This window comes from Lissotriton helveticus, chromosome 4_1 (assembly GCF_964261635.1).
Source record: "Lissotriton helveticus chromosome 4_1, aLisHel1.1, whole genome shotgun sequence".
NCBI lineage: Eukaryota > Metazoa > Chordata > Amphibia > Caudata > Salamandridae > Lissotriton > Lissotriton helveticus.
The window spans coordinates 194,223,946-194,296,034 of NC_136063.1; the positions used below are offsets into that span (position 1 = coordinate 194,223,946).

The 72,089-nt window shown below is 44.6% G+C and overlaps 1 long non-coding RNA gene across 1 annotated transcript; it reads right to left on the reverse strand.

Annotated features, from left to right (window-relative positions):
• Positions 1-13,642: 13,642 nt before the first annotated feature.
• LOC144827101 (uncharacterized) lies at positions 13,643-16,499 on the reverse strand. Its single transcript, XR_013610022.1, has 3 exons — positions 16,032-16,499; positions 15,662-15,759; positions 13,643-13,711 (listed from the first exon to the last, which is right to left on the reverse strand). It is a non-coding gene; the product is annotated as an uncharacterized LOC144827101 (long non-coding RNA).
• Between the last annotated feature and the right edge of the window lie 55,590 nt (positions 16,500-72,089).

Sequence of the window (72,089 nt, forward strand, 5' to 3'; positions counted from 1 at the left end):
TTACTACTACTAAATTGAGAAAAATCCTAATTTTAAGACTTTCGGTATTCACAGAAGGCATTTAGGAGTCCTAAAGTTAGGAGTCCTAAATTTACTACTCCTAAACTGCGGAAAAATCCTAACTTTAGGACTTTCGGTATTCACAGAAGGCATTTAGCAGTCCTAAAGTTAGGACTCCTAACTTCTGTGAATACCGAAATTAGTAAGTGTCTTCTGTGAATACCAAAATGAGTAAGTGCCTTCTGTAAATACGAAAATGGTAGTAAGTTTAGGATTTTGTCTTAAGTTAGTTCTGTGAATCGGGCCCTTCGTATTTATGTAGCCATGCAGGGCAATGCAAGGTGGCCTTTCATGGTTGAATAAACCACATTCTAAGGGTTGTGCTGATTTGGCACCCTGTTGCATCATGCAAAAGTGATGCAAATTGATGATAAATATGACTCAAAGTTTCTGCACAGTATGCTGACCTGAACCTTTTTTTGTGATGCGCAATGATTTGTAGAAGTCAACCTTATGAGGAAGGATTATCTCTGTGAATCTTTGTGAATGGCTGCAGATGCTGGGATCAAGGTCTGCAAGACCTCCGTTGGTGCATTTGAATTTCATAGCGCCATTATCGTTGCCACTCTTCCCTAAAAGGATAGGAGCTGAAATAAAAAATAAAAAAATGCAACGCGGCATCGTAAGGAGAATGCACTGCTCTCATTGACATCTGTCTGCTTGTTCTAATTCCTGAGGCAAGATTCATTTATTGGACTCTGCCCCAGTTGAACATATTCCACTGTGCAATTAGATACTAACTGCTTTCCAATTTTAGTAATTCTTTAGTAGCTTGAACCGCAGAAATTGTTTTAAACAATCAATATGTTAAGGAGGGGGCGCACACCATTGTTGCCGCTTTTTCCATGCATTCTATAAGGAACCACATGTGGACATGTTATCGTGATGTTTTTGCTTTCGAAAAGCATCCTTCGAATGGCAGACTTTCTGTGAAGAAAAACCTTTTGTACATCAGGCCCTCAATCAGATCCACTTTTCAGGGTGAGAAACTACCTGCAGTAAGTTTATTAATACTAGCTAGCTTCTGTATTTCAAAAGGTTCACCCACCACCTTTTGCTGGTCATCGTCAAGACATTTTTGCAAAAATAATCTAAAAGCACATTTACTCAACCGCAAATTTCACCATCCTTGTGAAATTTCTGTGTGACAAAATCCCATATTGGAATTTTCCGAGAATTACTGGTTTCGACGTGGTAACACAGCCACTGCACGTCTTTACATATTTTTTTACCTACCCATTTACCACATGCGTGTTACTTGTGGTAATGCTGGAACACAGTGGTTATGCATCAAAAGTATTGCTTTACTGCTAACTTAGAGCAAGGGCAAATATGAAGATATTTTAATGAATATATATAATTTGTTTTTCACAAATGTCTTACTTTGATTTGATCCAATTTAAATGTGCATTTCCATCTGGCTTCAGATGTAAAAGAAAACAGTGTACTTTATTTAACTTTCCTCGCTGCTGATAAGTTTTGAAACGCTTGCAAGGTTCATTTACAATCTATTCAATGTATTTTTTGTTAGGAAACATTTGTGCATTGTGATAGATTTTTACTAGATTAATCGAACACAATTCCCTCTGTACGCAGTCAAAGAAGCAAGAAGTAAACATCCTCTCTATCAAAAGAATTAGCAGAAATATTCTTTGCCTGACATTTGACCTTTATCTCTGAGGATACAGGCTTGGCTGCAAGATAAAAAAAAAAAAAAAACTTTTAATGCTCACTCTGCTCATGAACTCCTTCAAGGTTATTCTGGGTTGGAAGGGGGGAGGGTTAAAGCATTTCCCACACCCTAAATTCCTTCACCACTGATGTCATTAAGATCAATAATCTTTCCAAGAATTAAAAAATAATCAAATTGATACCCAGTAGCAGATGACCTTCTGAAGCTGTTACTTTAGGTTCCACTCTATGCTGCACCAAGCATACCGGCTGTGTTTTATTTAAAAAAAAACATTTTGTGATAACCCATGCAGTAAATTAGTTTGCTCCTATGAACATAATTGTTTCCAGTATGCTCATTTAAACCTTTTCAGATGAACTTGTTTCGTGTTTCTCCTGCCTGCCTGAATAAAAACAAGTGTCTGCTCTTTAAAACTAAATTTTGAAAAGTAAGTGATTGCTTCAAAAATGTTCTATTATCTACATAGGATCATGTATCTACTTCCTTATAAAAAGCAATTATTTTCTTATCCGTAGGCTTTGAGATGCAAGCGAATGTTCACTGGAACATTTACGAAATAGAGGCTTATCTAAACGATTTTTATGCTCTTTAATTTCTCATTTCTCTATCACATGCTGTACATTTTTTTCAAATCTCATGGTTTCTTTTGATGTTTTATACTTGAAAAGACTTCTCACCAGGAGTTGCCCGGGGACTGTCAAAGTTTGTGTTTCCTGAGAGTGTCCTCATGTGAGGATCTACTCCTCTGATACACACAACGGGCGAGATGTCTTAAGTATTATAACTGTCACAGACACTCTGATTCGGCGTTTACTACTGGTGAAATGCTTTTTCTTATTTACTAATTCCATGTTAATAGCGGAAAAAGTTTTTCTCACTCTTAAAATGGGATTCTGGATGGATACTGATTTGGTGAGGGGAAGGGGCGTGTTTTAGATGTCCCTTGCCGATACCAAATCGGTATCAATGGTTAGGTAACAAAATCCAGTTGCAAGACAGATCATTTACCAATACCTCAAAGGAGGTAGTAACCCAAAAGCAGAAGATTGGCCTAAGAGGAAGCAATGATCCAAGGGATACATGTTTTTTTTCTTTTACTTTTTTTAAAATGTAGTTGGGTCTCCTTAAAGGAAGCACAGTTGTCGGGAGACCCGGGGCGGCGATGTGAGATGGGGTGATGCGTCTTGTTCTTGACGAGTGGTGCTCTCAGCCAGAGTGCAGGTAGCAGAGTTGCTTGATAAATGAGTCAATGGCGTGTTGTTGGCAAATCAGGTGTTGCGATGTCGTCGTGATGGATGCGTTGTGCTCTTCACGAGCAGTGACCAGAACTTCGGTGCAAGCACCGGCATCAAGGACAGCGTCGGGATTGCTTTGTCATTCAGTTTCAAGGGCCCAGGACTGGTTTTGGCACCACTTGGTAATGCAGGACTCAGGGGAGAAGAGTCCCAGTGCTGGTCACAAAATTTGGAGGAAGTGTTTCATGTCCCTGAGACTTCTGCAACAGGATGCCAGCTCAACTCACTCCCTTGGAGACCCTTGGCAGGCAGGCTCAGAAAGCTAAGTCCAGTCCTTTCACTTCCCAAAACAGAATCCAGCAGCAGCAGCTTAACAATGCAAAGAAAACATCAAGGTGGTAGTCAGTTCTAACAGCAACACAGCTCTTCTTGCTGGCAGAATATCCTCAATCCAGAAGTGTTCTGATTTGAGAGTGTCAGAGGTCCAATACTTATACCCCGTTTTGCCTCAGAAGTGGGAAAACTGCAAAGGAAAGTATTTGTAGTGCACAAGACCTGCCTTTCCCTGACCTGGCTTGAGACATGCTACAGGGGGGCAGAGAAAACTTTGTATGAGGACAGGTACAGTCCTATTCAGGAGTCAGTGACAACTCGTCCCACCACTCTAGCTCAGGAAGGCCCATCAGCCTCGTGATGGCCCATCAGGATATGACAATCTAGACTAAATGCACAAGAGCCCAACTGTCACCCTAACCCAGACTTGGATTTTACAGACAGGGTCCCGGGTTCACTGTGCCACTGGATTCAAGCTATCCTGGCTGATGAGAAGTGAAACCCCAAAACCGGTCCTGGGATGCTTGTTTCCTGTTCAGGGAGGACCTGCCTTGCCAGTTCGGGCTGTACTGTTCCCATGAGGCACAGGGTCAAGACTGATTTGCATATGGCCAGGTTTAAACTAGGGTGGCGCGGTTAGAATGATGGTTATAACCCAGATCTCTTGACTGGGGGTGAATGTTTTTATTTGTTCTGCATTCCATCCATCAGTTGTGTGCCTTATGCTTTTTAAATAAAGCAGTTTTTTGTTTGAAATAAAGCCTGCTTTTCCTAAAGGAAAATTGGTTGCATTGCAAAAATAAACATTAAAAGCTACCCTTTTCACTGCGTGCTCATAAAAAATGTTGGTTCCATCATTCACAAAGGGAAAGGGGTCCTTTGGGATTTCTTCCCCTTTGTAAATGGGTTACCACCAACTTGAAGTTGGTGGTAACTGCAAATGTTTTGTGATCACATTCCCGGCTGCAAAAATTTCCTACATACCAGTGTGACTTGCTATTAGGAAGGGATGCCCTTAAACGCTCCTTCCTAATAGCAACTCGCAAACAATATTTTGCGAGTTAGTAATAAGTTACCAACTCAGAAAATAGGGGTAGTTCATGCCAAAAAGCATTTTACCTTTGCTGCCAAGATAGGTGAGTGTTGGCATAATTTTGGGTACTATTTCCCTACATATATGGCTAGTACAAATACTGGGGCATAAGTACCAAATAGTCAGATTCAAACTTAAATTAATTAAACCCCCTACCCAGTCCTTACTATTACACCAGCATAAGTTAGCAAGGGGGTCAACTCTTGTTAAACTGCAAACCCTGCACTCTCACACAGATCCAGGTTAACACAATCATGGATCACCCAGTGATACCGGACAAGACAAGACGTGGGCTTATTTAAAAAAGTATACTACCTTTCCCACACTGGACCTACTGAAAACTGAGACACATGGTTAGCTGATGTGATCAGCCTCTAATGTTCCTTACGCTACAACGCTGAATGATGAATAGCACTTAACAGTGGACCTGGTTCAAAGTGGCCTTTAGTGGCCACATTTCTTGCTCTTCAAGGAAGTCGCTGCTCTCTGAGGTGCTGGTAGATGGCAGGGCAGCATCATTTTAAGAATAGGGCAAGGTGGCAGAAGCCACATTAGCCACCAAGCTGAGCAGGAAAAATGTGAAAAGACCCTCCCTCTAGTACCTAAACATATTTAAGGTCAGCTACTAGTTTCTGCAGATCTTGGCAAAGCGCTAGCTCCTTGCTTCTGAAAATGAAGTGTTTCCATAAAAAAACACATGCTACAGATTCTTCTCGGATGTCACTCCGAAGATCTGGAACTCTCTGCCTCCAGATGTTCACCTAATCTCGTCTACCACCTCCTTCAAAAAAGAAGTAAACACATTTCTGATCAACCAGTTCCTGCCCTAAGATAACACCTTGGGTCTGATTACGATGATAGGTGAACAGCGCCGCAGTCGCGGGACCGACCGATCTCCGAACCGCGACCTCGACACCGCCATTACAATGCAACTGCACATGGTGAGGTCGCATTCTCCCATTTCTTTATGGGACCTTGTGCTGAGGCCGTAAACCGCTCATAGCACAAGCTCCCATGAAAAATGGGAGATTCTGTTAATCCCTGCACCGCATGGCAGGCACCTCACAATGCCTGCCACATGGTGCAGGGACCCTTGACTCTCGGGTAGGTCACTTCCCCACCGCTGCAGCCCCGCCTGCCAGTCTTCTTGCCGCCTGCTCCTCCCTCCAGATCGGCGCTCTCCCACCCTGCACGAGCGCCACCTGGACTGCCTGCGCATTGATTGTGTGCCCCGTGTGCCTGCTTCCTTCTCTTTTTTTCTGTACCCCCGAGTGAGTGAGTAAGTGAGTCTTCCTGGTTCGTCCGCCGGGCTCCTCAGCCCCGTTTTTCCCGCCGCTGCCTCCCGTGCGGCCCCGCCCCCCCCACACCCATTGGCTTCTTCCCTCCCGCCTCCCAGCTGACCCCTCCTCCCCTCCTTCCCTCTTATGTCGCCCCAGAACGACCACGCAGCGGATGCGTGCAGCGGGAGCGCCGATTGTGTGCCGAAGGCGCGCCAAAGGCAAGCCCGTCTGCGCCCGTCCGTGCCAGGACTGCGCCCAGTGCCAGGACCCCTGGCCCCGACGAAGCCAGACCTCACGACGGACTTACGCCGCCGCAACCCTCAACGCACTCAACACCGGCCGAACCCCCGCCTGCTACCGAGCCACCCCAAAACGCACCCACGGACCCTTCACCTGCCAAGCCTGCAAGTTCACCTGCCACCGGACCTGCATCGCACCCGCCAAGCCGAGCACCAGCAGCAACCACCTCAAGTGCATCCTACTCAACACCCGCTCCGTCCACAGACACGCCGTCGAACACTGGAACCTGCTCGACACAACATCACCAGACGTCGCCTTCCTCACGGAAACCTGGATGAACACCTCCTCAGTGCCCGACATCGCCACAGCCATCCTGGACGGATACAAGATCATCCGGAGAGACCGCGTCAACCAGACCGGAGGAGGCATCGCCATTGTACACAGGAACACCATCCGCATCTCGACCAACTCCAACGACACCCTCGCTGCCGCCGAACACATCCACTTCCAGATACATACCGACCCCAAGACCACCCTCAGAGGCACCCTCATCTACAGACCCCCGGGACCACACACACCATTCAGCGGAGACATCACAGACTTCATCAGCCCACACGCCCTCTCCTCCTTGGACTACATCCTCCTAGGAGACCTCAACTTCCACCTGGAGAACAACAACGACAGCAACACCACCACCCTGCTGGACAACCTCACCAACCTCGGACTCAAGCAACTGGTGAACACCCCCACCCACTACGCCGGCCACACGCTTGACCCCATCTTCTCCTCCAGCAAGCACATCTCCTTCAGCCACTCCACCGGACTTCACTGGACCGATCACAGCTGCATCCACTTCAGCTTCAGGAGAAACACGACCCACCACCACCCACAACAGGCTCCTCGCCGGAACTGGAGCAAGATCACCGCCGAGCAGCTCACCACCTCCCTCAGCCAGAACCCCCCTGCCAGCACAACTGACCCCAACGAAGCAGCCAGCAACCTCACACAGTGGCTGACCGCCTGCACCGATGACCTCGCACCACTAAAGAAACCTCCCGACAGGCCCGGCAGCAAGAAAAACCCCTGGTTCACCGACGAACTCAAGGACTCTAAGAGGAACTGCCGCACCCTCGAGAAAGCCTGGCGTCATGACCAGACCACAGACAACATGACCGCCCTCAAGCACGCCACCCGCAAGCACCACCAGCTGATACGCATCACCAAGAAGACAGCATTCAAAGAACGACTGGACAACAACGCCCATGACAGCAAGGAACTCTTCAGCATCGTCAAAGAGCTCTCCAACCCCAGCGCCGGAAACAACGACATCACCCCCTCGCAAGACCTCTGCGACTCACTCGCCTCGTTCTTCCACCGCAAGATCGCCGATATACACAACAGCTTCGGCACACCAACCACGCACCCACCCACCGAACCAACGCCCCCTACCACCACCCTCTGCAACTGGTTCCCGATCAGCACCGAAGACACCATCCGCACGATGAACACCATCCACTCCGGATCACCAACCAACCCTTGCCCCTACCACGTCTTCAACAAGGCCGACTCCATCATCGCACCCCATCTGCGGGACATCATCAACACCTCCTTCCACACCGCCACCTTCCCGGAGAGCTGGAAGCACGCCGAGCTCAACGCCCTCCTGAAGAAACTTACAGCGGACCCCACCGACCTCAAGAACTTCCGCCCCATCTCGCTCCTCCCTTTTCCTGCCAAATTCATTGAGAAGACCGTCAACAGACAGCTCGCAGCCTTCCTCGAGACAAATGGATCCCTCGACCCCTCGCAGTCCGGCTTCAGAGCCAACCACAGCAACGAGACCGCCCTCATCGCAGCCACCGCTGACATCAGATGCCTGCTCGACAACAGGAAAACAGCAGCCCTCATCCTCCTGGACCTCTCCGCAGCGTTCGACACTGTCTGCCACCGCACCCTAATACAGCGCCTCACAACACCGGAATCCAAGAGAAGGCACTGGAGTGGATCATCTCGTTCCTCGCTGGAAGAACCCAGAGAGTCCGCCTCCCCCCGTTCAGATCTGAGGCTACGAAGTCCTCTGCGGCGTACCACAAGGATCATCACTCAGCCCAACCCTCTTCAACGTCTACATGAGCCCCTTGCAGCCATCGCACGACAATACAACCTCAACATCATCTCCTTGCCGATGACACCCAGCTGATCCTCTCCCTCACCAACGACCCCGCCACTGCCAGAATCAGCCTACACGAACGGATGAAAGACGTCGCCGAGTGGATGAAGAACAGCCGCCTGAAATTGAACTCAGACAAGAAGGAAGTCCTCATCCTGAGATCATCGCCCTCCGCCTGGGACAATTCCTGGTGGCCCCCTGCCCTGGGCTCCACTCCCAAGCCAACGGACCACGCACGCAACCTGGGCTTCATCCTGGACTCCTCCCTCTCGATGACCAGATAAGTCAACACCGTCTCCTCATCGTGCTTCAGCACCCTGCGTATGCTCCGTAAGATCTTCCGCTGGATCCCCACCAAGACCAGGAAGACGGTCACCCAGGCACTCGTCACCAGTCGGCTGGACTATGGGAACACCCTCTATGCCGGAACGACAGCCAAACTGCAGAAAAGACTCCAACGCATCCAGAACGCCTCCGCACGACTCGTCCTGGACATCCCCCGTCACAGCCACATCTCCGGCCACTTGAGAGACCTGCACTGGCTCCCCGTCAGCAAGAGGATCACGTTCAGGCTCCTCACCCACGCACACAAGGCTCTCCATGACCTGGGCCCCAAGTACCTCAACGTCCGCCTGACCTTCTATACGCCCACCCGCCAGCTACGATCGACCAGCCTTGCCCTCGCCGCCGTTCCACGCATCCGCAGAGCCACCGCCGGGGGAAGATCCTTCTCCTACATGGCAGCCAAGACGTGGAACTCCCTCCCCATCCACCTTCGGCTGACCCAGGACCATCTTTCCTTCAGGAAGCAACTCAAGACCTGGCTGTTCGTGCAGTAACGTATCCCCTCCCCCAGCGCCTAGGACCCTTCCGGGTGAGTAGCGCGCTATACAAATGTCATGATTGATTGATTGAGTGATTGATTGATTAACAGGGGGCCCCCAAAGTCGCTTTCCAACAGGCTTTCCATGTCACAAAGCACAGCAGGGAAAGCCTGTCGGAAACAAACATTGTAATCCCGACGGTGGAAACACTGTCCTCAGGGATTACGCTGGGGCCTCTGACTGGCTGACAGGCTACTTGAGTCTGTTGTAATCCAGCCTGAATGAATGCCCTGTTTCAATTCTGACCGCCTATCTTGTTATTAGGTGGTCAGAATTGGAAGCAGAGATGTGAGTCAAAAAGCTTTCAGCCCCACATCATAATCAGTCCTTAGGGGTCTATTAGGATTGCGGTTGGAAAATAACTCCCACCACCATGGTAGAGGGAAAACACCGCCCGCTAGGACTTGGGGAAAACCGCCAGTCCAATTAGTATGCTCCGCAGTCAAAATCCGAGTGCCGCGGTCAGATCCCGGCATTTAACATTGCGGCGGACGCTGATGCCAGCAGAACCGCTGAGATGTCTAAAATAGCATGTCCTGCATGTCCCAGCACTGCTTGGCAGGCACTGTACAGTGCCTGCCACCTGGTATAGGGACATGTAGGGGGTACCATGGGTACACCCCAGTGCACCCACACATCCCCCCAACATATTGGGGGCCCGCAATGGAGACATTCTCTGCATGCCTTTCCATGGCGGTTCCACCGCTGCGGAAAGGCTGGCTACCACTAGCATCATAATCATGCCGGCAGAGCCTGCCCCTGCATTGCCACCATTTTGGCGGTCCAGTTCCGCCTGCTAGGCAGGCGTGTGGACTGCTACCGGCGGAAAAGTAGCGGGCAGAAAATATCACGGCCGCATTGTCGCCACCGCCATGCTAATGGGACCAGCGGTTTTCCTGGTTGCGATCGCGGGCGGATGTTCGCTGCCGGTCTGGTGGTTGCTACTGCCGGCCTGGCTGCAGCCATCCTAATGGACCCCTTAGTGTTTATTGATTGTATTTAGGCCTGCTATTCATGTATGATGTCTGACTACTACATTGCTGACCACCTTTAGAGGTCAAGCTTATTACCTTGTTTATCGTCAATGTTTTGTCTTTCATTCATATATGTGACTAGTTTTTGTTAAGCATGGGCGGATTTTGCGGATTCGCAATCCGCGAATTTGCGGATTTGCGGATTTGCGGATTGCGACAATACGCAAAATCCGTGAATTCTCGCGGATTTGCGTATTTTTTTGGGGGTGTGTGTTTGCACGGGTTTCTGCAAGTTCGCGAGGGTTTTGTACAATTTCGCAAATTGCGAACTTACTTGTCGGGTCGCCAGTTTTGCGAACTTGTTGTTTCTACGTGCCCAGCCTGTTTGCAAGGCTTTCTTCATCACTGCCACCCTCTGTCACCACTGGCACTCTCTTTGGTCACCCATGCCACCCTCTGGCTCACCCATGTCACCCTCTGTGTCATCACAGCACCCTCTGGTTCACCAGTGTACATTATTGGGGCAAAGCAAAGCACTGCCATCCTCTGTCAACACTGGCACTCTGGTTCACCCATGCCACCCTCTGGCTGGCACACCCATGCCACCCTCGGTGTCATCACAGCACCCTCTGATTGACCAGTGAGTGTACATTATTGTGGCAAAGCCAAGCACACCTGCTAAGTGCTTTAAGTTTTGCAAACAACAACACCTGCCCTGCCCCAACTGACATTAATGAAGGCTGGCATCTGCTTGTCTGCTCCCTTTCCTTTTTGTTGCAATAACAGGATGCAATGGCATACTTGTAACTATTCTGTGTCTGTCAGAGCAGGGTCACACAATAGTTGCAAGTAGGCAACCGGATTCTGGAGGGCCCCTTCAGGAAGCACTACAGGGAAATGGTTACAAATGATGAGCTCGAACTTTTGCACCTGCTCGTTGGTTTTGCTTTTGCAAAACTCGTTTTTCGGTAATTTTGCCCTATTCACGAGGCGCGGCGTCGTGCGAAATCAACCGTGGAAGCCGCGAACTCGTGCGAGTTACCCCAAGGTTGAGTATGGGCGCCGCCATTTTGTTTGCGTGACGTATTTCCGTTTCCGCCCGCTATGTGTAATCTCGCGCAATGAGCGCCTTGCGAATGCAAGTTCGCACGAGTTCGCGAGAGAAATCGCGTGCAAACTTACTTACACGCACGTGTTCGGGCCGCCATCTTGTTTTTCATTCATTCCTATGTGTCTGGGCATGGTGTTTCTATCCTCTGTATATCTCTGCCATCCTTTGCTTGTTTTAATATTTTTTTGATCTATTTAACTTTTTTTCTATCCCTCTAGTTTTCTAGATCTATATTTTTGTGTTTTAGGCTACTTTTGTTTACTTTTCAACTACTTTTTTAAACTTTTATTTCCTTCTTCCCTACTCTTATTCTTTTTCATTTTGTCTTTTTCACCTGCCCAGAACATGGTGAAGACAGCTGTCAAGCTGCCCAAGACGGGCACCGCAGCCCGTGCCCGGCTCCCGTGTGGCCGTTTGAGGGCGGAAATGGTGGTGCCCAGGGAGATCTTCAGCCCTGAGGAGGTGGGCTCACTCGTTTTTTATGTGCAGCGCCGTCTCCCCAGGACCATCGCGGCAGGCGGCAGGATCGCTGCTGGTTATACCAACAGCCAGGAGCGACGGAAGCGGTGGGGGCAGGTGTGCCGGGCCCTTTTTGACATCACGGGGGTCCAGCGCACCTACAATCAAGTGACCCACCGCTGGACCGATATCCTGGACCGGGAGCGCGACCTGCTAGACCTGCTGGGAGTGGAGGTCCCCGGGCTTGGTGAGTAGTAGTAGCAATTTTTTCATCACTCACTACTCTGTTTTTTCTCCTGCTCTGTGTGACTGTGTTATATTGCAAATGTTTGCTTTAACTTTTTTACAAAGAGCAATAATGCTGCTGATTACATTGATAGGAGAGGTAAATTAATATTTCAAAATCTTCTGTGCATTTCAGGTGCACTGTTCTCCTTCTCTGTGGCGGTGCCACTGCTTATTTGTTTTCTATTTTGTGTTCATTTATTTGGGCAGAGTAATGTATGAGTGTACTTTACAGAACTGCGTAATGCTAGACACAAAGGCTGCGTTCCCACGCAAGGGGGGGTGGGGGGTGGCGGTCAGGCAGCTGTGCGCTTCGCAAAAGTGCCTGCGTGAAATCTACAAGATTTAACGCAGGCACTTCCGCGACGCTGCTACGTCAATTCTTTATGCCTGCTTGCTTGAAACAGGCGTAAGGACTGATGCGGTATGTTGAGTATTGGGCAGCCCTGAGCATTGCTATAGTTGCATCGCGCCCGCGACGCGACGCGACTCTAGAGATGCGCCCCTCTTTCGTCACGAGATGCGTCACGCATCTGCCTACCCTTGCGCCAGGGTTTGCCGCATTGTAATTGCGGCGCATCTGCCGTGACGCAAAGTTAGTTTTGCGTTACGCATTTGTTCTGGTGCACATCTGGAGGTGTCCAGCTCAGAACTCGTAAGTATGCCCCTAAGTGTCAGATTAGCAATTACCTGCGCATCCCTGCAAAGTGTGCGGCACGCCAGCACCACCCATGGTGCGCCGTATTTACAATGCGGCACACCATGGTCCCAAAACGTCACCGAAGCGTTACGCATCGGTGCCATAAAGGCGGCTCATTGATGGAGTTGCGTTGCAACGATGACGCAGCTCCAGCAATGCTGCGTCAAGCCGTAAGTCTGCTTCATGCAGGCGCAGGGTTTCAGTGACGCATCATTGTCCTAAATGACTGATTGAAATTTTATATATTCCCCATAGCCACTTTTAGCATGCGTTCCTGCGCAGGAACGCCCTCCCTTGCGCTGGAACGCTCCCTTATGGCGCAGGGCTTTAGAATGGGATGCATCTCCCATATGCGTCACGTTGTTAATATACGCCACACCATGGCGCCTCTCTTGTTGTGGCGCTGCGTCACAAAAGTGACGCAAGAACGGAGCAAAAGAGCTGCAAGGGGATTGTAAATCTGCCCCTAGAGTAGAGGCTCAGGTGCAGTCCTTCCTTTGTAGCCCTCTTTTTGACTGAAATAGTTGGTTCTTGTTCTTTCTAAATGTTTGATTTGGTTGACAAGGACATCGAAAAGCAGCAATCATCAATGTTTTCTGTTCATTCTTTCATGTTGTACGTCAGGTCCGCCCAGGGGCAAGCGGACAGAAAAAGCGGATGCAGTGGCTCCAAAGGAGGAGGATGCAGGCCAGGGCGGCGAGTGCTCCTTTGCTGGCCCCAGTAAGTTTTCATTTAAATATAGAGGACCTATTGTTGTCAAAGCGTTCCTAATTTAATTTTTTCGAAATAGTGTTTAGATAGGAGCAAAATCAATAATACTACTGTTGCAGGGACAATTCTCCACAAACCGAACTATGGACACCAAAGACCAGAGTAATAATATTTCAGAGTGGCGTGTTTGGCACACCGTATAAACCTGGTAGTGTCAGCGGCACGGACTCCTCCTTGCAAAAATTGCAAAACCTTTCGCTCAGTCACTCTAGTCTGGAGGACCAAAAACCACAGAGTCTATTCAAGTTTAAAAGCTTTATTAAAAGTTTAAGTAAACACATAAATTAAAATAAAGTTAGTTGGAAATGGAAAAGTGCTTGGTGCTGAGTTGATGAGTAATGGAACACATTTCTTGTGGTCGAGCCGAGCTTTCACCTGGTTTGAAGTTGATGTTGCTCTTGTCCTTAGAAGTCCAGTTTCTGTCTGTTCAGAGAAAAATGGTGTGTGTTAAAATTAAGCAAGCATCCATCAATTATGTCAAAAAAAATGCAGCAAGACAACAGCCTTCCCTGGAAGGAGGGACATTTTTACTTTAGACTAGAGTAGACAGTCAATTACTTTTTCTGTTGTTTTCACATTCTTCATTCATACTTAGACCAACTACTGGTGAGTGGTGTAATCTAACATTCTTAAATCTACTTTGTAGGTGGAACATCTGGTGGCGGGGCCAGCTCGGATGTGGTAATAGTGATCGACTCCCGAGTCCGAGGACCACTCTGGGGAGGAGGCGGCGCAAGAGGAGTCGGACCAAGAAGTACAGACTGTGAGGAAGGAGACAGTGGTGGTGGCGGGTACAGGTAAGCTGGATCATGGTACTATCTGACTCTTAGATAGCATATGATGTGTATCTACAGAGAGTAGACGGTCACTGGATGAACTACAAACATACTATGAAATGTTTCCAGGGGGGGTGCAACATCATCACCATCTCCTGAGTCCTACTCCTGACATGATTGATAGTGTGGTTTGTGGCCAAGGGCCGCACCGAAGGGGGCAGGGTCGGTGGGGGAGGGGGGTGAATCTAGAGCAACAAAAAAAAATATGACCATGAAATTGAAATCATGCCCCTGCAGCGGATGCCTTCGTCCACTGAGCCACCAGACCTGGCATACACATTACACACATCTTTCTTTCTCTCTCCCCCTCCCTCTCTCTCTGTCTCCCTCCCTCATCCTCCCTCTGTCACCCTCTGGCTCCCTCCCTCTCTCTCTCTCTCCTTCTGTCTTCCTCTCTCTCTGTCTCTGCCTCTATCTGTCTGTCGGTCCCAGCCTGCTGTAATTACCATATTGTAATTTGTCACTGGGCCAGCACTGGATGGACCTGCGATCCAGGGGGGGGCAATCGTGCCCTCTCTTGCCCATCCCTGCTGACGCCCATGATATTGGCCTGAATAGTTTCTTTTGTACTGCGCTGGCTAGTTGCTAGTTGTACTGTGACAAAACTTCCTGCTGAATCATTTAGTGTTAATCATATTCTTAAAGAGCATTGGTTACAGATTATGTCTTTCTTTCTTCATATAGTTGGTCATACTAAAACAAAACCAACAAGGAGTATGCTGGCTGTACTGGCCCGGCAACGGAGGCTGGATGCAACTGTTGCCCAATATCGGCGGCTGGTGGAACTGGAGGGGGACGACACGCAGTCCAGTACTTCCAATATAACATCTGCATCCTCCTCAGTGACCCCACGTTCTGCCGGTCAGCGCAGTACTCCAGCCAAACGGAGCCGTGCTGGCAGACGCCACCGCCGAGCAGCAAAGGCTGCACCTCACAGTACTGTAAAGGCTCGCTTGCGCCGAGCAATCCGCAGAGTGTCGGACCTGGAGGCGGAGGTCCGGAAATGGAAAGAGTACCAAAATTTGGTGGAGGGCCTCCGTTTAGATCACGCCACCCTCCGGGAGCAATACGATGCCCTGGCCCTAAGGCATGATGCCCTGGAGGCCAAAGTTAACAACACCATGCATCCCTAGAGTGTCCCTTGCCCTTTTTTTAGTGACTTTTGGGGGGTGGGAATTGGGAGTTGGGTTTTTTGGGGACTTTTGATGGACTATTTATTTGTTGGGGTTAGGGAGGGTCTTGTGGGAGATTATTTTGTTAGGGATATAAAAATATACTTTTTCAAACTTTATCTGAGCATATCTTTTTTTTTACTACTTTTGAGCCTGGTGGGTGGTGGTTTTGCAGTAAGTTCGTTTTACTGAACACTGTCATCGTGTTGGTTCACGTGTAATTGGCCAAATGTTTTCCAAAGTAAATGCCTGTCACAGAGTTTGTTAATTGAAGAGTCCTAGGACTTTACTACTAGTACCACTGTCACTCTCTCGCCTCTCCTAATACTCCATTATACTACCTCCCATCCAAACGCTTATCTTACCTGTAATTTGTGTTTGAGGGCTGGCTCCACTTGGAATTCACAGTGTCCTAAAGCGTTCTGCAGCAGGGCCCCAACTGGAGTTTCCCGGCGTGGATTTTCTGCAAAACAAAAGCAATCAACATTAGAAATATGGCAGCGGTGCTCACAGACCCCAAAATCCTAGAAGCCCCACAGACAGCACCCCTGAGACAGGCAAGCGAGCAATAATAACGCCTAAACGTTCACGTGTAATAGGCCAAATGTTTTCCAAAGTAAATGCCTAACCAATTTCATCCCTTAATAGACCTTGCCAGCAATGGCCCAGCCAAGACCCGTAAACCCAAACGCAAAAAAGTCACACTTAGCAAAATGTATTTAAATGAGGACTCACTACTTCCAGACAGTCCCTCTTTAGGGGACTCGTCAACGTAAGTTTCTTCATTGTGCAGATTCCAGGCATCAGCATTACGGGAAATGGATAGGGTGAGTCTGGAGGAGGAGGATAGACGACCAGGACTGAGTTCTTGTCAACTAACTGTTGTGAACCTGAGGAATGCTGCGGCATCAAAATCAAGACAGTTCTGCTGATGGGCTTGTTGTTTGATTGGTTGATTACAGTTTTGTTGTGAATGTGATGAAGCACTTGCTAAAAAAAGAAAGACAGACACACAGGAATAAAAGTGAATAAGGACTAATGTTAAAGTTAATGAATCATTGACTCATTTTCAGAACTCGCTGTCAGGGAAGCAGAGCTCGTCCTCAAACTCTGCAAATTGAGTCGGTAGTACTTCTGGTAACTGAGGAGAACTTTCCTCAGGTAGGTCGGTGTCCTCTTCTTCCTGCGTGCATTCTCGTACTTTGTAATCTGGTGGTATGAAGTGCTGGTTCATCTTTATCATGGTGAGCCGCTCCACATTTGCTGGCAAGAGGCGGGACCTTTTGCAAGTCACAATGCCACCAGCAGAACTAAAAACACGTTCTGAAGACACGCTTGCGAGTGGGCAAGACAAGTAATTGATAGCCAGGTTGGTGAGCTCTCGCCATATGTTTCTTTTCCCATGCCAATACGCCAATGGGTCCTCAGTAATATTGACCGCTGTTGAGTCATCCAGATAGGCCTGCACCATTGAAAGAATGTCCTCCCGGATTCCTGTACTTTGCACTTCTGTGTCCTTTCTGGGACAAGGAAACCCTAGCTCACTTAGCCAATCCGCTTCAGACATATCGCCTGGGCCTGGTGCAGATGATACGGTTGCTGGTGTGGTTAACGGCTCAGAGGAAAAGTCACTCACTTCTGCCACAGGCACAGATGCAGAAGTGTTTTTTTGGGATGCCTGATGGCCTGCTGATTCACTAGTAGTACTGTCTTCTACAGTTTCCTTCCGCTCTCTTTCAAAACGAATGGCTGACTGAACTAGCCAACCTTTGTACTCTGTAACATCTGATGTTTCAAAAGGAATTATTACTTTGCCAAACAATGGCTTTTTGTAACGTGGATCCAGAATAGTAGCACAAATGTAGTGCTGTTGTTTCTTGATATTTACAAGCCGTTTATTGCTAACTAGGCGTTGTAATAATCTCTGCGCCAACTCATATGCTTCATTCTTTCCAGCATCTTTTAATTCTGAAGACACCACCTTGACTTGGTGCTCGAGCTTCAGCAACAATGGGATAGCTTTGCTCAAAGAACAGTCCTCCCTGCTGACATCACGCGTGAAGACTTCAAAAGGACGAAGCATGTCTGTCAGGCTTTTAACTAGCTGCCATTGCTCCACCGCTAGCATCATTTCTGTCGTATCACCACCCAGGTTGTAGAAATACTCATTGACTACTGGAAACAGCTCATGCAGATGCTCAAGCATGTAGAAGGTTGAGTTCCAACGTGTTGCCACCTCCTGGATAAGTGCTTTCACTGGCATTCTACGTACATTTTGCTGGCGCCTCAGCTCCTTCCGGGCCTTAAAAGAATGGTTGAAATGTGTGCATATTCTTCTGCAGATGGTCAGTATTTTGTCGACTGCAAGTTCTTTTTTCAAGAACTTTTGCACGACAAGGTACATACAGTGCGCCAAACACGGCACTCTGAAATAGTAACCGTTCTCCATGGCCTTAACTACATTGCTGCCATTATCAGTAGAAACATAACCAACCTTGCAATTTCTTGGGGGCAGCCATTGCGAGACCTTTTTGTTAAAGTCATCCAAAATGTTGGCTGCAGTATGACTTTTCTCCATGCCAAACATGGCTAATGTTGCATGTTTACGAGCACCCTTAAAAATCTCGGCCAAGTCACCACCTGCATTTATCTGTTTTGCAACCCCTGAAAAAGAGACCCAGCGTGCAGTGATGCACATGTAATCAAGGGCTTGGCAACTGGTCCACATGTCTGTTGTTAGGTGTATAGTGTGAACAGCACTCTTCTGCAAAGCTGCCCCAACCAACTCAAGCACCTCTTTATGTAATGCTGGAACAGCAACCCTGGCAAAATAGAACCGGCTAGGAACCTTTCATTTAGGGTCCAGTGTTGCCACGAGTTCAAGAAAACCCACATTTTCGACAAACGAAAAAGGGAGAAGGTCAACCTCTAGCATTTTAGCCAGCTTAGTGTTATACAGGCGTACAATTGGGTGGTTGCGTTGAAATTGCGCATCTGAGGAGAACATGGCTGAAATGGTGCGCTGGACAAATTTACTGGATGATGCTGATGCCTTCTTCGACCCACTTGTGCTCAGTGTTGACATTTTCCGCATTGGTGTGTCTCCCAGACTCTCAGTGTGCCTCCTATGTGTTCCGGAGGGTGTGGTGCTGCCAGGGGTACTGGGTGCAACCGGACAAATGTCTGACGCTTCTTCTACCTCCCCGTCATCTTCAGATGAAACACCTAGTATGGGTATATTTTGGCCACTTGCCCTTTGGGATTGCTTTCCCTTGATGTTTGCTAGGTGCGCAAACCATACGACAGCGTGCCTTCTTTGAAGATGACCTATCTGGCCTCCGGTTCCATAGTTGGTACCAGTCTTACCACGGCTAACTCTAGTCTTACAAATGCAACAAACGGCTATGTTATCATACTTTGCATGGACACTAAAAAAGTTCCAAACTGGGGACTGGAAACTTCTGGTTTTGCCGCACGAGATGATACTGCCAATGCCAGATGAAGCAGGGGTGGATGAGCCTTGCAGACATCTACTGGGTTGTGCAATTATTGCAGCAACCCTACTTGAGGGAGTCGAGCTGGATGGAGTCCCCCTCTGGGGAGAAAATATGGGAGCTGTAGGTTTTGTTGAACTTGTTGTACTACTTGACTGCGTTGGTGGTGCTACCAGTGCCACGTCGCCAGGGTCACGCTCAGCATGACGTCGGGATAGGGTATAAATGTCTGTCTGCTGCATGGCCGGTGTGGCTGGAATGACGTGTGTGATGACTAGGTCATTGCTGTCATCCTGTTCATCAACATCAGAATGAACCACTTCATCAAGTCCGGCGTTCGGATCCATAAGTATGAGCTTTCCGGGGCCCTTCCTTTTAACTTTTGATACCTTTCGCAGCGAGTGGTGTGCCTCCCTCTCAGACGTCGGAGATGGTTGCCAATCTAGATCCAGATCATCTGATGGAGCGGGGCTTGAAGAGGAACTTCTACACACACTCCTTGATCTTTTCCTTGCTGGGGAGCTGGGAGAAAATGAATCATCAGGAGGAGTGCCTTCGTCCTCCTGACATGATACCCCGGCTCCAAAGTCAATTTCCTCCTGTGCCCCTACTCCTGGAAGAAGAACCATTGTGGGCACTTGCACCGCTCCATGCGCCGCTACATGGGCCTCTTCACTGACCTCTACTTGCAACTCTCCATGGACCTCTCCTTCTCGGCCTTCTCCTTCTCGGCCTTCTCCTTCTCGGCCTTCTCCTTCTCGGCCTTCTCTTTCTCGACCTTCTCCTTCTCGACCTTCTCGACCTTCTCCTTCTCGACCAGCTCCTTCTCGACCTTCTCCTTCTCGACCAGCTCCTTCTCGACCTTCTCCTTCTCGGACAGCTCCTTCTCGGACAGCTCCTTCTCGGACAGCTCCTTCTCGGATAGCTCCTTGCGCATGTACTTGTGCTTGTACTAGTAGCCCATGCAGTTGTTGTTGCGGCTTTGGTTGTTGAATAGTACTTGTGAGATGAGTTACAACCTGTGTTGATGGTGTGCTGCTACTTTCTTGCGATGAGCCAACATCACTGGTCGTTGGTGATTCAACCACTAAACAGGCTACCTGTGCAGCACTCATGGTGGACTTTTGCTTTTTCCACAAAAACTTAGTGGTCGAGCCACCAGTCTCCTTGGTAAGTGGTGCCACTTGCTTCTTCTTCTCCTTAGTAGAGACATCTTTCTTGCAAGAGGAGCTACGGGCACCTCTTTTAGAGCCATCTTCTTCAGATGTCGGAACAGCAGGCCGCAGCAGGACTTCTTCCTGGCACTGATGCTCAACGATGATGCGCAGTTATTGACTTTGTGCACCTAAAAGCAAACGAAGACAGAGGAACATCAGTAAATATATGTTGCATATGTAGCGCTTCAATAAATAGTTTGCAAGTAGGCATTTATGAATACACACGTGCACACCACACAATATGGAAATTTCAAAATTAAGAATTGCTAAATTTTTGGGAAACAGGAATTTAACATTGATCCAAGATAGCACACACACAGAGGGTTATAGTTTCATGTACCACTGACTCCCCCTGGGCACAATGGGTGAAAGCAAGGCAAAATGGGCGCAGGCCTATGGCACAAAGCTCACTGCCTGCCTTCAAAATGGCCGCTTGACCCCCCATCCACATGGCCAGGACCATGCCTCAAAATGGCCCCCACCAACATAGCCAGCCCCCAACCCCTACTCCAAAAAGTCAAAAAACACAACACCAATCAAATCACCACAATCCAATGCCATCCATCAAGTTTCAGAAGGTTTATGCTGCCTGCTGGTGGTTTTCTGGTGCGAAATTGCAATTTTTGCAATTTCGCGAGTGCGAGATTGTTGCTTCACGACGCGAACGTGGCGAATAACCAGCAAAATCCACGAACAGACGGATTCTGGGCCCCCTGGGCATGATAAAATCACAGCACACTGGGTGCAGGCCTATGGCACAGAGCACACAAACTGGCTTAAAAATGGCCCCTAGACCCTCACCCACACGGGACCAGGCAATAAACTGGCCCCCACCCACATAGCAAGCCCCCAACACCACCCCAAAAAGTCGTAAAACACACAAAAATCACAACAATCCAATGCCATCCATGCCCTGGCCAGAATAATGTTAAAATTAAAGAAAACAGTTGTATCATGCATGCACCCATAACTAAGCCTGGTAGTTTTCAATTCATGTGCAGAATTGTAATTTTTACAATTTCGCGAGTGCGAGATTGTTGCTGCGCGGGACGCGAGCAGTGCGAACACAGGCAAAAAAAAATTAAAAAATCCGATTTTCGGGTAATCCGCGGGAGTTCGAGGCCCCCTGGGCATAATGAAAGCAATCAGAGCAGACTGGGTGGGCATAGGGCACAAAACACACTGCCTGACTTCAAAATGGCCGATTGACCCCATCCACATGGCCAGGACCTGCAGGACCATGCCTCAAAATGGCCTCCCACACATAGCCAGCCCCCAAACCCACCCCAAAAAGTCGAAAAACACACACAAAAATCACCACAAACAAACAACATCAACTTATCAACTTACTTGTAAATCAAATTTCTAATCAAAAAGTAATCCAAAAGGCCTCAAAGCCAAATCTCCAGCAGCATCCACAAAAAGTAATCCTTCCCAGTCAAGATCGAATTCAAAGTGGCCAGGAAATGGACTAAGCAATGGGAGGAGCTTGCTGGACAGGAAGAGGAAGTTGGAGACTGGGTCACTTCCTTCACCCCTCCCCAATTGTAATTTTTGTAATTTCGCGAGTGCGAGATTGTTGCTGCCCGCGCCGCGGCTCGCGAGCAGTGCGAACACAAGCAAAAAATCCGCCGCGCGCGAATTTGCGTATTTTCGCCACATCCGCGAGAGTTCGCGGATTGCGGATTTACCGAAAATCCGAAAAATCCGCGAGCGGAACGGATTTTGCGCCCATGCTTAGTTTTTGTTAGCACAATTATACCCTACCTCACTCATGATGTCTGACTACTACATTGCTGACTACCTTTAGAGGTCAAGCTTATTGTCCTGTTTATCATCAATGTTTTGTCTTTCATTCATATATGTGACTAGTTTTTGTTAGCACAATTATACCCTACCTCACTCATGATGTCTGACTACTACATTGCTGACTACCTTTAGAGGTCAAGCTTATTGTCCTGTTTATCCTCAATGTTTTGTCCTTCGTTGATATATGTGACTTGGTTTTTGTTAGCATAATCATACCCTAACTTACCTTCATGTGAAGCGCTCAAATATCCTCACTGTCATGTTCGTGCTGTACAAAACTTTATAAATAAATAGCAATACTTACTTTAAAATGACTATTATCACGTACTAAAAAAGCTACAAGTCAAACCTCTACTGCCCCTAGATGAGGCTCCTCTAATGAGTAACTCTCTTGCTACATGTAAGTATCTCTCCTGTGTGCAGCCAAGCCTAATACATTTGAAGATTTGCTTAGTTGAATTAATATAATATACACCAAAACTAAAAAAGTATATTGAAAAAAATATTACATTTTCATAACACATATGCTGATGTTGGGAGAAAAATGTGGAATTTCAAAAATATATCTAAAATCTGATGTGTGGGTGATAAATCATGTAGCATTGGGAGACACTCATTATTACCTTGATGTCAAGAGAATTTCAGCTATAACCACAATGTATTACCCATGTAAAGACCTTGCAAAATGACAAATTCTATTTTAAGTTATTGCTGGCAAGCTTGCCTGGTGTAGAATAGTCTTCATTGCTGGTAATCTTGCATAGAGTGGCCACTAGTGTAATCCTGCCTCATGTCATCATTATTGCAGCATTCATAATATTAATAGCTTGGAACTATTTGCATTAAGCATAAATAGCTCTTATTACATAAATGTTTGGAGACCCCTGCCCAAGACGATACCAAGACATAGGGGGCCATAATGATAGCGGGTGCCCGCCAAAATCCACCGCCTGTACGATTTTTCCCCTGCCACATTATGATGGCGGGGGGACCCCGGCGAATGGGAAGACCGCCCTCCGGTTTTTTGCTGGTAGGCAATCCGCCCAATTGCCTACCAGGCGGAAAAGCCCAGGAATATGGTGGCGTGCCTTGCAGGCCCCACCATTCATTATACCATCATGGCGGTGGAATGCCTTTCCATGGCGGGGACCCCACTATGGAAAGGCATGTGTTTTTGTCTCTGTGGGCCCGTTGCGGGCCCCCAGGGTTCTCATGCGGGTGGGGGGCACACATGGGGGGTACCCATGGTACCCCCTGCAGTTTAATGCACAACGTGTGGTGCCTGCCACGTTGTGCATGAAAATGCACAACATGCCTTTTTGGAATTGTGGCGGGTGGTGTTGAAAGCACCGCAATGTCAAGAATGCAGGATGCGCCCGCCAGCGTGGCGGGCGCATCTTATTGACCCCCACGGGACTTTCCTAATGATGCCCATAGAGTCCAGAACACCTGACCGCCACACATAAAGATGGTCCCTTCCCGCATGGAACAATCACAATAACAACACAAGAATAATCGCATTTGCAATTGAAAACAACATCCTAAGAATAAGCCAATGTGAAATGCAGATGATGGATGAAACTTTAAATATGATGCCCCCTGTTGATCCCTGCACCTGGGGTTTCTGCCACCACCAGGAATTCGGTCGGTCCCAGTACCAGATCGATATCAGACCAACTCAGGTCCATCCGACATCGAAATCTGCACTAAATAGTGTTGCAAATGTTGCACTTTGACTTCCAAAACTGCAAAAAAGATACCCACCCTCATAACACATACATCCCAATTACAGTACAAAGATATTATTACAAATCTACAAACCGAGAGGACAATTTGACAATAGCAACAATAACATATGACTACCAACAAAGTGTAGTTAGGCCTACTGCAGTGCACTACATAACAAAAAATACAACCACCAATAAAAAAGCTTACCAAATAAAACACCATAATCTACACTTACACTACCTACCTACACCCTGCATACCCTAAAATTCCTAAATAAAAAAATGAAAAAACAGTTACCTTGTCCTTCGAACAGCAACTGGAAACCACAGCCAATACAAACAAAATCCCCCTTAAATTAGACTAATACTGTACAAAATTCAGGTAATCGTAAAAATGGCTGTAAATGAAAAAAAGACTATTTTGAATAGAAATTAAAACAAGTAAAAAAACAGACGTCAAATGTTGTAAACCTGTTTAAAAGTTGTGAACCATGTAATGAACAAATACTAATGTATATGTAAAATAAAAAAATAAAATAAAATAAACAGTACAATAAAAAATATAATTATATATAAAATAGTACTAATTGACATACACTAAAAATGTAAGAATACAATGTACTATGTATAAAAAATTATATGTATTAAAGATAATTATGTACTGTATGTGGAAAAATGCCTAAAGTTATACATGGCTTAAAACCCAATTAAAAATACTATACATGTGATGCCATACCAAACAATGCACATGTACACTAAATAAAATATATACAAAACATCATGAATAAACAGTGACATGTATTGGTATTGAAGGGCAACGAATTGGGTTTGGTATTAGCGGCTATGATTTGGAGGCTGAATTTCCGTCCGAGTCATTCACGGGTCTGGACGTCGAAGTACGATGCGAACAAGCGCAAAATCTCCGTCCGAATCGTTTCCCGGTCCAAACCGCTCCGTACGACTCGGTCACAAGCAAACCGTGGCGCGCAATGGAGACGTTTCAGGATCGAGCTAGTACAATGCTCGATTCGGACAGCCGGGGTTCTGCGTCAGACCCCCTGTTACCCGCCTTACGACTCAGACACAGGGGGAGACCCATGGGTCTCCCCAACACAGGCATGTACAGTGTGGATTCCACCGACGCATACCCACTGTGGGGGGTGCACTTGTCCGTGGCCTACCCATTCAGTCAATGGGAGCCCACGTACGCATCGTACGACTGGCTCCCATTGACTTCTATGGGAGTCCGACCGAACCGAGTCCGAAAGCATATGGCCGCATCGTACTAGCTCGGTTGGTCTGCAGAAGTCTGGATCGGTGGGAAAACAACCCGGATCTGGCTCGGTTGGAGTGCTTTCCGACCCAGATCGGAATCGGCCCCAAAAGATAGACAACTACAAACTACAAACCATTTTGTGAAAGGTTTTGGACACTAAAGGCGGTAAGATGTACTATTTCCACTGCCAATCTAAACCATTTTGTGGAAGGTGCTTGACACTAAAGAGATCGATTTACTATCCCAACTCCAATCCATACAATATTGGGAAGGTGTTGGACACTAAAATGGTTTAGCTTACTATTCCTACTCCAGTGTAATCCATTTTGGGAATGGTATTTACTATTTCCACTCAATCAAACCCATTTTGGGGAAGGTGGTAGACACTAAAGGGGACATATTTAATATTCCCAATCTAATCCATTTTGGGGGAAATTTTGGACAATAAAGGGGTCAGATTTACATTTCCACTATATGTAAATCATTTTGAAGAAGGTGTTGAACACTGAAGGGGTTAGATGTATTATTTCCACTTCAATCTAAACCATTTCAGAGAGCTCTTGGTCATAAAAGAGGTCAGGCTTACTATTCCCACTACAGTCTAAACCATTTTCAGGAAAGTGTGGGACACTAAATCTACTATTTCCACTCAATCTAAACGATTTTGGGGAAGGTGTTGGACACTAAAAGGGTCATACTTAACATTCCCACTCCATTCAAAACCACTGTTGGGAAGGTGTTGGACACTAAAGGAAACAAATGTACAGTTTCCACCCCAATCTATATGACGGAAGGTGACAAGCAAGGTGTTAGATTTACTATTCCCAAAACACTATATATTAGTATAGGAAATCATATAAAAATAAAAAAAATCAACAAATGTAAATAACAATAAATTCCTAAAAGTTAGAAAATACTCAAATAATTAAATTCAACACAATTTAAAACATAAACAATATTCATAACATTTATGAAGAAATTCATTCATTCATCAAAAAATGTAATATCCTAAAAAAATTAAAACATAATATAATATTGGCTAAATATTTCTAAACTACACAATTTTCAGAAATAACATTACTTGTCATATAAATATACAAATTACTAACCAATAACTTAAAATTGAGATTCCTTTTTAACAAAATTAAAAATAATTATTTTTTTTGAACATACACATACAAATGTATAAAATATTGAAGCGTAATTAAAAATCCAAACAGTATATACAAACAATAATTACACATGAAAACAATGTTTACATTAATTTAAAATGTAAATATATTGAATATTTTATTTATTATATTTAAAAATGTAACAAATATCAATCACAAAAAGAATAATTACAATATTAAATCTTCAAAATATAATATTTTGAATGCAATTATTTACAATTACAATACCAACAATTACAATGTAAAACATTAAAAAATATATAAATATAAAATGTAATTCTTCAATACATTAACACAAGAAACGCTTAACATAACCATACAATAAAATTAAAAAGAAATACATTGAACAAATAAAACAAAAATGTAACATGTTTTTTAACTGAAATTAGATAAATAAAAATTGAAGCATAATCAAACATTAACACAAGAAACGCTTAGCATAACCATAAAATAAAATGAAAAAGAAATACATTGAACAAATAAAACAAAAATATACCATGTTTTTTAACTGAAATCAGATAAATACAAATTGAAGCATAATCAAAAATAACTAAAACTATTTTAAACTTTAGAAGAATCTGTAAACATTTACATTTCTAAATTATAAAATTACTAATAAAATATTACATTTATATTACAAAAGTGAATAAAATAATTATTTAAAGATACATATCTTATGAAATTCCCCCACCCCTTTTCCTATAAACTAAAATCCCACTATTAAAAATATTAGTGAATATATATTCTTAGTTAACATTTTTTCTGAATTTTTTTTATGAACTTAAATACAATAAGCATTAGAATTACTTTTTAAAATATGTAAAAATAACATCAATCTATTTTTAAATCAAGCAAATACAATAGATTTAAAAACAAACACAGCAATTTACCAAACATATTGTAAAAAACAATACTATGTATATATGTATGTATGTATGTATGTATTTATTCTTGTAAAGCGCATAAATCACCATTAGGTCTCATAGCGCTGACAGAGAGCAAAAAGAGAAACAGAACGAATGGGAGCCAAGCCCCTGATTAAAACAGCCATGTCTTGAGATTTTTACGGAATGTTTTGTGGTTGGGATTTGATCTTAGAGCCAGTGGTAGGGAATTCCATGTGACAGGGCTTATCTTAGAGAAACTTCTGTCCCCGTTTCTCACTGTCCGAACCTTAGGGATTTTTAGGAGGTGTTTGTTAGATGAACGTAAGGTTCTATCTGGACAGTATCCATGCAATTTGTTCTTCAGATATTTGGGACCTAGTCCGTTGATTGACTTGTGCACTAAGCAGCATATCTTAAACTTAATGCGCTTCCTAATTGGGAGCCAATGTAGTTGTTTCAGACATGGAGCCGAGGGAGTGCGCGGAGGAAGGTTCAAGGTCAATCTTGCTGCTGAATTCTGGAGCGTTTGCAACTTGGTCAATGCGTTTTCGATTATGTCTGCGAATAATGCATTGCCGTAATCCAAACGGCTTATGATAAGGCCTTGGATCAGAGGCTTCCGATATATCATAGGTAGCCATTTAAAGATCTTTCTTAGGCTTCTCATAATGCCAATACTAATGTGGACCACTTTATTTATATGAGGGGCCATGGTCAATTTGTCATCTAAGGTGACGCCGAGATTCCGGACCGTGCTTTTCGGGGTTGGGCATAGGCCCAATTCCTGTGGCCACCATTCCTCCGACCAGATTTTATTGGCTGCACCGAAAAGCATTATTTCGGTTTTGCCTGCATTCAACATTAGGTAGTTGTTGGTCATCCATTCCTTTATCGCGGACATGCATTTACCGAATCTCATTTTGGCATCTGAGGGGTTTGAATCCAGGGTGATCAAAATCTGGGTATCATCGGCATAAGATATTGTGTCAAAACCGAAGTCCCTGATTATCCTAGCTAGAGGTGACAAATAAATGTTAAATAAGGTAGGGCTCAAAATTGAGCCCTGGGGAACACCTTTATCATTCCCGGTCACCCCTGAAGAGAATGGTCCTGTTTTGACCCTGGAGCATCTCGCTGCTAAATAGCTCTGAATCCATCTGAGGGCATGACCTCCGACACCAATCCCAGCCAGTCGTTCTAACAGGACGCCATGGGATATGGTGTTGAAGGCAGCCGAGAGATCTAAAAGAATCAGGATGGCAGATTGTTTTGCATCCAGAGCCAACCGGATGTTGTCAGTAACCTCTAACAGGGCAGTCTCGGTGCTATGGGAGGCTCTGAACCCCGATTGGGATATATCCAAGAGCATGTGTTCTTCCACGTGTTTTACTAGCTGCGAGTTAATTATGGATTCCATAATTTTCCCAAAGAGTGGTAGCAATGATATGGGGCGATAATTTATTAATTGGTTAGGGTCCGCATTATTCTTTTTTAGAATTGGCCTAACAGTGGCTTCTTTCCAAGCTTTAGGAAAAATGGAAAGTGATAAAGAGCTATTAAAGATTGAGGTTAATACCGGAACTATGGGTGGGGCTATCTTTACTAGGGCCTGAGCCGAGGCTGGATCGTCAAGAGAGCCAGATTTGGCTTTCTTCAGTTTATCGTTAACCTCCTCCTCTGAAATAGTGCAGAAATCTAGTAAGCCGTTGTGTGCGGCCAGGGACTCTGGGGGGGGGTAGGTACATGTGACTAGGGTCATTAATTTCCTCTGCTTTTTTAGGAAAAGATAGATGTATTGTATTTATCTTATCTTTGAAGTAGATGGCGAGCTTGTCCGCCCAATCCTGTGATTCAAGTGTTACTCCTAGGCATGCAGGAGGGTTAGTGAACTCTTTTACAATAGTGTTCTTTGGGAGAATTTCCCGCTAGTCTGATTTTTTCACCCAAGTAAGTTTTCTTTGCTATTGAAAATTGAAAATTATGTAATATTGAACAATATGCTTTACAATAATATAATAAAAGAAGACTAAAACAATACACTTGCCGTTGATACTTCTGCCCACAATATTTTTGAAATCACAATATTCCTGCAACTAGATTTTTGTATTGCAATATTTTTTCGATATTCCGTCTCACCCATAAAGAGTAACAAATGATTGGCTGTGAGACCGAGGCTGTGAGAGACACTACCGGGCCCGTAACGATGCTCCTGACTTTAAATTAATAGATTTCTGAATTTTTAAATCCTGATGAACTATCTGACTATTTGTCCTCGATGGCCCTTGTGCCTATGGAAACCAACGGACTGACCTGCTGATCCCCCCTCCTTTCATTGTTTGCTAAGGTGAGGGCTTGAAAATAACAATAACACCCGCAACCGCGCCCGCAGCACACAGCGTTCAGTAGAGAGAGTAAAGGGAACTGCAAGCATGCTAATAACCAGCCCGCCACCGCTGTAGAGTCCGCCACAATAGGAGCGGGTAACAAGAAGGTTAGAAACACGGTATGCCTACATGCCTACTTGCTGTACGCTTGACTGATTTTATGATATTTGTAAATCATGGCTCCTAATCGAGAGAGCAACTGCACTTACTACTGAGACACAGTCACATACGTGGAGGGCATTGGTGAGATCCTGTGTTCTTTTTTAGAACTATTAGGAGTTTGGACCTTCCTTCCCTTTTAACCTCTGTCATTCTCGGCACACTCATGGTGTGGAAAAGGTTCCAGGATGCCTGACCCCTACAGTGGTGACTTTTTTCCCCCCTTGCTGATCTTTTACTTTTACTTACAAAACCCTGCCAGGATTGTACCTGACCTCAAGAGAACGTCTGGAATTTTCTTGGACCATGGCTCCCACCCCACACTATTCTAACATTCCCCTGAGTACTGTTGACCCCTACCCGGACAGCCGAGTTCGAGCATTTTGTCTGATGCCCGGTGGAGCTGCTCTGTTCAGCTACTTGAGGAGATCTGCCTTGGTTCATCCCCTGACCGTCACCTGCCCAGCCGGACACTGGACACAGTTTTCTCCCCTTCTCCCTGCCTCGCCCTCCCCCTCTGCGTATTTCTTCCGTTGTACCTTTTCTTTGTCTCCTTTCCTTCCATCTTTCCGACCGATGCCCGTTGGAGCATCCTAGATAGCTATAGGGGAGACTGGCTTTGGATTTCCTCCCTGGCCGTCACCTACCCTTCCAGTGTATGGGCAGACTTTCCCTTTTATCTCTTGTTCCATCTTCCCCCTCATCCACTCCCTTCTCACTCCCCCTCTCCTCCTTCCCTCTCTACGTGTCTCGCCTGGAGTACACATGATCTCTACCCTGACAGCGGAGTCCGAGCACTTTGTCCGACGCCCGGTGGAGCTGCTATGTTCAGCTAATGAGGAGATCGGCCTTGGTTCATCCCCTGACCGTCACCTGCCCAGCCGGACCTTGGGCACAGTTACTTCCCTTCTCCCCCCCCCCCCCCCCACCCCCCTCATCATATTTCTGGCGCTCTGCTTTCTCCTCGTCGCCTATCTTTCCAGCTGTCGGACCGATGCCCGTTGGAGCTTCCTAGAGGGCTATAGGGGAGAATGACTTTGGATTATCTCCCTGGCTGTCACCTACCCACTCGGTCTTTGGGCTGGCTTTCCCTTTATCTCTTTTCCGTCTTCCCCGTTGTCCTCTGCCTTCTCACTCCATCGCTCCCCTTTCCCTTTCTATTTGTCTCTCCGCACATTGGACACAGTTCTTCCTCGTCTCTCTGCTATGGCTCCTTCCGCCCCTCCTTTCCTATAAATTCTCTCAACCTCATTGTCTGTTTACTGTACCTTACTAGGCTACGGTAACTGATTTAATTTGTTATGCAACATTCCTCTGTTATAGCGCTCTGATACCTCCGGGTCTAGATAGCGCTATATAACCTTCGCAAATAAAATAAACTAAAAACTGTTTTTTCCTGAACGCTGAGACATGCAACATGGCTGATGACCGGTGGAGCTGCTTGACAGCTAATGAGGAGATTGGCCTTGGTTTCCCCCTTGACCGTCATTTACACAGCCGGACATTGGGCATTGTTCCGCCTCGTCTTTCCGCTATTACTCCTTCCTCCACTCCCTCCTACGAAATATTGAAACATTGTTTATGTGTACTGATCCTTACTATGCTCTTGTATCTGATGGAACTTGTAACAATCTTAAAATGTAAAGTGCTCTGATACCCTCTTGGGTCAAGTCCGCGCTATATAAAACTTTATAAATAAATTAATGGTCTGAAGGAACCTTATCATCTGACTCAGGAGGAGAACATTGACTGCTGAGAAAAGAATCTCCTCAGGTCCCATGTCTCCCACCATATACACTGTGACAGGGCTGGCCTCATTATGTGAAATCTCTTGAAAAAGATATGGATAAATCTCACTTTGTCATAAAGGAAAAGAGGCAAGCTGAAGACTCTGGCTGCAAGAACTGATTACCGTTTTGAGGTGTGTATCTCACGTTTATTGTCACTTTCACTTTCTTCTGCCTTACTAGCGACAGTCATCCTACCACATACGGTCATTGTTAGACCTGACAGCCTTAGGGTGGCCTTCCCGCAATATTTTGACTGCCTCCCTCCATTTTTCTGTACTCATATTTCCTGGCTTTAGTACTCTGCACACTTCACCACTGCTGACAAGTGCTGAAGTGCTTGTGCTCTCTCCCGTAAACATAGTTACATGGCCTCATACCCAATTGGCATATTTAATTTGCTCCTAAGTCCCTAGTAAAGTGCACTACATGTGCCCAGAGAGTGTAAATTAAATGCTACTAGCATGTCCTTGCCCAGATGCATTGGGGTGATTAAGGAAAACCCCGGTGGTTTATGTACACATACTAATGGGCCTGCAGAACTGATTGTGCCACCCACATATGTGGCCCTGTAACCACGTCTCAGTCCTGCCACTGCAGTACCTATTTGTATGCCACTTCAACTTGGCATTTAAAGCTACTTGCAGAGCCTTAAACTCCCCTATCATTACATAAAAGTAACCCGTAAGGAAGGCCCTCGGTAGCCCAAAGAGCAGGGCGCTATGTAAGTAAAAGGCAGGACATGTACTTTTATGATTTACATGTTCTGGTAGTGACAAACAGCTCAAAACGTTTTTCTTCTATGAGGCCACCTCCTCTCATAGGCTAGAATTGGAAATTCATTACAATGCCTTTAAACGGTAATTCCTGATCAGAAAGGAGTAGCTTTTCCATTGGTTCATATCTTTGGAATGGTAATGATAATTCCTTTTTACTGGTACGGTTAGATTTAACATTACTATTTTATAAATGCAACTTTTAGAAAGTGGACATTTCTCTGCTTGTACTGCTCTGTGTGTCTCTAATCCATGGCTGGGCTAAGTGACAAATCCCTTTGACCATTTCTTCCAGACAGTCACAGACACAGGAAAGGGCTGGGTGTGATTTAAAACCCAACTGCATTTACCTACATTGTGGTGGGTGTTCCTGTACAGATGGAAGGAAGGGGCTCACCGTTACTCTTCAGAGGTTAGTGGCCTGACCCCATACAAAGGGCTAATAACCCCCCCCCCCAATTGATGGTCTGGAGTGAGGGATGGAATTCAAAGGGATGCTGATGCACTTCAAAACCACTCTTTGAAGTTTCCCTCACATCCAAGGCACATTTGGGTATAAGTGCTGGGTCTCTGGCCCCAGCAAATAAGACACTTCTTGAACTACACCAGATCACTGTCAGAAGAACGGTGGAGCTGCTCAAAGTAAATTCAATTGGACTGTTCTTCTGGAAGGACTGCTGCCCTGTGTGTTGTCCTGCGACCTTCTGCTCTCAGATTTTGCTGGATGGAGAGCTGGACTCTGCCTTCCATCTAAGGTGATCTCCAACAGCTTGTTAGCTTGCATCCTGTTTCCGAAGTCTCAGGGATACAATTCTTGCAGCTCTGATGGTGCTAATGGACTAAGCCTTCAGTGAGTTCTATTCTTGCCTGAGGCCCACATCTTCAAGTTCTGGGCCTCAGAAGTGGGTTCCGCAGTTGACTGTCTGCCAAATCAAATGCAACTTGACGCCCCGCAGATCTTCTCTGCAAAGCTTCTCAGAACCAATGGCAGACTATGCAAATACTCACCTTGCAATTGCACCTCAGGAGCCAAGGTACATTGTTCAGCAGGCCCAAGCAGGTCCTTGTAGCCAGCCTGTGCTCCATTGTGGTTAGCCAGAACTTTGGATTTGCACTGGCCCCTTATCACCTGAATTAACTTTGTTAGAGATACCTGCTTCTAACTGCTTCCTTGCATTATTTCTTCAAATTCATTATCTCAAATTCTACTTGAAGGATTTTGATTGTTTTGGTCTTGTTTTACTCAGATAAATAGTTTCTATTTTTCTAAACTGTTGTTGAGTTTTTTATGGTATATTTACTGTGTCATTGTATGATTTGTTGCACAAATACTTAACACTTTGCCTTCTAGGTAAAGCCTGCTTCCTCTGGGCCAAGCTATCAGGGGTGAGCACAGGATAATTTAGGATTGTGTTATGACTTACCCTGACTAAGATCATGGTTCCTACTTGGGCAGGGTGTATATCTCTGCCAACTGGAGTCCTGATTTTCAACAGATAAGTAGTACAGTTACCGTTGGAACATCCCGTTTTCCATTATGGAAATTGTTGTTAACCTCAAAAACTCCCTGGTGACCTGTTAAATAAGCAATGCTAGGACTTGAAAGGTTAAGTGCTTTGTGCACAGAGGGTTAAAGAATCCTGTAGTTGTAATTGCAATTTAGCATTTTGTGTTGGCCTGAGATACTGCTCTAGTACTTCTCATTATAATCTATTTTGCTTATTCCATTACTGCTTGCAAAGTAACTCTCTTTCTGGTCCTATTTACCCCACTACCCTCTCCCACATTTTCCCATCTGGGATGTTCTTAATGATAATCCCATAGAAACATCACCACTGTGCCATCATGGCCATAATAACACCATCACAAACATTTGTCATTTTAATCTCGCTAAATGTCAATGGCCTAAAGCGGAAAAAAAATCCTATGTACCCTGAAACACCAGTACGCTGATATACCCATAACTCACCTAGTGAAGCTGACAAACTAAAGAGAGATTGGGTGGGAAAGGTAGTGCAAAGATGGTGTACTGTCTCGCAGGGGGATAGACAGGGACAGGTAAGTATTCCACAAAAAAATGTCGAGTTGCAATATCCATTTGTAAAGCATTTACACACAAACTACTTTGCACGTGGGCTGACCCTAATGGGAGGTAGGTTTTTGTGACAATAATAATGTTAGCACAAACAGTGATCCAGGGATCACTCTATGTGCCTAACAATAACAAGTCGCTATTCTTAGTCCAACATTCCAGGCTATTGACGGCGTTTGGGAATACACAAGTTGCAAAATAGATATGGTGGAATGTAATATTACACCCTATGCTATACTGGACTAGCACCTTTCATAAGTGCAACATGGATGATAGGGCAATATTGACCTTTGTGATTGTTGACTGTGGACTGGTAAATGTTTTGCATTTATTCTATTCGTGAAAGAAAGATTTAGGGGCTGATTTTGAGTTTGTCCGTTACACCACCAGCCCTCACCGGTGGTATTGTGGTGGTGCAACCAAGGCAGTGGCATGCTTTGGCTCTAGGAGAGAGCTTGGACCCAATGCAGGTCGCACTGCTGCACCTCCAGCAAGTCGGACCCCCTGTTACAATGCACTCTGTCATGCTTGGGAAACAGTGCATGCACCAATTTGGGTGGTATGGAGGTGCACAACATGGGCCCTGGCCCATCAGGCTTATTTGCCCTGGGGCTCTTTTCTGTGGGCCTTTACCTGCCTTTCCTCTGAGCTTTTCATGGCAGTTTCCAAGTCATTAAAAGGCCAGTGGACAGGCAGGTTGTAATACACACAGTGGTGCTGATGCCTGCACCACCTCCATTCACCTCTACCGTTCCCACTGCCGCTGCCCGAGAGCTCAGATCTTGGTGGGCACAGTGATCTGGAAGTGGGTTCCAGACCCTCATCATAATCCAGCAGTTATACCGCGAGGTACACTGGCGGTCAGACCTCCAGAAAGCGACAGCAGTTCCTGTACTGCTGGGATCATAACCAGGCCCTTATACTTATTACTCACCAGTCCATGGCATGTCCTCTCAAATAGATTTCTTCCTGGATACCAAAGGCCATAAAATATCCGGTGATTCTTCTGAATTCGGGATTGGCTGAAATGGTTGAAAATAATGTACAACCACACATACTGAAAGCTCGCCCAAATTTTGGAGAGATGATCTAGACTGAAGCTTACCTTGTGGGACTGAGTTCAAGCAGTTAGGATGGCAGTTGCCCCTCTGTATAATTATGTATTTGGAATGCTTCAGTTGCCAATTTCCAAATCCTTGTTAGTGTGATTAAATGCCTAAATAAATTCCTTCGTATGAGAGGATAGGCATCCATGGTTAAATTCTGACAATCTGTATGCACATAATACAGTGGGTGGGCTTTGTCTTCCGTATAGGAGGTCTTATTATCTAGCACACCAGTTTTCATATGCAATAAATTGGCTCTCTACTACACAAGAGCCTCGCCTTCCCCACCCCGTGGATCGATATGAAAGATGTATATTGTCATGTGAATGCAATAATGATGCTGTATACAAGTTTCAGTCTCCCACTACAAAGAGGCGCACCCCAGTGATGATAACCATGATGACTACTCGGAAACATACACATTCTCTTGAAAAAAAAGTAAGTGGATACATATCTCGGCTCCCATTTGGCATACCCGTGGTCCGAAAATATGGGCACTTCTCCATCTTGGGCTAATTGGTGAGAAACAGAGATTCTAAGCATTGAACAGATTCTTGCCAATATACTCTCAATACTGGAAAAGGGCTTTTTTTGGGGGTCGATCAGAAATGGCGCCCACAGTGTGTCACGTTTATCACTTCTGCTGCCTAGTAAAAAGGTGCTACAGAAAGGAGGAAAAACCCAAAACCTCCAGTAGGGACCTAAATCCACATATAAATGATACAAGTGGGGATCTGTGCACACATTTTCTTAATATCACTTCAATCTTGTTATTCAATACATAAAGACCAACAGTAAAACGTATAGTAATGCACATTTAGTCTTGATTGATGTTTTTCTTCACGATTTCTTTAATCACAACGCCCAGCCAACACGTGTTTCGCCAGGGCACTCTGCCCACGACTTCATCAGGGCTCGGGTCGGGCTGTCTTATCAGCGCTTTCTTGCACTAATTAATGTGCTCTCTGCCGGTTGTACTTCCGTCCCGGCTGTCGGGGAATGTCCTTCACATCTAACATGAACTTCGATTGGAATTCCATAGAGCATATTATCAAGCCCATTATCGGCACTTTAGCGGCAGTTTCCTGCCGATAAAGTGGCAATACTTTTATCGCCCAGGCTTGATAATATGGCTCTCTCTGCTTTCACAAATAAAGGTAACACTACAGTTTTACGAGTGCAGTGTACCTGGTACATTTCACTTGTTATAGTGCCGCGTTCAAGTGGTGTCTAAATGGAAGTGCCTACTGCGTTACTGACGCCCGTAATGCCGACTTATTTCTAATGCATTGCTATGAAGGCTTTGTTGATCTAGGCCTCTGTGCTCACCGTTGTATAAACCTTGCGGCCAAACACTTCAGGCAGTTGAATCCACAACTTTTTTTCAACAATTCTTCTACATGTCCATGCAGACAGCAGTGTCTATAAGTTTAAGAGAGAAAGAGAAATTATGTCACAGAGAGTGAGAGAGAGAAAGAGAGAGAAAACAACATTAAAACTGTGTCGCAGAGTCTGGAGTTGAGATTTTTTCTTGAAAAGTCAGACGTAGATTTACAAGCTCCTTGCATCACTTAACCCATGTTAAAAGTGATTTAAAAGTGGCGTAATAAGGTTGTGGATTTGTTTGTAACCTATCTGTTGTCACTGTTCGGAGGTAATTATAGATTTTACAGAGAAGCTGCTGTACACTACGCACTCTGGGCCATATTATCAAGCGTGGGCGATAAAATTATCGCCACTTTATCGGCAGGAAACTGCCACTAAAGTGGCAATAATGGGCTTCATAATATGCTCTATTGAATTCCAATCGAAGCTCATGTTAGATGTCCTTAGACAAAGATATCCCAGATACAGCCTGGTCACAGATACTTGGAAGGGCATGGGAGAGTACCAGGAACGCCAGGTTCTAGTGGATTCAGTTCTTTGTCTTACTTAGGGCATATCTCACGCCAGCTAAAATTAATCAGTATTTTCGTATCAATACTGCGATATGCCCCCGATGCCGGTCTCAGGGTGCGCACCTGAACCTTATGTTGTGGGACTATCCCCAACTGGGAACATACTGAGAGGAGGTGACCGGGTCGTTCAGTAGGGTAACTGCGCTGCAGATTGATATGGATAAAGGTGCGTGCCTATTACACTGGTTCCCACACACTAGTAAAACTAAGATAACTAGCAAGTTTATGGACTTGGGCCTCATAGTAGCTAAAAGAGAAATGATGTCACACTGGAAGGCAGCTGCTGGCCCTAGCTATGTTAGATGGAAGGCAGTGCTACTAATGTGGGCGGGCAGCGAGAGTTCAGTTAGAATGCAACACGCCCATAGATCCCATAGTGATAGAGCGCTGGAGGCGGCGCGGGCGTGGGAGGCCTTGGTGGCGGAGCTCCAGATGCTGGACGTCGATATTGATTCGGAATCCGGATCATCGGTGGGGGAGGAGCAGGCACCGGCGGCTTCCTCTGAACTGGGGGAGATTAGCGCAGTGGGAGGTCCCCGAAGCATGGGAGGTTATGATGAATCTTAGTATAGTGGGTGAGATGACCTGTAAGCATATTACACACAAGGGTAGTACCTTGACAACACTTCTTATCTAAACAAAAGCACCAGCGGCAGGGGTGGGGGGGTTGGGAGTTGATAGATATTGAGGGGGGCCACGTGTAGGACATTGATTAAGCACATAGAGCCTTGAGCTCAGACGTGACACTATTTTGATTGAAGGGGCTTGACATTACAGCGTTAGATTTGGAATAGGGATTATATGCTTTGTTAGTTGCTGAATATTTGTCGAGACCGATCTCAACACGAAATGTGGAGTTCTTTGTATTTGTATTGGTCCCTTCTTATGTCTTGTTTATGTTTTGAAACAATAAAAATATTTAAAAAAATAAAAATAAATGGGGAACAGTCTATGGACGTGATAAAACGCAGGATGCAGGATCATTGGTGTCCTCAACATTAGTTGTTTTTTTTTTCATTCTTTTGTTCCACTTGGAATTTGTTGAGAAAACACAAAAAATACAAAACAAAAAAACCCAGTTCTTTTTAGAACTACCTTCACTGGTCAAAGAAAGAACTATATTTCTATGTTAGTGTGTAAACGTTTGTCAGAATGAATGTGTAGTTCATAAATGAAGGAATGAATATATTACTAGTGTATGGTGAATGTGAAAGTGCAGAACTATAAGGAAGTGCTACAGCATAAATCTATAAAGTGTTTACCTATAGTATACTGTAGTATGTCTGAAGCACTTGAAAGTAACATATGTACATAAATATGTTACAAGTCTATGCTTCAATTTGCGCTGCTGGTGAAACTGCCTGGGTGAATTTGTATGTGTTAGGGGCGGATTTACTATCCCCTTGTGCCTCTTTTACACAGCCATTGCTTTACTATCCCCTTGTGCCTCTTTTACCCAGCCAATGCGTCACTTTTGTGACACAGCGGTGGTGCAAAATATGTGCCATGGCGTGTGCTATTAACAATGTGACGCATCTGGAGGGTGCATTACATTGTAAAGCCCTGCGCCAGAAGAGGCTTTCCTTTGCAGAAGGGGGTGCAGCAACGCCTCCTAAAAGTGACTAAGTGAAATGTATAACATTTAATTTAGTCACTTTTGAGCTTATGCTGCGGTAAAACCTTGCATATGCTTGAAGCAGGTGTAAGGATTGATACAGCATTGTGAGCATAGGGCCCAAAGAGCATTGCTGGAGCTGTGTTATACTTGCAACCGAAGTCAAGCAATAATTAATCCAAAGATTACTTTGCAATTTAGTTTTCTTATTATTTTATAATAAGATTATGAAATATAATCTAAAAAATAAAATAAATATATATATTTATATTAAAAATATAAGAAATTAGTATAAAAGAAAGTCATAATAATTAATACATTCATAAATTATCATTTACAAAACCTTTGAAATTTACCGAAAAAACCATAGGTTTCACACACGTTATAGTTAGGAATTAGCATTTAAAAAACCTTGCAAATTAATTGAAAAAACCATAGGTTTCACACACGTTATAGTTAGGAATTAGCATTTAAAAAACCATACAAATTCATTGAAAAAACCATAGGTTTCACACATGTTATAGTTAGCTGAACATTTCTCTCATACAAAACCTTTGAAATTCCTCTGTTATAGTTAGCTCAGCTAACTATAACTTGCGCGCCCGCAATGCACTGCTGATGACGTCACATATTACATCACTCATGACATGGTCAGTGACATCACTTATGACATGATGACATATCAAATTACATCACTGATGACATCACTGATGACATCATCCTTGTGAAAGAGTGGAAGACCACCTCTCAGCGTAATATAACCCTTGATACACACATTCAAAAATAGAAATTTCATAAAAATGGAGATACCAATACCGGTTAGAACAACCTATTCAGTAATTCCAAAATCTACATACACATCCAGTCATTCACTAACAGTTCTATATAGGCACTCATACCTGTACTCACTCATCATATGTACTCATACACCTATACAACTTAGTACACAACAACACTCATCTATAGAGTTACTCACACACATACTCACACATGCAAATAAACTATCAAACATCCATTTACTTGCATATACAGCTATACACCCACTACTACACTTACTTCTACAAAATCGTACACATACTTACTCTCTTAAACAATCACTTATAGAAACACATACTTATTTATACAGGAACTCTTACAATCTCTCGCTCTCACATGTACTCACTTATATACATCAATACTCACATGTACTAGTTTAAAACATATGTAGTTACTCATAAAGATACTATTGAGACAGTGATTCCTCACTAATACGCCCATACACAAAATCATCCACCCATACAGTCCTGCACACATGCTGTCTTCAAAACACATACAAACAGTGAGTCACCCATTCATTCATGCATCTATGCGGTAAGTAATACCCCCACCAAACCATACAGACACTAATACTGATACTCTAAAAACCAACTAATAACCCATATCGACACTCATGGAACTAGTCACCAACCCATGCAGCCACTTATACACAAAGTGAGACACTGATACAGATATTGACATATTTAAACATTACTTGCTAATACATGTATTCACTAAGATACACCTAATAAGTCAGTTATACAATCATTTAAAAAAAAAACATCCTTTTAGACACTTATTTACACATGTATTCTTCCATCGACCTTTAGATATACATATATAAAACATATTTATTTTTCAGAAAGACACACATTCACTGGATGATGTCATCAGTGATGTCATTTGAGATGTCATCAGTAATGTCATGAGTGATGCCACTGACCATGTCATGAGTGATGTAATATGTGACGTCATCAGCAGTCCATTGCGGGCACGCAAGTTATAATTATCTGAGCTAACTATAACGGAGGAATTTCAAAGGTTTTGTATGAGAGAAATGTTCAGCTAACTATAACATGTGTGAAACATATGTTTTTTCAATGAATTTGCAGTGTTTTTTAAATGCTAATTCCTAACTGTAACGTGTGTGAAACATATGGTTTTTTCAATGAATATGTATATATAAATATATATATATGCCACGAAAGATCCTTAAGCTGAAAAGAACCGGAGGGACACCATGGGGTACTGCAGGAGGGAACTTTATTTAATGAGCCTTGGCATGACGCGTTTCGGCATTTTGCCTTTTTCAAATGCCAGCTCTCACCACAAACTTGCAACAGTTCCTTTTATTCGCCTTCAGTCGCCCCGCCTTGGATGGAGATTCTGATAGGACAGGCCAAAGTCACAAACAGATCTGCAGTCCGTGTGGTGAACTACAGGTCCCAACATGTACTTCCCACCGCATGTAAGGTAAGTTATTTTGCCCGGCAATGGAATAGTCCATTATCATCAGGATACTTGAGAGCACTGATTGGGACTGTGGCAGTCAAGGTTAACAAAATAAATAACCCTCCCGAGTCCGCAAAACGCCTCAAACCGCACAGTTCAGCTCCTACGTTAGCCTGGAAAACATGGAAACAATGAACCGGCATCCTTCGTGAAGTCACAAACTGCAGTCGGCAGCGGCTCAAATGTTGAAGGCGGGTGGGGTGGGTTCATAGCCTTTCCATACCAGGAAAAAATGTGAGAGTTGCCGAAGCTGCCCGGCTGACTCTGACCTCTTGCTGAGACGGGTCTCCTCCTTTGCGCGCCATGGGCTTGCGAGCACCATATATATATATACACAGAAAGAAACGTAGGTTTCAGGGGTGTTATAGTTAGCTGGACATTTCACTCGTACAAAACCATAGAAATTCCTCCGTTATAGTTAGTTCTGCTAACTATAACTCGCGCACCCGCAATGCACTGCTGATGATGTCACATATTATATCATTCATAACACGTGACATCACTGATGACATCACTGAAGTGTAAGAAACTTATATGCTTCGGTGAGCAGTCGGTGGATGCGGTTTGTGCTGCGCAAAGCAACCATTGTTGTTAACTTTTTTTTGTTTTTGTTTTTGGAATGATAAGTAGTTTCAAAAGTTTCCTGATTTATTCGTTCTTTTTTTTGGTTCATTTTTTGAAAAAACACCAAAAACAATACAAAATTGTTTGACAAAATACAAAAGAAAAAAGAAAATAAAAGTTCTTATCAGAACTACCTTATCTCGTTAAAGAAAAAACTATAATTGCAAGGTAATGTGTGAACGTTTGCTTGAATATATGTATACAGCATAATTGACTGAAAGAATGCATTAGTAGTGTATGGTGAATTTATAGGTGAAGATTTATGAGGAAGTACTGCAGTGTGACACTGCAAGCTCTTTAGCTGCACTGCACTGTGGCACAATCGAATCACAGGGATGTGACATATGTACATGAATATGTTGCAACTCTGTGCTTCCCTCTGCACTGCTGCACAAACTGCAGCCATGCGGTGACACAGGCACCCTTGCACCATGGTGCAAGGATGTCTGTGTTGTGCAGAGATTGTTTTTGTGCAGGAAGGGACACCTAATAGCACAAAAACGTTTAGTAAAGGCATTTTCCTCTTTCAATGTATGCTGTGGAATGCAACATGCATTGAAAGAGGATATAATGAGGAGAAATGAAAACAACTCTCCTTGTTGCGCCTCGCTACACCAACTCTAGGATGGCGCAGCATTCACACACATCTCCAGATTTATGATTTGTCATGAATCTGGAGATGTGTCTTGTTCTATGTGTGTTGCGTGGTAACACACACAGCAACACCTATGGCACGCCACAAGGTTCTGTGTATGAAGGGGTCATATTTACAAGGAGAGGAAAAACCATGCAAGGTGGCTTTTCCTCTCCTTGTAAATATGAAGGAGTGCCTGGCGCCATCACTACATTACAGAAAGTGAGGTACTGGTGGCGCAGGGTGCTTGTAAATCTGCCCCATAAGTGCTTAGGTATTGGCAGATTGATACAATAAGAACATAGTGCTGGATGGGTGATTGAAGAATTGCATGAGACTGACAGGAGGTATCCTATGCCACATGGGCACTACTTCAGTATTTAATGGAGTGGACCAATAGTATGTATCTGCTAAGAGATATGTATGGATTATGCACAGAATATTTTATGTGTACTTGAGTTGGTGCCTAGATCATTTTATAAGAATACCACTAGTAACTGGAATGCAAACAGAGTGAACTCTTAGGCCCCCATTAGAATGGCGGGCGGACTTTGCCTGCCCGCCATCCTCGTGGAAAACGGGACCGCCCGCTTGTACTTGTACAAAAAAGTACAGTGAAGTAGTGTGGCTCACTGGTTAGAGGCGGCAGACCCGAGAGCAGAGGACGGCCCGGGACCAGGGTTCGATTCCCGGCGCGGCAGGTTTCTGGACCAGGGTCAGCGGACTCGATAATTCTCTCGCCTCGGTGCCCACTCTGATCAGCGTTCACACTCGGCAACTCTGGGCATTAGCTTGCCTCATCTTCACTAACGGCCCCACCAGACCGCCGGGGATGCCTGGTCTCACCCTGGAGATACCCATTAAGGGACCATCTCTCAGGGAAGCCAGGAAGGGTTTCGCAGCGGTCGAAGCGCCTTGGGACCCTACGGGTAAGTAGTGCGCTATATAAATGCCTATACAGCGGTGGTCCCGCCATGCCCATTATGATGCGACCGCCACACTGGAGGGCACATCATGCATTTATAACATTGCGGCTCGCGGTGTTCACACCCGCACCCGCCGCAATGTTATAAATGCATGGTATGCATTTGCATACACAAAGCGGCAGACACCGAGCGGTGCCTGCCGCATTGTGTATGCAAATGCAGGAGGGTACCACAGGTACCCCCATGTGCACCCCCCACCTCGCCTTCACCATGGGAGCCCGCAGGGGGCCCCCAAAGTAAAGACTGCATACTTTTCCATGGCGGCATTGCCGCCACGGAAAGGCATCTGACGAAGCCAATCATAATATGGCTGGCGGTGTCTGATAGACACCGCCACCATATGAACCCTTTTCCGCCCCGGTCGCAAGGCGACCGGGGCGGAAAAGCGGCGGACGGTGTTTCTGTTCGCCGCGGTCCCCCCGCCATAGTAATATGGTGGGGGGGAATGGGTGGCGGGCGGGCAAGGATGTTGGGCGTATCGCAACCGCCCGCATGGCGGTGGCGATCCGCCCGACATCCTAATGTGCCCCTTAATGTATAAGTGCTACCATGAGTAGATAATGGTAGATAAATGATTAAAGAAGCGCATGGGACAGACTGGACGATTCCTACACTGCATGAGTGCTAACTGGGGATTTAAAAGAGTGTATCAATAGTACGTAGCTAGTTAGAGCTGTGCTTGGATAGTGCAGAAAATATTATAGCTGTACTTGTGTTAGTAGCTAGGCCGTTCCATAAGTTCACGACTAGTAACTAGAATAATTACAGTATTACAAATAGAGTGTATAGTGAATTTATAAGTGCTTAGGTATTGGTGGAGTAATAGGATAAGTAGATGGTACTGGATGGGTGATTGGAGAAATGCATGGGACAGACTGGAGGATTCCTACACTGCATAGGCACTAACTAGGTATTTATAAGAGCGTATGAAAAGTTTGTAGCTGGTTAGAGGTGTGCATGCATAGTGTACAAAATATTGTACCTGCACTTGTGTTAGTGACCACGCCATTCCTTAAGTATACAACTAATAACTGGATTGATTACAGTGTTGCAAAGAAAGTGTGTGCTGAATTTATAAGTGCTTTGGTATTGGTGGAGTGATAGGATACGTAGATAGTGCTAGATGGGTGAATGGAGAAGTGCATGGGACAGACAGAAGGATTCCTAGACTGCAGAGGTACTAACTGGGTGATTAGAAGCGTGTATCAATAGTATGTAGCTGGTTAGAGGTCTGCATGCATAGTGCAAAGAATATTGTAGCAATACTAATATTGGTGTGTCCATGGTTTCGAGAATGGTAGTCTGTATTTTAGGTTGTGAGAAAGTTCATCAGATGATTACGTGGATGATGTAATTTGAGATGTCATCAGTGATGTCACTGACCAAGTCATCAGCAGTGCATTGCGGGGGTGCGAGTTATAGTTAGCACAACTAACTATAACAGCCGATTTTCTCTTGTTTTGTACAAGTGAAATGTCCAACTAACTATGACGTCCATGAAACCTGTGTTTTTTTTCAGTGAATTTCTGAGGTTTTTTAAATACTAATTTCTAACTATAATATCTCTGAAACTTGTGTTTTTTTCAGTGCATTTTATATAAATGTATTTAATCTCCTCTTACTCTTACAAGGAAGGACTCAGCACTCAGGTTGTAGTTTGGAAGTATTTAATCTGCAAAGGACGTGATCCACGCGTTTCGGCTCGTTCGAACCTTAATAACGATACAAGACGTCATTGTAGCATCCTCATTTAAATGTATAAATGCCTAAAGTTGCCAACATTTACAAAGGACTACATAATATTTTAATCCAAAAAGCTGGTGGCCATATTGGCCTGGTCATGATGTGAAAATTCAGGAATTGATCAAATAAAGAAAAGAAAACAAGTGTTATTATGCACACAATGTCATTTCAGCATATCTTGCCCCGTTACCGCTATAACTGTATGTTCGTCAACATGACTTTTGGCCTGGGCGGTAAATTCCGTTCCGCTCGTGGAATTTGCGGAATTTGGGTAATTTTGCGTTCCGCGGAGAACGCGAAATTGCCCAAAATTCTGCGTTCAACGACTTCGGGAAATTTTTTGCTTGTTCGCATTCTCAAAATGTGTGTTCGCAAGATATTTTCCCCCAAGCATGCAAACAGCATTGGGGAACAGGAAAAAAGCATCGCAAACAAGCAATTCCGCGTGGTCGTGGAATTTCTGCATGTTCGTGGAGATTTTTTACCGTTTTGCGGAGATTTGCGTAACGCGATTATGCAAATTCCGCCCACCCCTACATGACTTATTCATAATAAACCTACGTAGGATTGCAAACATCAACATAAACAATGGACTACACATTACTTTAAAGTAAAAGGCTATTGGCCATATTAATCTGGGCACGTTGCGTATTATAATGGTTCTGACACGAAAGAAAAGAAAAAAAAGGGTTGTTAATATACACACAGTATACCTAAATAAAGTTCTAGCGATTATAGTTCCATTCCATTCACAGCTCATTTGAGATGTCATGAGTAATGTCATGAGTGATGTAACTGACCATGTCATGAATGATGTAATGTCTGAGGTAATTAGCAGTACATTACGGGGGCGGAAGTTATAGTTAGCTCACGTAACTATAACTGCTGAATTTCACTGGCTGTGTATGAGTGAAATCTGAGTCTAACTATACCGTCCCTGTAATCTTTGTTTTTTTCAGCAAATTTCGAGTTGTTTTTAACATTAAGCAAGATGCATATCACAATGGATGGTAGGGGGTTGGAAGTAGGAATTGTGCTGCCCCCACCCAAGCTTGCTGCTCCTCCCTTCCCTCCTCCTAGCCATCCATTGTCCAAGTCCATGTCCCTGCTCACTTATTACAGCCCGGTGTGGCCGTTTTTTTGCCACTGACCTTCCCGCCTTCTCTGAACAGTTAGCTTGCTGCCCCATCCACCTCCTCTCTATCCTTCTGTGGTCTGAATCCATGGACTAGCCTGCTCCCTCCTGCCATGCATGGTCTGATGTGCTGCCACTGCCCTCCATTTAGCATGATGTATCAGTCCACTCGTCCTGCCCTCCTTTGCCCTATCCTTACAGTGTCAGTTGGTCAACTCAGGCTGAGCTGCTTTGAGCCTGCTCCTGGTGGGGTTTTATCTATATTTCCTATCTTCTCCTACTTATCTATTCTAGAAGCAATCTACAATAAAGGATTATCTACTTACACAGTTGGACAGTGCATCTTCCTTTACTACAACTTGGCGACGATCTTGAACCTACGCGTGGAGTAGGGAGTAAGGACAACTATGGAACTAAAAGACAAAGGACCGCCTTCTCTTGGCAATTTTCATTGCCGTGTTAAGTTCTTGTCAACTGCGTTGCTAATAAAGTTTCGCTGAACCTTATCACCCGGTGAGCTCCAATAAGCTGCTCTACATGGGAATATCCAGTTGTCAACGACTAGTGCGGCAGGAAAAGAGGAGGATGTCATAAAGAGGTAATGAACTTTTGGCTCATGAACAGATGTGAGACCTAGGTTGAACTTTTGAATGTTGTGATACTCCATTTCAACAGTGGAGTTCAGCAATTGCACACTGAAAGAACTCCAGTGTGTTTACAGAGATTGCACACGGAAAGAACTCCAGTGTTTTTGTTGTGTGCTGGCAGCTGCGTGGATATCGAGAGAAAGACTGATCACCGGAGCCTAACAATTACTATGTGATTGCAATGCCTATATTTATTTTGTTTTTGTGTGTAAGGGGTGGGGGCACTCTGTTTTTTTATTATTGAGCCTTGGGCGGGCGGTTAGTGCACCAGTGCTCCAAATCAGCCTTCATGAATAGTGTGCTATGTGGCTAAACACAGAGTATACCCTTTCTTTGGGGGAGGTTGTGAGGGTGCTTAGTGCCCCAATTCAGACATGGTGCTGTTTTAAGGGTCATAGCTGCCTGGTGTACCCTATTTAGGGGAGGTAGTAGTTTTTGTAGGTAGGTTATAGCTTTTGTTTTCAGGGTAAGTACCCTGTGGTGTACCCTATTTAGGAGAATTTGTAAGTCTTGTTTTTCAGGGTGAGTACCCTATGATGTTCCCTATGTAGGGAAGGTTGTAGTTTTGTTTTCAGGGTAAGTACCTTGTGGTGTACCCTTATTAGGGGAAGTTGTGTCTATTTAGAGGAGGTTGTGCAGTTTTTCCCGGGGCATTTTACCCTGTGGTGTACCCTATTTAGGGGAGCTTGTGTTATTATATAGGGTTAGGTTCAGTTTTTCCGGGTGAGTACCCTGCAGTGTACCCTATTTAGGGGAGGTTGTAGTTTTGTTTTCCAGGGTGAGTACCCTGTGGTGTACCCTATTTAGGGGAGGTTGTGTTATTTTACAGGGTTAGTACCCTTTGCTATTCCCGTTTTTTTTTGGTGGTTCAGTTTTCCAGGGTGAGTACCCTGTGGTGTACCCTATTTTTGGGAGGTTGTGTTGTTTTCCAGGGTTAGTACCCGGCGTTTTTCCCTATTTTTGGTGGAGGTTCTTTGGGTAGTTCCTTGGGTTACTACCCATGTGGCACCTTTTCATTTTGACACTATGCTCTGGCCCAAGTCTACCTGCTTGGAACTCGTGGCCAAGGGTTTCAGGTTGGTAGGACTGTGAGTGAGAAGCTTTATCCTAGTTTTCAGTGTGGGCATGCCTTCTATCCTGATCAGGGGAACTTTTGTTTTCTTTCCAGAGTGTTTTTCTCTGGTGTATTTCTGTTGTGGGGGGTTACACTCTTCCGGTTATCTAGAGTGAGTCTTACCCCTTTTGTACCTTTTATTTGGGATGTTGTATTTCTCCCAAGGGTCTGTGTCTACACCCACCTTTGTTTACCAGGGTGCCTACCCTGTGGTGCACCCATGTTTGGGCAGGTTGTGGGGGTGACCACCCTTCTTTGTTGCATTGGTTTTTATTCATATAAGCCATGCTTTGTTTTCCCTAAGGGAGGGGGATGGGGCGTGTAGTACTAATGTTAGCATCTTATTGTATTTCTGCTCATAATAATGGTATTTCTGATACCTCATGTAGTACATTATTAGATTTGTGTATCTCATTATTGTACTCTCATGTAAATGTTATATTTGAGGTATCCTACTTATCTTTCTCTATATTTCTGCTGTCATTTCCTAAGGAAGGAGGAGGTGTAGTAAATTACTTTTCTACTGTTCTCCACTGAATAGAATGTACCATGACATCATGGAATGCTTGGGTGTCTCTCTGGCTGACCATATCAGTTGGTCAACTCAGGCTGAGCTGCTTGGAGCCTGCTCCTGGTGGGGTTTTATCTATATTTCCTATCTTCTCCTACTTACCTATCCTAGAAGCAATCTACAATAAAGGATTATCCACTTACACAGTTGGACTGTTCATCTTCCTTTACTACAGATTGATTATTGTAACGCCCTCCTGCTGGAAGCCCCAGATTACGTACTTGAAAGACTTGACTGGGTGCAAAGAATGGCAGCGAAGCTTGCAATAAACAGTGTGAGAGTTGCCGAAGCTGCCCGGCTGACTCTGACCTCTTGCTGAGATGGTTCTCCTCCTCTGCGCGCCCAGGGCTTGCGCGCACCATATGCCACGAAAGATCCCTAAGCTGAAAAGAACCGGATGGACACCATGGGGTACTGCAGGATGGAACTTTATTTAACGAGCCTTGGCATGACGCGTTTCGGCATTTTGCCTTTTTCAAATGCCAGCTCTCACCACAAACTTGCAACAGTTCCTTTTATTCGCCTTCAGTCGCCCCGCCTTGGATGGCGATTCTGATAGATCGGGCCAAAGTCACAAACAGATCTGCAGTCCGTGTGGTGAACTACAGATCCCAACATGCACTTCCCACCGCATGTAAGGTAAGATATTTTGCCCGGCAATGGAATAGTCCATTATCATCAGGATACTTGAGAGTGCTGATTGGGACTGTGGCATCCAAGGTTAACAAAATAAATAACCCTCCCGAGTCCCCAAAATGCCTCAAACCGCACAGTTCCGCTCCTACGATGGCCTGGAAAACACAGAAACAATGAACCGGCATCCTTCGTGAAGTCACAAACTGCAATCTGCAGTGGCTCAAATGTTGAAGGCGGGTGGGGTGGGTTCAGAGCTTTTCTATAGCAGGAAAAATGTGAGAGTTGCCGAAGCTGCCTGGCTGACTCTGACCTCTTGCTGAGACGGGTCTCCTCCTTTGCGCGCCCAGGGCTTGCGCGCACCATATGCCACGAAAGATCCTTTAGCTGAAAAGAACCGGAGGGACACCATGGGGTACTGCAGGAGGGAACTTTATTTAACGAGCCTTGGCATGACTCGTTTCGGCATTTTGCCTTTATCAAATGCTAGCTCTAACCACAAACTTGCAACAGTTCCTTTTATTCACCTTAGTCGCCCCGCCTTGGATGGCGATTCTGATAGGTCGGGCCAAAGTCACAAACAGATCTGCAGTCCATGTGGTGAACTACAGATCCCAACATGCACTTCCCACCGCATTTAAGGTAAGTTATTTTGCCCGCAATGGAATAGTCCATTATCATCAGGATACTTGAGAGCGCTGATTGGGACTGTGGCAGTCAAGGTTAACAAAATAAATAACCCTCCAGAGTCCCCAAAACGCCTCAAACCGCACAGTTCCGCTCCTACGATGGCCTGGAAAACACGGAAACAATGAACCGGCATCCTTCGTGAAGTCACAAACTGCAGTCTGCAGCGGCTCAAATGTTGAAGGCGGGTGGGGTGGGTTCAGAGCCTTTCCATACCAGGAAAAAATGTGAGAGTTGCCGAAGCTGACTCTGACCTCTTGCTGAGACGGGTCTCCTCCTTTGTGCGCCCAGGGCTTGCGCACACCATATATATATACACAGAAAAAAACGTAGGTTTCAGGGGTGTTATAGTTAGCTGGACATTTCACTCGTACAAAACCATAGAAATTCCTCCATTATAGTTAGTTCTGCTAACTATAACTCGCGCACCCGCAATGCACTGCTGATGATGTCACATATTATATCATTCATAACATAGTCAGTGACATCACTGAAGTGTAAGAAACTTATATGTTTCGGTGAGCAGTCGGTGGATGCGGTTTGTGCTGCGCAAAGCAACCATTGTTGTTAACTTGTTTTTGTTTTTGGAATGATAAGTAGTTCCAAAAGTTTCCTGTTTTATTCGTACTTTTTTTTTGTTCATTTTTTAAAAAACACCAATAAAAACACGAAATTGTTCGACAAAATACAAAAGAAAAATGAAAAAAAAAGTTCTTATCAGAACTACCGTATCTGCTTAAAGAAATACCTATAATTGCAAGGTAATGTGTGAACGTTTGCTTGAATATATGTATACAGCATAATTGACTGAAATAATGCATTAGTAGTGTATGGTGAATTTATAGGTGAAGATTTATGAGGAAGTACTGCAGTGTGACACTGCAAGCTCTTTAGCTGCACTGCACTGTGTCACAATCGAATCACAGGGATGTGACATATGTACATGAATATGTTGCAACTCTGTGCTTCCCTCTGCACTGCTGCACAAACTGCAGCCATGCGGTGACACAGGCACCCTTGCACCATGGTGCAAGGATGTCTGTGTTGTGCAGAGATTGTTTTTGTGCAGGAAGGGACACCTTCCTGCACAAAAACGTTTAGTAAAGGCATTTTCCTTTTTCAATGTATGCTGTGGAATGCAACATGCATTGAAAGAGGATAAAATGAGGAGAAATGAAAACAATTCTCCTTGTTGCGCCTTGCTACACCAACTCTAGGATGGCGCAGCATTCACACACATCTCCAGATTTATGATTTCTCATAAATCTGAAGATGTGTCTTGTTCTATGTGTGTTGTGTGGTAACAGCCACAGCAACACCTATGGCACGCCACAAGGTGCTGTGTATGAAGGGGTCATAATTAGAAGGAGAGGAAAAACCATGCAAGGTGGCTTTTCCTCTCCTTGTAAATATGAAGGAGTGCCTGGCGCCATCACTACATTACAGAAAGTGACGTACTGGTGGCGCAGGGTGCTTGTAAATCTGCCCGATAAGTGCTTAGGTATTGGCAGATTGATACAATAAGAACATAGTGCTGGATGGGTGATTGAAGAATTGCATGAGACTGACAGGAGGTATCCTATGCCACATGGGCACTACTTCTGTATTTAATGGAGTGGACCAATAGAATGTATCTGCTTAGAGATATGTATGGATTATGCACAGAATATTCTATATGTACTTGTGTTGGTGCCTAGGTCATTTTATAAGAATACCACTAGTAGCTGGAATGCAAACAGAGTGAACTCTTAGGCCCCCATTAGGATGGCGGGCGGACTTTGCCCGCCCGCCATCCTCATGGAAAACGGGACCGCCCGCGAACTGAGCGGTGGTCCGGCCATGCCCATTATGATGCGACCACCACACTGGCGGGCACATCATGCATTTACAACATTGTGGCGCACGGTGTTCACACCCGCACCAGCCGCAATGTTATAAATGCATGGTATGCATTTGCATACACAAAGCGTCAGACACCGAGCGGTGCCTGCCGCATTGTGTATGGAAATGCAGGGGGGTACCACAGGTACCCCCCATGTGCACCCCCCACCTCGCCTTCACCATAGGGGCCCGCAGGGGGCCCCCAAAGTAAAGACCGCATGCTTCACGGAAAGGCATCTGACAAAGCCAAAAGCAGCGGACGGTGTTTCTGTCCGCCTCGGTCTCCCCCGCCATAGTAATATGGCGGGGGGAATGGGTGGCGGGTGGGCATGTCGGTGGCGCTCCGCCCGACATCCTAATGGGCCCCTTAATGTATAAGTGCTACCATAAGTAGATAATGGTAGATAAGTGATTAAAGAAGTGCATGGGACAGACTGGACGATTCCTACACTGCATGAGTGCTAACTGGGGATTTAAAAGAGTGTATCAATAGTATGTAGCTAGTTAGAGGTCTGCATGGATAGTGCAGAAAATATTATAGCTGTACTTGTGTTAGTAGATAGGCCATTCCATAAGTTCAGGACTAGTAACTAGAATAATTACAGTATTACAAATAGAGTGTATAGTGAATTTTTAAGTGCTTAGGTATTGGTGGAGTAATAGGATAAGTAGATAGTACTGGATGGGTGATTGGAGAAATGCATGGGACAGACTGGAGGATTCCTACACTGCATAGGTACTAACTGGGTATTTAGAAGAGCGTATGAATAGTTTGTAGCTGGTTAGAGGTGTGCATGCATAGTGTACAAAATATTGTACCTGCACTTGTGTTAGTGACTACGCCATTCCTTAAGTATACGACTAATAACTGGAGTGATTTCAGTGTTGCAAAGAAAGTGTGTGCTGAATTTATAAGTGCTTAGGTATTGGTGGAGTGATAGGATACATAGATAGTGCTGGATGGGTGAATAGAGAAGTGCATGGGACAGACAGAAGGATTCCTAGATTGCTGAGGTACTAACTGGGTGCTTAGAAGCGTGTATCAATAGTATGCAGCTGGTTAGAGGTCTGCATGCATAGTGCACAGAATATTGTAGCAGTACTATTATTGGTGTGTCTATGGTTTCGAGAATGGTAGCCTGTATTTTAGGGTGTGAGAAGGTTCATCAGATGATTACGTGGATGATGTCATTTGAGATGTCATCAGTGATGTCACTGACCAAGTCATCAGCAGTGCATTGCGGGGATGCGAGTTATAGTTAGCACAACTAACGATAACAGCCGATTTTCTCTTGTTTTGTACAAGTGAAATGTCCAACTATTTATGACGTCCATGAAACCTTTGGTTTTTTTCAGTGAATTTCTGAGGTTTTTTTAAATGCTAATTTCTAACTATATTATCCCTGAAACTTGTGTTCTTTTCAGTGCATTTTATATAAATCTCCTCTCACTCTTACAAGGAAGGACTCAGCACTCAGGTTGTAGTTTGAAAGTATTTAATCTGCAAAGGACGTGATCCACGTGTCTCGGCTCGTTCGAACCTTAATAACGATACCAGACATCATTGTAGCATCCTCATTTAAATGTATAAATGCCTAAAGTTGCCAACATTAACAAATGACTACATAATATTTTAATCCAAAAAGCTGGTGGCCATATTGGCCTGGTCATGATGTGAAAATTCAGGAATTGATAAAATAAAGAAAAGAAAACAAGTGTTAATATGCACACAATGTCATTTCAGAATATCTTGCCCCGTTACAGCTATAACTGTATGTTCGTCAACATTACTTTAGGCCTGGGTGGTAAATTCCGTTCCGCTCACGGTATTTGCGGAATTTGGGTAATTTCGCGTTCCGCGGAGAAAGCGAAATTGCCCAAAATTCGGCGTTCAGCGACTTCGTGAAATTTTTTGCTTGTTCGCATTCTCAAAATGTGTGTTCGCAAGATATTTCCCCCCGAGCATGCAAACAGCATTGGCGAACAGGAAAAAAGCATCGCAAACAAGCAATTCCACGTGGTCGCGGAATTTCTGCATGTTCGCGGAGATTTTTTACCGTTTTGCGGAGATTTGCGTAACGCGATTAAGCGAATTCCGCCCACCCCTACATGACTTATTCATAATAAACCTACGTAGGATTGCAAACATCAACATAAACAATGGACTACACATTACTTTAAAGTAAAAGGCTATCGGCCATATTAATCTGGGCACGTTGCGTATTATAATGGTTCTTACACGAAAGAAAAGAAAAAAAGGGTTGTTAATATACACACACTATACCTAAATAAAGTTCTAGCGATTATAGTTCCATTCCATTCACAGCTCATTTGAGATGTCATGAGTAATGTCATGAGTGATGTAACTGTCGATGTCATGAATGATGTAATGTCTGAGGTAATTAGCAGTACATTGCGGGGGTGGAAGTTATAGTTAGCTCAAGTAACTATAACTGCTGAATTTCACTGGTTGTGTAAGAGTGAAATCTGAGTCTAACTATACCGTCCCTGTAGTCTTTGTTTTTTTCAGCAAATTTCGAGTTTTATTTTAACATTAAGTAAGATGCATATCACAATGGATGGTGGGGGGTTGGAAGTAGTGCCTGGAATTGTGCTGCCCCCACCCAAGTTTTCTGCTCCTCCCTTCCCTCCTCCTAGCCATCCATTGTCCAAGTCCATGTCCCTGCTCACTTATTACAGCCCTGTGTGGCCGTTGTTCTGCCACTGGCCTTCCCGCCTTCTCTGAACAGTTAGCTTGCTGCCCCATCCACCTCCTCTCCCCACCCTCTTTGGTCTGAATCCATGGACTAGCCTGCTCCCTCCTGCCATGCCTGGTCTGATGTGCTGCCACTGCCCTCCATTTAGCATGATGTATCAGTCCACTCCTCCTGCCCTCCTTTGCCCTATCCTGACAGTGTCAGTTGGTCAACTCAGGCTGAGCTGCTTGGAGCCTGCTCCTGGTGGGGTTTTATCTATATTTCCTATCTTCTACTTATCTATTCTAGAAGCAATCTACAATAAAGGATTATCTACATACACAGTTGGACAGTGCATCTTCCTTTACTACAACTTGGCGACGATCTTGAACCTACGCGTGGAGTAGGGAGTAAGGACAACTAAGGAAATAAGGAACTAAAAGACAAAGGACCACCTTCTCTTGGCAATTTTCATTGCCGTGTAAAGTCCTTGTCAACTGCGTTGCTAATAAAGTTTCGCTGACACATCACCCGGTGAGCTCCAATAAGCTGCTCTACATGGGAATATCCAGTTGTCAACAACTGGTGCAGCAGGAAAAGAGGAGGATGTCATAAAGAGGTAATGAACTTTTGGCTCATGAACAGATGTGAGACCCAGGTTGAACTTTTGAATGTTGTGACACTCCATTTCAACAGTGGAGTTCAGCAATTGCACACTGAAAGAACTCCAGTGTGTTTACAGCGATTGCACACGGAAAGAACTTCAGTGTTTTTGTTGTGTGCTGGCAGCTGCGGGAAGTCTTGTGTGGATATCGAGAGAAAGACTGATCACCGGAGCCTAACAATTACTCCGTGATTGCAATGCCTATATTTATTTTGTTTTTGTGTGTAAGGGGTGGGGGCACTCTGTTTTTTTTATTATTGAGCCTTGAGCGGGCGGTTAGTGCCCCAGTGCTCCTAATCAGCCTTCATGAATAGTGTGCTATGTGGCTAAACACAGAGTATACCCTTTCTTTGGGGGAGGTTGTGAGGGTACTTAGTGCGCCAATTCAGACATGGTGCTGTTTTAAGGGTCAGTACTCATAGGTCATAGCTGCCCTGGTGTACCCTATTTAGGGGAGGTAGTAGTTTTTGTAGGTAGGTTTTAGCTTTTGTTTTCAGGGTAAGTACCCTGTGGTGTACCCTATTTAGGAGAGGTTGTAAGTCTTGTTTTTCAGGGTGAGTACCCTATGATGTTCCCTATGTAGGGAAGGTTGTAGTTTTATTTTCAGGGTAACTACCTTGTGTTGTACCCTTATGAGGGGAAGTTGTGTCTATTTAGAGGAGGTTGTGCAGTTTTTCCCGGGGCATTTTACCCTGTGGTGCACCCTATTTAGGGGAGCTTGTGTTATTATATAGGGTTAGGTTCAGTTTTTCCGGGTGAGGACCCTGCAGTGTACCCTATTTAGGGGAGGTTGTAGTTTTGTTTTCCAGGGTGAGTACCCTGTGGTGTACCCTATTTAAGGGAGGTTGTGTTATTTTACAGGGTTAGTACCCTTCGCTATTCCCGTCTTTTTTTGGTGGTTCAGTTTTCCAGGGTGAGTACCCTGTGGTGTACCCTATTTTTGGGAGGTTGTGTTATTTTCCAGGGTTAGTACCCGGCGTTTTTCCCTATTTTTGGTGGAGGTTCTTTGGGTAGTTCCTTGGGTTACTACCCATGTGGCACCTTTTCATTTTGACACTATGCTCTGGCCGAAGTCTACCTGCTTGGAACTCGTGGCCAAGGGTTTCAGGTTGGTAGGACTGTGAGTGAGAAGCTTTATCCTAGTTTTCAGTGTGGGCATGCCTTCTATCCTGATCAGGGGAACTTTTGTTTTCTTTCCAGAGTGTTTTTCTCTGGTGTATTTCTGTTGTGGGGGGTTACACTCTTCCGGTTATCTAGAGTGAGTCTTACCCCTTTTGTACCTTTTATTTGGGATGTTGTATTTCTCCCAAGGGTCTGTGTCTACACCCACCTTTGTTTACCAGGGTGCCTACCCTGTGGTGCACCCATGTTTGGGCAGGTTGTGGGGGTGACCACCCTTCTTTGTTGCATTGGTTTTTATTCATATAAGCCATGCTTTGTTTTCCCTAAGGGAGGGGGATGGGGCGTGTAGTACTAATGTTAGCATCTTATTGTATTTCTGCTCATACTAATGGTATTTCTGATACCTCATGTAGTACATTATTAGATTTGTGTATCTCATTATTGTACTCTCATGTAAATGTTATATTTGAGGTATCCTACTTATCTTTCTCTATATTTCTGCTGTCATTTCCTAAGGAAGGAGGAGGTGTAGTAAATTACTTATCTACTGTTCTCCACTGAATAGAATGTACCATGACATCATGGAATGCTTGGGTGTCTCTCTGGCTGACCATATCAGTTGGTCAACTCAGGCTGAGCTGCTTGGAGCCTGCTCCTGGTGGGGTTTTATCTATATTTCCTATCTTCTCCTACTTACCTATCCTAGAAGCAATCTACAATAAAGGATTATCCACTTACACAGATGGACTGTTCATCTTCCTTTACTACAGATTGATTATTGTAACGCCCTCCTGCTGGAAGCCCCAGATTACGTACTTGAAAGACTTGACTGAGTGCAAAGAATGGCAGCGAAGCTTGCAATAAACAGTGTGAGAGTTGCCGAAGCTGCCCGGCTGACTCTGACCTCTTGCTGAGATGGTTCTCCTCCTCTGCGCGCCCAGGGCTTGCGCGCACCATATGCCACGAAAGATCCCTAAGCTGAAAAGAACCGGATGGACACCATGGGGTACTGCAGGATGGAACTTTATTTAACGAGCCTTGGCATGACGCGTTTCGGCATTTTGCCTTTTTCAAATGCCAGCTCTCACCACAAACTTGCAACAGTTCCTTTTATTCGCCTTCAGTCGCCCCGCCTTGGATGGCGATTCTGATAGATCGGGCCAAAGTCACAAACAGATCTGCAGTCCGTGTGGTGAACTACAGATCCCAACATGCACTTCCCACCGCATGTAAGGTAAGATATTTTGCCCGGCAATGGAATAGTCCATTATCATCAGGATACTTGAGAGTGCTGATTGGGACTGTGGCATCCAAGGTTAACAAAATAAATAACCCTCCCGAGTCCCCAAAATGCCTCAAACCGCACAGTTCCGCTCCTACGATGGCCTGGAAAACACAGAAACAATGAACCGGCATCCTTCGTGAAGTCACAAACTGCAATCTGCAGTGGCTCAAATGTTGAAGGCGGGTGGGGTGGGTTCAGAGCTTTTCTATAGCAGGAAAAAATGTGAGAGTTGCCGAAGCTGCCTGGCTGACTCTGACCTCTTGCTGAGACGGGTCTCCTCCTTTGCGCGCCCAGGGCTTGCGCGCACCATATGCCACGAAAGATCCTTTAGCTGAAAAGAACCGGAGGGACACCATGGGGTACTGCAGGAGGGAACTTTATTTAACGAGCCTTGGCATGACTCGTTTCGGCATTTTGCCTTTATCAAATGCTAGCTCTAACCACAAACTTGCAACAGTTCCTTTTATTCACCTTCAGTCGCCCCGCCTTGGATGGCGATTCTGATAGGTCGGGCCAAAGTCACAAACAGATCTGCAGTCCATGTGGTGAACTACAGATCCCAACATGCACTTCCCACCGCATTTAAGGTAAGTTATTTTGCCCGCAATGGAATAGTCCATTATCATCAGGATACTTGAGAGCGCTGATTGGGACTGTGGCAGTCAAGGTTAACAAAATAAATAACCCTCCAGAGTCCCCAAAACGCCTCAAACCGCACAGTTCCGCTCCTACGATGGCCTGGAAAACACGGAAACAATGAACCGGCATCCTTCGTGAAGTCACAAACTGCAGTCTGCAGCGGCTCAAATGTTGAAGGCGGGTGGGGTGGGTTCAGAGCCTTTCCATACCAGGAAAAAATGTGAGAGTTGCCGAAGCTGACTCTGACCTCTTGCTGAGACGGGTCTCCTCCTTTGTGCGCCCAGGGCTTGCGCACACCATATATATATACACAGAAAAAAACGTAGGTTTCAGGGGTGTTATAGTTAGCTGGACATTTCACTCGTACAAAACCATAGAAATTCCTCCATTATAGTTAGTTCTGCTAACTATAACTCGCGCACCCGCAATGCACTGCTGATGATGTCACATATTATATCATTCATAACATAGTCAGTGACATCACTGAAGTGTAAGAAACTTATATGTTTCGGTGAGCAGTCGGTGGATGCGGTTTGTGCTGCGCAAAGCAACCATTGTTGTTAACTTGTTTTTGTTTTTGGAATGATAAGTAGTTCCAAAAGTTTCCTGTTTTATTCGTACTTTTTTTTTGTTCATTTTTTAAAAAACACCAATAAAAATACGAAATTGTTCGACAAAATACAAAAGAAAAAAGAAAAAAAAAGTTCTTATCAGAACTACCGTATCTGCTTAAAGAAATACCTATAATTGCAAGGTAATGTGTGAACGTTTGCTTGAATATATGTATACAGCATAATTGACTGAAAGAATGCATTAGTAGTGTATGGTGAATTTATAGGTGAAGATTTATGAGGAAGTACTGCAGTGTGACACTGCAAGCTCTTTAGCTGCACTGCACTGTGGCACAATCGAATCACAGGGATGTGACATATGTACATGAATATGTTGCAACTCTGTGCTTCCCTCTGCACTGCTGCACAAACTGCAGCCATGCGGTGACACAGGCACCCTTGCACCATGGTGCAAGGATGTCTGTGTTGTGCAGAGATTGTTTTTGTGCAGGAAGGGACACCTTCCTGCACAAAAACGTTTAGTAAAGGCATTTTCCTTTTTCAATGTATGCTGTGGAATGCAACATGCATTGAAAGAGGATAAAATGAGGAGAAATGAAAACAATTCTTCTTGTTGCGCCTTGCTACACCAACTCTAGGATGGCGCAGCATTCACACACATCTCCAGATTTATGATTTCTCATAAATCTGAAGATGTGTCTTGTTCTATGTGTGTTGTGTGGTAACAGCCACAGCAACACCTATGGCACGCCACAAGGTTCTGTGTATGAAGGGGTCATAATTAGAAGGAGAGGAAAAACCATGCAAGGTGGCTTTTCCTCTCCTTGTAAATATGAAGGAGTGCCTGGCGCCATCACTACATTACAGAAAGTGACGTACTGGTGGCGCAGGGTGCTTGTAAATCTGCCCGATAAGTGCTTAGGTATTGGCAGATTGATACAATAAGAACATAGTGCTGGATGGGTGATTGAAGAATTGCATGAGACTGACAGGAGGTATCCTATGCCACATGGGCACTACTTCTGTATTTAATGGAGTGGACCAATAGAATGTATCTGCTTAGAGATATGTATGGATTATGTACAGAATATTCTATATGTACTTGTGTTGGTGCCTAGGTCATTTTATAAGAATACCACTAGTAGCTGGTTGCAAACAGAGTGAACTCTTAGGCCCCCATTAGGATGGCGGGCGGACTTTGCCCGCCCGCCATCCTCGTGGAAAACGGGACCGCCCACGAACTGAGCGGTGGTCCGGCCATGCCCATTATGATGCGACCACCACACTGGCGGGCACATCATGCATTTATAACATTGTGGCGCACGGTGTTCACACCCGCACCAGCCGCAATGTTATAAATGCATGGTATGCATTTGCATACACAAAGCGTCAGACACCGAGCGGTGCCTGCCGCATTGTGTATGGAAATGCAGGGGGGTACCACAGGTACCCCCCATGTGCACCCCCCACCTCGCCTTCACCATAGGGGCCCGCAGGGGGCCCCCAAAGTAAAGACCGCATGCTTCACGGAAAGGCATCTGACAAAGCCAAGCATAATATGGCTGGCGGTGTCTGATACACACCGCCACCATATGAACCCTTTTTCGCCCCGGTCGCAAGGCAACCGGGGCGGAAAAGCAGCGGACGGTGTTTCTGTCCGCCTCGGTCTCCCCCACCATAGTAATATGGTGGGGGGAATGGGTGGCGGGTGGGCAAGGATGTTGGGCGGATCGCCACCGCCCGCATGGCGGTGGCGCTCCGCCCGACATCCTAATGGGCCCCTTAATGTATAAGTGCTACCATAAGTAGATAATGGTAGATAAGTGATTAAAGAAGTGCATGGGACAGACTGGACGATTCCTACACTGCATGAGTGCTAACTGGGGATTTAAAAGAGTGTATCAATAGTATGTAGCTAGTTAGAGGTCTGCATGGATAGTGCAGAAAATATTATAGCTGTACTTGTGTTAGTAGATAGGCCATTCCATAAGTTCAGGACTAGTAACTAGAATAATTACAGTATTACAAATAGAGTGTATAGTGAATTTTTAAGTGCTTAGGTATTGGTGGAGTAATAGGATAAGTAGATAGTACTGGATGGGTGATTGGAGAAATGCATGGGACAGACTGGAGGATTCCTACACTGCATAGGTACTAACTGGGTATTTAGAAGAGCGTATGAATAGTTTGTAGCTGGTTAGAGGTGTGCATGCATAGTGTACAAAATATTGTACCTGCACTTGTGTTAGTGACTACGCCATTCCTTAAGTATACGACTAATAACTGGAGTGATTTCAGTGTTGCAAAGAAAGTGTGTGCTGAATTTATAAGTGCTTAGGTATTGGTGGAGTGATAGGATACATAGATAGTGCTGGATGGGTGAATAGAGAAGTGCATGGGACAGACAGAAGGATTCCTAGATTGCAGAGGTACTAACTGGGTGCTTAGAAGCGTGTATCAATAGTATGCAGCTGGTTAGATGTCTGCATGCATAGTGCACAGAATATTGTAGCAGTACTATTATTGGTGTGTCTATGGTTTCGAGAATGGTAGTCTGTATTTTAGGATGTGAGAAGGTTCATCAGATGATTACGTGGATGATGTCATTTGAGATGTCATCAGTGATGTCACTGACCAAGTCATCAGCAGTGCATTGCGGGGATGCGAGTTATAGTTAGCACAACTAACGATAACAGCCGATTTTCTCTTGTTTTGTACAAGTGAAATGTCCAATTATTTATGACGTCCATGAAACCTTTGTTTTTTTTCAGTGAATTTCTGAGGTTTTTTTAAATGCTAATTTCTAACTATATTATCCCTGAAACTTGTGTTCTTTTCAGTGCATTTTATATAAATCTCCTCTCACTCTTACAAGGAAGGACTCAGCACTCAGGTTGTAGTTTGAAAGTATTTAATCTGCAAAGGACGTGATCCACGTGTCTCGGCTCGTTCGAACCTTAATAACGATACCAGACATCATTGTAGCATCCTCATTTAAATGTATAAATGCCTAAAGTTGCCAACATTAACAAATGACTACATAATATTTTAATCCAAAAAGCTGGTGGCCATATTGGCCTGGTCATGATGTGAAAATTCAGGAATTGATAAAATAAAGAAAAGAAAACAAGTGTTAATATGCACACAATGTCATTTCAGAATATCTTGCCCTGTTACAGCTATAACTGTATGTTCGTCAACATTACTTTAGGCCTGGGTGGTAAATTCCGTTCCGCTCACGGTATTTGTGGAATTTGGGTAATTTCGCGTTCCGCGGAGAAAGCGAAATTGCCCAAAATTCGGCGTTCAGCGACTTCGTGAAATTTTTTGCTTGTTCGCATTCTCAAAATGTGTGTTCGCAAGATATTTCCCCCCGAGCATGCAAACAGCATTGGCGAACAGGAAAAAAGCATCGCAAACAAGCAATTCCACGTGGTCGCGGAATTTCTGCATGTTCGCGGAGATTTTTTACCGTTTTGCGGAGATTTGCGTAACGCGATTAAGCGAATTCCGCCCACCCCTACATGACTTATTCATAATAAACCTACGTAGGATTGCAAACATCAACATAAACAATGGACTACACATTACTTTAAAGTAAAAGGCTATCGGCCATATTAATCTGGGCACGTTGCGTATTATAATGGTTCTTACACGAAAGAAAAGAAAAAAAAGGGTTGTTAATATACACACACTATACCTAAATAAAGTTCTAGCGATTATAGTTCCATTCCATTCACAGCTCATTTGAGATGTCATGAGTAATGTCATGAGTGATGTAACTGTCCATGTCATGAATGATGTAATGTCTGAGGTAATTAGCAGTACATTGCGGGGGTGGAAGTTATAGTTAGCTCAAGTAACTATAACTGCTGAATTTCACTGGTTGTGTAAGAGTGAAATCTGAGTCTAACTATACCGTCCCTGTAGTCTTTGTTTTTTTCAGCAAATTTCGAGTTTTATTTTAACATTAAGTAAGATGCATATCACAATGGATGGTGGGGGGTTGGAAGTAGTGCCTGGAATTGTGCTGCCCCCACCCAAGTTTGCTGCTCCTCCCTTCCCTCCTCCTAGCCATCCATTGTCCAAGTCCATGTCCCTGCTCACTTATTACAGCCCTGTGTGGCCGTTGTTCTGCCACTGGCCTTCCCGCCTTCTCTGAACAGTTAGCTTGCTGCCCCATCCACCTCCTCTCCCCACCCTCTTTGGTCTGAATCCATGGACTAGCCTGCTCCCTCCTGCCATGCCTGGTCTGATGTGCTGCCACTGCCCTCCATTTAGCATGATGTATCAGTCCACTCCTCCTGCCCTCCTTTGCCCTATCCTGACAGTGTCAGTTGGTCAACTCAGGCTGAGCTGCTTGGAGCCTGCTCCTGGTCGGGTTTTATCTATATTTCCTATCTTCTACTTATCTATTCTAGAAGCAATCTACAATAAAGGTTTATCTACATACACAGTTGGACAGTGCATCTTCCTTTACTACAACTTGGCGACGATCTTGAACCTACGCGTGGAGTAGGGAGTAAGGACAACTAAGGAAATAAGGAACTAAAAGACAAAGGACCACCTTCTCTTGGCAATTTTCATTGCCGTGTAAAGTCCTTGTCAACTGCGTTGCTAATAAAGTTTCGCTGACACATCACCCGGTGAGCTCCAGTAAGCTGCTCTACATGGGAATATCCAGTTGTCAACAACTGGTGCAGCAGGAAAAGAGGAGGATGTCATAAAGAGGTAATGAACTTTTGGCTCATGAACAGATGTGAGACCCAGGTTGAACTTTTGAATGTTGTGACACTCCATTTCAACAGTGGAGTTCAGCAATTGCACACTGAAAGAACTCCAGTGTGTTTACAGCGATTGCACACGGAAAGAACTTCAGTGTTTTTGTTGTGTGCTGGCAGCTGCGGGAAGTCTTGTGTGGATATCGAGAGAAAGACTGATCACCGGAGCCTAACAATTACTCCGTGATTGCAATGCCTATATTTATTTTGTTTTTGTGTGTAAGGGGTGGGGGCACTCTGTTTTTTTTATTATTGAGCCTTGAGCGGGCGGTTAGTGCCCCAGTGCTCCTAATCAGCCTTCATGAATAGTGTGCTATGTGGCTAAACACAGAGTATACCCTTTCTTTGGGGGAGGTTGTGAGGGTACTTAGTGCCCCAATTCAGACATGGTGCTGTTTTAAGGGTCAGTACTCATAGGTCATAGCTGCCCTGGTGTACCCTATTTAGGGAAGGTAGTAGTTTTTGTAGGTAGGTTTTAGCTTTTGTTTTCAGGGTAAGTACCCTGTGGTGTACCCTATTTAGGAGAGGTTGTAAGTCTTGTTTTTCAGGGTGAGTACCCTATGATGTTCCCTATGTAGGGAAGGTTGTAGTTTTATTTTCAGGGTAACTACCTTGTGGTGTACCCTTATGAGGGGAAGTTGTGTCTATTTAGAGGAGGTTGTGCAGTTTTTCCCGGGGCATTTTACCCTGTGGTGCACCCTATTTAGGGGAGCTTGTGTTATTATATAGGGTTAGGTTCAGTTTTTCCGGGTGAGGACCCTGCAGTGTACCCTATTTAGGGGAGGTTTTAGTTTTGTTTTCCAGGGTGAGTACCCTGTGGTGTACCCTATTTAAGGGAGGTTGTGTTATTTTACAGGGTTAGTACCCTTCGCTATTCCCGTCTTTTTTTGGTGGTTCAGTTTTCCAGGGTGAGTACCCTGTGGTGTACCCTATTTTGGGGAGGTTGTGTTATTTTCCACGGTTAGTACCCGGCGTTGTCCCCTATTTTTGGTGGAGGTTTTTTGGGTAGTTTCTTGGGTTACTACCCATGTGGCACCTTTTCATTTTGACACTATGCTCCGGCCGAAGTCTACCTGCTTGGAACTCGTGGCCGAGGGTTTCAGGTTGGTAGGACTTTGAGTGAGAAGCTTTATCCTAGTTTTCAGTGTGGGCATGCCTTCTATCCTGATCAGGGGAACTTTTGTTTTCTTTCCAGAGTGTTTTTCTCTGGTGTATTTCTGCTGTGGGGGGTTACACTCTTCCGGTTATCTAGAGTGAGTCTTACCCCTTTTGAACCTTTTATTTGGGATGTTGTATTTCTCCCAAGGGTCTGTGTCTACACCCACCTTTGTTTACCAGGGTGCCTACCCTGTGGTGCACCCATGTTTGGGCAGGTTGTGGGGGTGACCACCCTTCTTTGTTGCATTGGTTTTTATTCATCTAAGCCATGCTTTGTTTTCCCTAAGGGAGGGGGATGGGGCGTGTAGTACTAATGTTAGCATCTTATTGTATTTCTGCTCATACTAATGGTATTTCTGATACCTCATGTAGTACATTATTAGATTTGTGTATCTCATTATTGTACTCTCATGTAAATGTTATATTTGAGGTATCCTACTTATCTTTCTCTCTATTTCTGCTGTCATTTCCTAAGGAAGGAGGATGTGTAGTAAATTACTTCTCTACTGTTCTCCACTGAATAGAATGTACCATGATATCATGGAATGCTTGGGTGTCTCTCTGGCTGACCATATCAATTGGTCAACTCAGGCTGAGCTACTTGGAGCCTGCTCCTGGTGGGGTTTTATCTATATTTCCTATCTTCTCCTACTTACCTATCCTAGAAGCAATCTACAAAAAAGGATTATCCACTAACACAGTTGGACTGTTCATCTTCCTTTACTACAGATTGATTATTGTAGCGCCCTCCTGCTGGAAGCCCCAGATTACGTACTTGAAAGACTTAACTGGGTGCAAAGAATGGCAGCGAAGCTTTCAATAAACAGGTCCAAATTTGACTCCACCTCAAAATCCCTATGGGAGCTACACTGGCTCCAAGTTAAAAAAAGAATGGTGTTTAAAGCAATGTGTGTAGTCTTCAAAGCAGTAAATGGTTCAGGCACCTACACATGGACAGGTATATAGCCAGAATATCAGCTGCACAACAGTGGTAGAGAGGAGGCTACAGCAAATCGCAGCCAATCAATCATCCATCAATTCAGAAGTAGATTGTGGTAAATTTGGATAGGCCTCTATCTTGAGGTGGGTTAATAGTAACACGTTGTTTTGCGCTCAACGAAACATCTCAATATAATGTACTACAAGACAAAGTTTCGAACTTTTTAAAGTCACCCAGTTGCTTTAGGCTAATTAGTACTACACATAGTCTGATGCAGGATAAAACAAAACAAGTGTTGTTTAAGGGCAGGTGGCACACGATACAAGGCCGATCATCACTGACTCTCCTTGTGGATGCAGCATCTCAGTCTTAACAATCAGGCCCTTTCCATCTCTTGGAAGAAGCGGGGTTTTCATGAACACTTCTTGACATTTTGCAAACAATGAACACCTATACCCTCCCTGGTCCTTGAGGAGTAAAGTACAGGTATACCTCTTTACACAAGCACTGTTAAAGCCATTATGGCTTAATGTATAAAAAGCAAGAAGAGCGGAGAGTTAAATAAAAGGGCAGGGAGATAATGTGCAGAGAGTGGTGCAAGAACAAAGACACAAAGAAGGAATGAGAGAGAAACTGATACACAACGACTATGAGTACTGGGTTGAAAATAGTGGTGGGCTGGTTTTCACAATTCGAGGTACATTTTAAACCATTCTGCCTTGTCTAATAGCTGTTATGAATGAAAAGGATTGTAAAAATAGAAGCGAAGTCAAATTTCCTTTAAAGATGAAAGAATAAGACTCTGGGGGGCATATGTACAAGCCCCTAAAGCCACTATAACATCACTTATAATGACATTGTGGTGGTGATAGGGGCTGCACCTAATGTACAAGGCAGCGTTAAGCCACTTAACGTGGCTTAACGCTGCCTTGTACATAAGGCACCCTTTCATGCTATTGTTAGGATGAAAGGGGCGTGCAGTGGGTGTTGTGGTGAGCGTTCCACCGCAACACCCATTGTACTTGACGCTGCCCCCTATGTACAAGGGTGGCGTACATAGGAGGCAGCACCAAAATTAAGACCAGGAAAATCCTTGTCTTAAGTTGGCAAAACGAGAAGAAAAGTATCATTTCTCCTCGTGTTTGCTTTTTTCATGTGTGCTGCATTGTGCAGCACACATGGAAAAAGCAAAATGCCATGGTTTGTTTATGTACAGGAAGGGGCCCCTTCCTGTACATAAACAAACCTTTTTAAAAAAGGCCATTTTGTAACATTCATTTGTGCTGCATGAGGCAGCACACATGAAAGTTACAAAATGGCATTTTAGGATTTTCTATGTGTAGGAAGGGACACCTTCCTTCACATAACCAATACTCCCCTGCAGACAGACACCCTTGCACTCTGGTGCAAGGGTGCCTGCATTGGCGCTAAGTTGTTAAACTTAGCACCAACGAAGGGGGAAACGCAAGGCTGCACCACATTCTTGTACATTTGGTGCAGCCTTGCGTTTCAGAAGTGGCGGAGCATTTTGTTATGCCAAGGAGGCTAACAACACGCTCCGCCACTTCCTAGTACATATCTCCCTGGGATTATTCATGATATGCAATGGGAGTTAGGTGGTAGGTGGGATGGGTAAGTCACAAACTGGAATGCAACGCTGGAACGAAAACAACAAGACTAATGAAAATAGATTACAAGAGGCAGGACAGAGGATGTGGCGTAATGGCCAGAACTGCAACCTTGGTCCTAGGACCCTTTGTTCGAGTCTCAGTGTCGGCTCAACATCCTGTACAAGAACGCTTGAATTGCTTGCTAACACAAAATGTTTCAATCAAAGACATTGGACAAACAAAAACATGTACAAGCACACTTCAAATGCACACTGGCCTAGAGAGAATAGGCACTTGTAAAAACATGTGGTGCACACAAAATCAAATAAAAGAAGTTCTACCCACCAAAGAGGATGAGCATGAGTTCTTGGGCCCCGGGACACTGATAAGAGAAACACACTAGAAACAACAGGAAACAGCATGCTAGATCCAATAGAAACAGAGGAAAACAGTGGCAAGCATACGAACCACTGAAAAGCAAGGGCAGAATGTAAGCTTTTTTTAAGATTTAAATTAAACGGAATAGATTTCACAAGATGAAACTTAAAAACAGGCCCACATAGCCAGGCAACAAGACCACAACCTACTAAAAACAAATCCCATACCCTGAGCTTTCGGACCAGCACATTGGTCATTGCCTGACTGTTCTACAAGCTACTATGACACGGGTGGTAAACCAGCACCAGCGCAGTGCTTTGTCTGATTATGCACTTTGTACTTTTTACAATATTCTGTTTGCAGCGAGTTGAGTGCAATCAGCTGTATCAAGAAAGAAACAAAAAGTAGGAAAATATGCTCCCGCCTACCGCAGAGGCACTCCCTAGCTCCCCTGTGGTTGCACAATACTCCCTGACTGGAGCTGTGGTGCCACAGTAGTTATAAATGCACAGCAAACGATTCCTAGACATGTTTGCGAATCCACTGCTCGGGCCCCATTAAGCTTCAAGCGATCATTTGCCGCTAGAAGTCAAACTAGGTATGTCTTGCGAGAATAAAGTCGGGGAAAAAAGAAACATAGGCACAGAATACACCGCCAATTACAAACGAATAAGGTGCAAGACCACAGAAACCGAGGAATTATCAACCAGTGCAAAAATAATCATGCACCAGGCATCCTGCTTAAACACAAATCCGCTTGACGCCTGGGTAGACTTCACAACAGAACTGGGAGCCAAACATGCTACTGAGGTGAAAACCCAAAAAGGGAACACCACTTGGTCTTCACAAAGAAAAGGTACAACACCAGAGATAAAAAACATAAAACGCGAAATAAAAAAGACCTTGAAGCAGCTCCGAAAAGAACCCAACAACGAAGGTCCTCAAAAGGAGCTCCGCATTCTAAAAAGACAACTAAAAAAGATGACCTGGGAAAGAAAAAGACAACAAAGTGAAGATCAATGGATAAAAATCGTCCACAGGTCCAAACAGAAGAATAGCTTCAGCTTCTGGAAAATAATCCACTCCCTCCAACAGCCAGGCCACTAGGGCATCGACTCCAACATATCTGAATCTGACTGGGCCAATGACCTATCTGCACATTTCAATACAGCTGACTCAAAAACGGCCAGTTCCAGAGGGGGAGACTGGTCAGACGACGCTTACCAGACTCTCAACAATCTCAGTACACCCAATAACGAAGAGACCCTAGTTCACAAAAGGAAACCTTCCCTGTCCTACAATCCAACCGCGGGCATAGATCCAAAATTAACCGCCAACTCAACAGTAAATACAGAGGATAACTTACACCCAGAAACAGAAGAAAGGATTAGGAAAAAAATCTTAAAAGGCAAACTTGAGGGGGCGTCTGGCCCAAATGGGATCCCGCCAATACTATACAAAAAAGATGCTGGTTACTGGAGCAACATCTTGGCACCGGTTTTTCACAAAATAAGGGAAATAACAACTACACCAACATCCTGGAGAGGCTCGATAATAAGCCCGATTTATAAAAAGGGCCCCAGGAACGACCCTAGCAGCTATCGCCTCATAGCTTTGATCGACACTGAGGCAAAGTATTACGCGGGCCTCATCCTGGAAGATCTGACATCCTGGGCAACCGCAAAGAACATCATCCCAGCAACCCAAACTGGATTTCACAGTGGCCAGGGCACCACGACAAACATCATGGCGCTAACCCTCCTGGCAGACGCGGCAAAAGTCACCAAGACCTCTCTGTTTCTGTGCTTCATTGATTACAGCGCTGCATTTGATCATGTAGACCGTTGCAAACTCTGGCAGAAACTGAGCGACTGGGGAATTCCAGGCCCACTCTTACAGCAGTTAATACTGCTATACAGCAACACCTGGGTCAGGATAAAACTGGGATCTGGTACGCACCTCTCAAGAGAAATCGGGACCGGCAAAGGTCTGAAGCAAGGCTGCGTCCTAGCCCCAATGCTGTTCAACCTCTTTCTTGCAGATCTCCCTGGAGAGCTAGGGGTAGTTAAATCTCATGCACCACGGCTGGGCAACACCACACTGTCAAATCTTCTCTACGCAGACGATTTAGTACTTATCAGCCGGTCCCCCATCGGCCTCCAACACTTGCTGGACAAAACCAACATGTTTTCCACAAATAACTCATTGACAATCAACCTAAATAAAACAAAAATCATGTCAATAAATCACCACAGAAAACGGAACTTCACATGGCTACTGAATGGAAAGAAGCTAGAGCAGGTAACCTCCTATAAATACTTAGGTGTCATATTAGACTGCAACGACTCATTTAAACAACAATTAGAGGCCATCCGGCGGAAGGGCACGACATTCCATCTGTCGATAAAGCCGCTGCAGAAAGCTCTTCCTGACCGGACATTGGGCCTTCTCTTACAGGTAATAAGAGCTCGCCTACAGCCAATGCTCACCTACGGCAGTGAACCTATGCGCGGCAAAGACGCGACGACACTAGATAACACCATCAGTCGGGCATATAGGGCAATATTCCACCTGCCCACCTATACATCGCCCGCTCAAATCCGCCTTGAATTCGGGTTGCAGAAACAAACGGTGGAGAGAAGAGGCGCTCACATTAAAAGCTGGCGGAAAATCAGAGATGCCGAGCACGGATCCTTAAACGCCCACCTCTGGACCGAGCTGTCCATTAGAGATAATTCACCAGCAAGTAACTATCTAATGGAATCACTGGAGACCCTAGGACTAACAAACCTATGGGAGTCAACAACCGACCTCAAGACTTTCAAAAAAATGGAATCGAAAGTCACCAAGATGGTCTCATTTATTGAGGACAAAGCAACTCTTGCCAAGAGAGCACACGGATGGGTGGTGTTGGAAGGCTACACAGCTCTCAAACCACAACAGTACCTAACAACGGGCCTCACTCATATAACAAAAAATAAGTTCCTCAACATGCGCCTTGGCAATATACCTATAACGCCCCACTTAGCACCCTAGAAAAGAGAAAACGCAGGAAACTGCTGCCGACTCTGCTTCTCTGGAAAAGAGGACCTGACGCACATCATCTGCATCTGCACAAATCTCCTGGATATAAGACGCTCTCTGCTTCGGTCCCTATGGAATCAGAAGGGCATAACAAGCTGCAGGCAGGCTGTGATGCTCTGCTTTAATCCCGGAGAAACTCAGCTACATTTCAGAATAACAAGATTTTTTGACATTGTGGCCAAAAGACTAAAAGAAACAGCCGCAGGGTCTACCGGAAGCACTAGCCAAAACAAAAAAACTGCCAGCATCCGGTCGCCCTAAAGGACAGCACCAAACCAAATTGTGCTTTTACTAATTAATAAGGAGAATTTACCCGTTATTTTAGGTGTAACACCTCTGCTATTGATTGTTTTTATAATTGCATGTTTTTACATATTGTGAGTTTTTATTAACTGTACAATAAACTAAACCTAAACCATTAAGCTCAGAAGAAAGGAAAAATAATTTAAATGACAAACAAACACTAAGCAAACTTTGAAATACCAATTTATAATAATGAGATCTTGGATCTAGGGGATCAAGACTGAAATATGGACTCAGCTGGCCCGGGGCATCATCCCGTTACTACGACAGTGTATTTATGCCATGGAGGGGAAAATAAAAGTGGCCAAATAGCATGTTATTCAGAAAGGTTTGTTACCGCAGTACTGCAAAGCTGACATGCTGCCTCACTGATGTATGTAACAACTGCTTTACACAAGCAAATAATTCTCCTAATATTCACCATGCCTCTTCAATATGATTTTACCTTCCAGACAAGAACAAATTCAATTGTATAAACCATACATGCAGATGCACATAGTATAATGTAATATTTGCTACCGTTGTTGAGGAAGGGGAGGGCTGTTATGAATCACTCAGGGCTTTGCTTCTCACAGTCACGACCCCCTCCACAATCAACAATATTTGTTTGCTCTCTCTCTCTCTGCTTCTAGATTATTATATGCAGAATTCCTCTGTCTCCACATGAGTTGCTCTGCTTCTGGGGACCACTGCCTTTCTTAAGTGTTTTATATAGACATAACTTTATAATATTCCATTCTGTATCAAAATGTTGAAAAAGAAACACTGCGGCTGTATAAGTCAATGGCTTGAACTGTAAATCTCTTGATTCTGCTGGTATTTGAATCTGTGCTAAATCAACAAAAGCAATATTTTTATAGGTATGAAATTCCCCAGTGACCTGAAAGCCTGATTCGCTTTGACATTTGGAGCTCTCCTCTTTTTGTGGTGTGCATGCACGTACTGAATCTCTTGATGGCTGTCAAAATTCACCCTAGGCATCCTTGGATAATATATCAAGCTAGATTGTAATACTGAGCATCCATTTCATGGCACCATATTTGTTACAGTGGAAATGTACTGCTAAATTTAAGTTAAAAAGTCTAGAGACCTACACATTGCTATAGGTGGAATTAAAAAAAGGTCTATAAAAGGGATGTG